A 72,089-nucleotide genomic window follows, 5' to 3' on the forward strand; every position below is an offset into this window, starting at 1 on the left:
ATTTAAGTGTTAGGAAGTCGTTTCTGGAAGTATTTGTATGGAGTGTAGCCATGTATGGAAGTGAAACGTGGACGATAAATAGTTTAGACAATAAGAGAATAGAAGCTTTCGAAATGTGGTGCTACAGAATAATGCTGAAGATTAGATGGGTAGATCACATAACTAATGAGGAAGTATTGGATAGAATTGGGGAGAAGAGGAGTTTGTGGCACAACTTGACTAGAAGAAGGGATCGGTTGGTAGGACATGTTCTGAGGCATCAAGGGATCACCAATATAGTACTGGAGGGCGGCATGGAGGGTAATAATCGTAGAGGGAGACCAAGAGATGTGTACAATAAGCAGATTCAGAAGGATGTAGGCTGCAGTAGGTACTGGGAGATTAAGAAGCTTGCATCAAACCAGTCTCAGGACTGAAGACCACACCAACTCACCAAGTTCTAGAGAACTCACTAACTTGTTCTCATTAACAGGGATTCTGCTACACTGTGAATAAACACCACACAGGAGATCGGTTGGGAAGTTATTCCGCACCCACCTTTTCACCCGATCGTGCTCCCCTAGATTTTCACCCTTTCCACTCTCTGTCGAACAGAGCCATTTGAACCATTTTAGAGCAGGGCAAGAAAGTGGTTTTCTCATTTTAAGTAGGATCGTTTTCACATTAGAGACTCTCCACTTTCATGAGTACCTTCGGGAGTTGAAGATCGTTTTAACCTATTAATCCACAGTGATCTACGTCATTGTACTCGAGAACTGAAAAATGTGACGAACTGTCGTCATTCCACCATTATGAGACATTTGCATGTAATGGGGAAGGTTCAAAAATTTTGATGTATGTATACCGCATGTTCTATGACAAAACCACAAAAATCAGCGAATGGCCATATGTACATCTTTGCTTGCTCGTCATCAAATGGCTTGTGAACTACACCTGTGTCGTTACTGGTGACGAGAAATGACGTCTTTATGTTAACATAAGGAAAAGAAAGAAACGACTGAGCCCAAACAATGTTGCAACTCCCAATACGAAGACCTGCTCGCCTCCATACACATATAATGTTATGCATCTGGTGAAACAGCGACAGTGTGGTGTGCTACTAATCGCTTCCCCGAAGATTTACCGTCATTATTGACATTTATTGTCAGGAACTGAGACGTCTTGCAGACACAGTCCAAGATCAACGACTAGGAAGATTGCGCTAAGTGATGCTACTCCATGATAACGCCAGTCCGCTTTCTGCTAGACTGACAAAAAACACCACACCGGAGATGGGTTGGGAAGTCATCCCGCACCCACCGTTTTCACCCGATCGCCCGCCCTTAGATTTTCACCTTTTCCACTCTCTATCAAACAGCTTTCAAGGAATTTCCTTTCTGGGTGAAAATCACTTCGGTAATGGATCTACGAGCTCTTCGCCTCAAAAGCACGTGGTTTCTGCAGTCACAGAAGCGAAAAGTTACCCCACCATTGGTATACTGTTGTAAATAGTGAAGGAGAATATATTATTGATGACTAAAATCTCTGTTAAGTGTTTCTGTTGTGTTTGTAAGTTCCAAAAAACGCTACGAACTTTTGCACCAAACCAATGTAAAAGAAAATTTGACAGCACAATTTCTACTAGAATAAAAATGTAAGAATGAACTAAAAGACTCTGGCGCCTAATCACTGTTCGGGCATTTGTTCAGTCATCCTTGAGAGACTCTTCAATAGAATAACAATAGTTTTTTTGGAATGAGTGCACATTTGTACTTCTTTTTTTAATGTACAGTAAAGCGAGTAAACGTTGCAAGAATTGTGGAATGCTTCTAGCTTGCAACGAATGTAGCCAGCACCTACGAGGTGTATCCAAGTTGTAACACCTCCGATTTTTTTATCACAATTAAACACGCGAAAACTGTGAAACTTATGTCACTTTTTGGATTAGTCTTCCTTCAGCCATGCACATTTTTCACAACGTCGACACCATGATTCCATGGCATTTGCGAGCACGACCTTAGCAGTTTGGTTTGACCAGTGAATAACCGCTGATGCAATAGCGGCGCGGCTACCCTTTCACCGTTGGAAACAGCTAGGTCAAGTGAATACAGAGCTTGAGAAATCACTTGTTCTCGGGAAGAAGCTGCAGCGTCGCGTTCACCCGATGCGCTGGTGCTTTGACTATGTGAATTTTTTGCGCAATCCTGAAAGGATCTTGTTCTTCGTAACATCTTGATAGGATGCATCTGACACCGTAGTGCTCTTTCGGATGCAATGAGTAGCATTACACCATAGCAATCCCAGTAACCAGCCACCATCTTTTTTTAGCACTGGCGCTTAGCCGAAATATTTTTCGTGGTGATGAGTGTACGTGCTTTTATTGAGCTCACTGTAGCTTCGTTTCAGGATTTAAAAACGGCATCCAGCTCTCATCCAGTGTCACAGTCCCATTCATGACTTCAGCACGCGTAAACATTTCCTGGTGACAAGCCACACGCGCAGCCTTGTGGTCGTCCGGTGGTATAATTAGCACTCACCTGGAGAACACTTCTCGTATTTTTAGGTCTTCATACAGGACTGTATGCACAGATGTCACGGAAATGCCAACTCTGAAGGCAATGTATTGTACACTCATTAGGAAATCCTCCAAAACAACTTCCTCCACTCGCTTGATTATGTCGTCACACCGTCTGGTGGGAGGCCGAGATTATCCTGGTGTGTTGTTACACGATGTTCTGCTATCTTTGAACTGTCGCACCTACGAACACATATTAGACACATCCATGACACCATCACCATACGTCTCTCTCAGCTGGCCATGAATTTCAATCGGTGGCACACCACGGAAATGAAGGTAACGAATGGTTGCATTCTGTTCTTGTATTGGCAACGACGCCATTTTAAATATAAAGCAGTGCTCACTCTTCCCGCTAGAGCTCCGTGTTCTGTACAGTGCTGCCGTATTTGTCACGCATTCACGACAAATACACACATGTTTTAAAATGAATCTTATATTTCTAAACGTTTCTAGACCTGAAAAAACAAAGTGGGGGTGTTGTCACTTGAATATACCTCGGATATTAATTTGCGGAACTGGTAGACGCGCTGAAGGTTAAAGAACTTGCCCAGCCACAAATTACTTAAGCTGCCTAGATAACTCATGTAATTTACGTTAGGGTACTAACATGTTTCTTCAAGTGCTGGTCACCACAACCACCAAATTGTCGATTACTTGGGAGATGAGAATGAAATAAAATCTCAATAACAACGACTACGTGAGAATCTTCTTATCATAATACTGAAGTCATTTGTAGAAAAACTGGTAAACCTGCCTAATATCGTGTACGGCGCCCGCGAGCACGCTGAAGTGCCGCAACACGACGTTTCATGGACTCGACTAAAGTCTGAAGCTGTGCTGGAGGGAATTGACATGAATACTGCAGCGCTGTTCATAAATCTGTAAGGGCACAAGCGAGTGGAGATCTCTTATGAACAGCACGTTGCAAGGCATCCCAGATATGCTCAATAACGTTCATGTCTGGAGAATTTTGTGGCCAGCAAAGGTGTTTAAACTCAGAAGAGTGTTCCTGGAGTCACTCTGTAGCAATTCTGGACGTGTGAGGTGTCGCATTGTCCTGCTATCGGAATGCACAATGGACATGAATGGATGCAGGTGATCAGACAGGATGCTTACGTACGTGTCACCTGTCACACTCATATCTAGACGTATCGGTGGTGCCATATCACTCCAACTGCACATCGCCCACACCATTACTGAGCCTCCACTATCTTGAACAGTCCCCTGCTGACAGGTAGTGTCCACGGATTCATGAGGTTGTCTCCATATCCGCACACCTCCATCCACTCGATACAATTTGAAACGAGACTCGCCCGACCAGATAACATATTTCCATTCATCAACAGTCCAACGTCGGTGTTGACGGGCCCAGGCGACGTGTAAAGCTTTGTGTCGTGCAGTCATCAAGGGTACACAAGCGGGCCTTCGGTTGCGAAATCCCATATCGATGATGTTACGTGGAATGATTCGCACGCAGACACTTGTTGATGGTCCAGCATTGAAATCTACTGCAATTTGTGGAAGGGTTGTAGTTCTGTCACTTTGAACGATTTATTCAGTCGTCATTCGTTCTGTTCTTGCACGATCTTTTTCCGGCCGCAGCGATGTCGGAGATTAGATGTTTTACCCGATTCCTGATATTCACAATACACTCGTGAAATAGTCGCACGGGAAATTCCCAACGTCATCGCTACTTCGGAGATGCTGTGTCCCATTGCTCGTGCGCCGACTATGAAGAGTCACTTAATCTTGATAATCTGTTATTGTAGCAGCAGTAACCGTTCTAACAACTGCACTAGGCACTTCTTGTCTCATATAGGCGTTGCCGACTGAGTCAGAATCCTAGATTACGATGCATTAAGCAATACTAACACTTAGTAAAAAATACATGGTGCTTTATCTGAAGTCATCATAATTTATTTAACATTCAGAAACTGTTAAAATGTTGTATTGATCTGTAAATAGCAACTAAATTCTTAGAGCACATGTGGTCATTGCTTGCAAATCTTTGGTATTTTCTGCGCACCTGGAAGTTAACTTTATACACATATGATACATAGCTGTCCATTGTACGTATTGTTAAAATTGAAAGACGGCAAAAATGACAGTTTCGTCGACTTTCACATTATCAATATCTGAGACGCAAATTATATAGCGTGATATGTAGATCAAATTAATTTAATTTGAAAATAGTGTATTCTATAATTTTTATTAACGATTATCCGATAGTGATTGGCAATACAAGAAGTACTTGTAAGCGCTTTATTTCTTGAGAATTACGTTTCGCTGGGCTGGCAATTTCATTGACAGGCAGGAGATCAAAGCGGGCCGACGGGCTCCAGATCGTAAAAATTGACGCCAACGGCACGTAGGACTGCGTTTTCAGAAAGCTGTTGTGTGTCCTGGACTGGAAGAGGGGACACCCATCACGAGTCGACACAATGCGACAGCAGGTAACGCTGCGCTTGTCCGAAAGCGGGAGAGGAGTCAGCAGAATTCTGCATGATATGACCGCCACCCCCATGTTCCTAAAGAGCGTTCCTGTGGTAAGGGCATTGTGAAGTACAGTAAAGGTCCTGGAAGGCTGGCGACAATGAGCCTTTGGCGGAGAATGCGGGAAAACGGCGCCAGTCTCCCGATAGGAGAACAGTATACCAGTGGACACTAAGCAGGCTGTGTGAAAGCTGCAGGTATTTATGGCTGTATGCTCCTGGCAGAACGTGGCAGGCGAGATGCGAGTAGCCTATAAGTGTGAGACAGCATCTTTCTCATCCCAAAAATACCTGTAAGTGGCCCTTCATGTATGTAAAGCAGATAGGAATATTAAGAGGGTCGTAGGAAACAACATACTGTAACCCAATAACGCGCTCCTTTGAGGCACCGACAGGACACAGTAAAAAATAAATTCCTTCCCTTAGTGGTAGGCCTACGGGTACGACAATGTGGGAATTTCATTGGCCAGTCTAATCTGATGTATTAATTTTGGAAAATTATCGACACCCCAGCAGAAATGACACCTGTCATTGAATGACTGTTTTTGAGAGGTTACGAATGGCTCTTGAAGAAGGAGCGAATGTTACCACGGAACAGAGAGGTACTTCGTCTGCTGCTAGTGAAAGAACCATTTCAAATTATGCTTGCGGAATTCGGTGTGAGAATTAGATATTTCACCTTGCAGCTCGAACTAGAGCATGATGTAAAGTTTGTTTTGGGTGGCTTTTAGGGATTCACAGGCAAAGTCCAACACAACGCCCACAGACAGCAGCACTGGCGGACAACACAGCGATGCTGTTAAAAAATAGTAAGATTGCAATAGTTTTCAGGATGTAAAGGTCACAATGTACTCAGTAAGCGTTGAAGTATTAATAAATATGAGGAAGACGCAGTTCTGGCATGCATATTTTTCGAGCTAAAAATTTTGCAATCACTGTCATCAGCTTGCGGAAACGGATCAGTGTGCTAAGAATGTAATAACCTACATATCGCTTCCTTGTCTTGAATTTGCACCACCCATAGTTACTTATAACTGTTTCTTGTACTTGTGAAAATTGTCATTGAATAGGATGTTATTACACATTTTTGTATTGTACTTCAGTGCAACTGCTGCACTCGTTTTCCGTTAGGATTTATAACAAACAGTAGATCTTAAAGTAACTTTGAATTTCACTAAATATGTATCTCACCTGGTAACAAAATTAAGTTACAGTATCAATATTGCACCAGCCTTTGAAGTCTGTAGGGCCATCATATAGCGTTAATAGTAACTTTGACTTTCACTACATACGTATCTCACCTGGTAACAAAATTAAATTACAGTTTCTCTATTTCACCACACTTCTGGTGTCTGTAGGGCCATAATTTAGCGTAAATACAAAACATTCTTGCGTAACAAATGGTAGTTTACAGTCTCCATGCGGCATCTACATACTGATACGGGTTAAGTATCTAAAGGCGTAGGCGTTGGGGTAATACTATATTAAACTGATGAATAAAGGTAATTTCAAATTTCATTAATGTTCTACTGTACAGTAATGTCCATTGTACAGAACATCTAGCCTTTCATGTCCATTGTAACATGTTCGGATTATAAACCACATAAATGTGGGATTGGTCACGACAAAACTTGCCAATTGCGCAATAAAAACTTTCAATTGGAAGATAAATCTTTCTTGTTCAATATTTGTTTGTTGAAATTGTTGAATGAGTATTTCTGACTGTTTGAAACTGCTTAATTACATTGACTGTACCCAGTTTCTTCCACATAAAAACCAGATATGGTTTAGTGAGTAAAGCTAAAGATGACCAACTCCGAAAGATTAGTTTAGCCTCCACATCACCATAGCTTAGAAAATACATTCCGAACTGCGTTCTGATGACCTTATAATGAGTGTATAGTGACATTTGGAAAATGCCTACCACACCAGGACTCGAACACGGATTTCCCGCTTGTATTTGGCAGCCGCCTTATCCATCAGCCTAGCTGACCGTGACTCCAGGCAGGACCTATACTTTCATTATCACTGATATCTCGACCTCTTACTCCAAACACTTCTACCACATGTCTTCCAACAGGCAATGTGGGAACGGCACCACCACTAAGAACGGCGTCGGTGGTGGACGGTGGCTTGCTGCGGCAAATGCAATGTGCATGATGTCTATAAAGTCCGACTATCATTTCAAAAAAATCATAAGTTGAAAAGTATTACCTGGAAAGATCTGTGGTTTGTTGTAAAATATTTAGCATCTTTAAAAGTTCTTTCTATTTGTTCTTTGTTGCAAATTTAGCTTGGATTGAATCAGAAGGACGACAGACTAGGAGAAGGCAAAAATTTGTCTTCAGGTATACCGAAACCGAATCTGTAACAACCGTCCAGCGGAATTATCGGCGCCAGCATGGGACGGCATCACCGACAGAAACAAGCATAGTGAGACGAAGAGTCAAATATCTTCCTTGAATTTGGCCTCCTCTGCGTCTCAATCACGTGTCAACACAGTGCAAGGTGCATTTCAACGTAACCCTCACAAGATATACTATCGCGTATCACGCGACCTGCAGGAAGCGAGATCAACTACGCATAAGCCGTTACGCCTTTTTGTGTACAAAGTGTAAACCGTTCCAACACTGCAGCTCGATCGTCATCTGAGGCGTGACAGTCTCGAGGTATCATTTATCAATAAGACAGTGCTTGGCCACACACATGGTATTTGTCTATGAACATTTTCCGTAATGTTGAGGTACTTCTGCCGCCAGCAAGATGATCAGATCTGTCATCGACAGAACATGGGTGTGTCCTGCTTTGGCGTCAACTAAAACCCAGTGCGAGGATTCAGGATATCAAGCACTAGCTACAACAACTGTAGATCATCTTGCCTTAGGATAGCATTCATATACCATTATGATACCCTTCGCAACCGAATAAGTGCATGCATCCAAGCCAAAGGAGGTGCAGTCACGCTGACAAGTTCTCTGTAAATGTGAGTCAATTTTTTTTTCTCTCTTCTAGGAGCTTCAGTTTATTTGTCAGACAGAACGATAGGGCACGAAAATGAAACTGACGGATCGATGGGGATGAAACCAGTGAAGGTGTAATGCCTTGAAGTGAAATGAGTGTGAATGATTCAGATACCCCGAACCTGCGAGACGCATTCAATAAGTAAAGCAACACTTCTTTCTGATAGCAAGTTGGTTTTATTCAGGATTCCAATACATCATATTATTCCCCACTCTTTTCGCTACTAAACGATACTTTTCAACATAATCTCTGTTCAGTGCGGTGGCCCTGCGCCATCTCAGTGGGAGAGCTTGTATGGCCGATGATGATGTTTGGTTTGGGGGCCGCTCAACAGCGCGATCATCAGCGCCCGAACAAATTCCCAACCTTTGCTCAGCCTAATCTCGCCACTTTCACGAATAAGGATTAAATGATGAGGACAACACAAATACCCAGTCATCTCGAGGCAGGTGAAAAATCATTGACTCCGCCGGAAATCGAATCCGGGACCCCGTCCTCGGGAAGCAAGAACGCGACCGCGAGACCACGAGCTGCGTACTATGCTAGTTGACGTTGGAGCCAACATCTTGCCAACAGCCTCTTGCATCAATAACCTCACCCATCATCCGCGTACTGCTTCCTGCAGAGTGCATAATTCATTGTGCCAAACAGATGGAAATGCGAGATCCGGGCTGTGGATAGTCCCACGAAGTTTTCTAAACTCCTCTCGGATGCACAGATGTTTGTAAGACCCTGCGTTGTCATGGCAAAAGCGATGTTCGCTTGCATTTTTGTGGCGACGAACACGCTGAATCCGTTTCTTTAGTTTTCTAAGGGTAGCACAGTACATTTCAAAGTCGATCGTTGCACCATGAGGGAGAACATCAAACAGAATAGCCCCCTCAGAGACGGTCACCATGACTCTATCGGCTGAGAGCGCAGCTTTGAACTCTCTCTTCAGATATGAGGTGGTGTGACGCATCTGCACATTGTGTTTACGGTTCGAAGTAAACAAGCCATCGCGTATGACGACGTTCGATGACAAAAATTGTGACGATCAGTCTCGTAACTTGCAAGCAACTCTGCACAGATGGTCCTTCGCTGGTTTTGTTGGTCTTCTGTTGGGCGAGAAGGAACCCAGCGGGTACACAGCCTTTAGTATCGCTACTGGTGGACGAGTGTGCCAGCACTACCAGCGGAGACGTCTAGCTGTGCAGCGAGGTGTTTGACTGTGATCCGTCTATTGTGGCTGTGCCCTCTTGTAATGTTTCGTGGTTCCACACTGAATGAGGAGGGGTTGGCTCCTCTACAACAACATAAAATGCACATATGGTTAAAATACACTTTATTACAGGAACCAATTGAGTACTTATCGTCAATGATGTCCAGTCTGAAGTTCTGTGTTTAACAGCAATCAAATATCATGTACTAATTAATAATCTTTTATGTGTCCATATTACAACTACATACAATGACTAACGTTCCCTCACAGCTAGCTAAGATGCGAGGCGACGACTATCACTGTGGAAGACTAGAGGACAGTGCGACGTGTTGAGGTGCATTGCGAACTGAGTCCCAATGCGACGTACTGAGGTACGGAGAATGAGCGATTAAGATAGCTCGGTCGGCAGCTGCGGCCTATATGCTCGCTGCCCAGGGTGTGTTATGGGCGCGTGGCCTGGGGGCGTGTCTTGGTCTTCTCTTGTCATAGGCACGCTTAGTTCAGGGCCTGCTATACAACGTGTCCTAATGCCAACCGGTGCGCTGGCGAAGGCGCGCGCCACCGCAACGTCGATCACCGCGAATGAGTCTGCACGTTCCAACACTACAGGGGTCACAGCAGTGTGTGGCCGACGGTACGTGAGAAATCGGACAGATTGGCGCTACCTTGTTGCAGTGAAGACAGACGCCTTGCCCATTGACCCACCATGCTTTTGTTCGCTGTCAGATCTCCTTAGGGCTCAGACATTCTGCAAGCGCCTATCAATGTTCAAAAATGGTTCAAATGGCTCTGAGAACTATGGGACTTAACTTCTGAGGTCATCAGTCACCTAGAACTTAGAACTACTTAAACCTAAGGACATCACAAACATCCATGCCCGAGGCAGGTTTCGAACCTGCGACCGTAGCGGTCGCGCGGTTCCAGACTGTAGCGACTAGAACCTCTCGACCGCCCCGGCCGGCTCCTCTTAATGTCTGCGATGCTCTGGAAAAGAGAGTGCCAGCTCTCTCTTGGAACGCTCTTCCGTTACAGACGCTATTTTGAGTGCTACCTGTAGTGCCGCCACCAATCGGAACTTCCTGAAAATGTAGGGGCTGACACGGGAATTTTCCACGATGGCCACAACAAATTCAGCATTTTTTTCAAGCGAAACTGTCCGTAAACAGAGGTTTGGATTATGGTTGAATGCCCTTTGTACAATGTAATGAATATATATATGAAGAATAGAGAAGTTTGAATTATTTCATATCATTGCACTATTCAATATCTTCATCCGCATCGATTCATTCGCTTCATTTCAGTGCATTTAAGTATTTCAATTATTTAAAAGTTAAATATCTGGTATCTGCAGCTATTTCCTTATTTATTTTGCTTCATGTCAAAGAGGCAGTGAGTGAACTTTGGGCGTTAACGTTATAGAGGTGAACGTTTGTTGAAACTGCCCTGTCATTGCAGGAAGCAGGGCAGCCACAGAGTGAGACGTCCAACTTGGGAGAGGAGCGGTGAGCAGGGGTGGCCCTGAGGAGGCTGCTTGGCTGCTATTGGACGCCCACCGAAGGCCGCCCTGGCGGTCAAGGAAGCCCTACAGCCCTTCCGCAGACCACACAACTCGGCAGCTCCTGCCCACTGCCCGTCTCACGTTCTCCTGCTAATAAACCACAGGCAGAGTCCAGGAGCAAGCAATGCTCCCAGGCAAGTAGGCGCCATCGCCTTGCTGCGACTGAAAGCTTTGGGAAAGAGACATGGCACCCGAGCGTTTCAGGTTGATTAGCTATACAGGCAAAGAGATTAGACCGTGCTTTCGATTTCATATCGAAGCACCTCACGTATGAATCAGACAGCTAAGTAAATTCACAATTTGGAAGAATGCTGCAGTCGATACATATCACTAACGTCGAATTCCAGTAAGGTTTTGGAACATATGCGGTATTCGAACATTGCGAATTACCTCGTACAAAACGAGTTATTGACATGTAATCAGCACGGATTCAGAAACTATCGTTCTTTATGCTCATGAAGTAATGTGTGCTATCGACAGGGGATGTCAAATTGATTCCATATTTTTAGATTTGCAGAAGGCTTTCGACGCCTTTCCTCACAATTGTCTTCTGACCATAACTATGGAAATATCGAATCAGTTGTGCGACTGGGTTCGTGATTTTCTGTCAGAAAGGTCACAGTTCGTAGTAATAGACGGAAAGTCATCGAATAAAACAGAAATAATATCCGGCGTTCCCCAAGGAAGTGTTGTAGCCGTTCTGTTGTTCCTGATATATGTTAACGACTTAGGTGACAATCTGAATAGCCGTCTTAGATTGTTTGCAGATGATGTTGTCATTTACCGTCTTGTAAAGTCATCAGATGACCAAAACAAATTGGAAAATGATTTAGATGAGATATCTGTATGGTGCGAAAAGTGCAGTTGACTCTGAATAAAGAATAATGTGAAGTTATTCACATGAATACTGAAGTAAATCCGTTAAATTTCGATTACGGGAGAAGTCATACAAATCTGAGGGCTGTAAATTCAACTAAATACTTAGGCTTTACAATAACAAATACCCTAAATTGGAACAATGGGTAGAGCCAACCAAAGACTGCGAATCATTGACAGAACACTTAGAAGGTGCAACAGGTCTACTAAAGAGACTGAGCACACCACGCCTATCCCTCTATTCTGCAGTATTGCTGTGCGGTGTGGGATTCGCATCAGATTGGACTGACGGATGACATCGAAAAATTACAAAGAAGGGCAGCTAGTTTTGTATTATCGCGAAGTAGGGGAGATAGTGCAACAGACATGATACGTGAATAGGAGTGGCAATCATTAAAACAAAGTCGTTTTTCGTTGCGACGGGATCTTCTCATGAAATTTTAATCACCCGTTTTCTCCTCCGATTGCAAAAACATTTTGTTGGCACCCACCTACATAAAGAGAAATGATCATCACGATAAAATAAGAGAAATCAGGGCTCGCACAGAAAAATTTAAGTGCTCCTTTTTCCCGCGTGCCATTCGAGAGTGGAACGGTAGAGAGACAGCTTCAAGGTGATTAATTGAACCCTCTCACAGGCACTTAATTGTGAATAGCGGAGTAATCACGTAGATGTAGATAAGTAGATGTTTGCTGAAGCACAGTGGGTTTGTAACCGACATTCAGGTTGACGAGAACATTAGTTTGGAAATTCGTCGAAGCACTATAAGTAAATGACGACAAAAAAATTTACTGTTCTGATACGCCATAAATTTTGAGCAGCTAAACTATTTATAGTTGATGGAAAGCCGGTGGTCGTACATGTCTCTGTGTAACAGATACATACAAGTTCAGATCTTGCGTTTTTGCAGTAGAATAACAATATAGTTTCTTCTGTAATTTGATTTATGCGTTCGATGAAAAGGTACACGTTAATATACGTCCATTAACACATTTAAACGAAAATATAAATGTTTTTTCTTTAATTTGTCTTCTAAATACTGAAATCAGTGCATTTTGTGTAAAATTTCTAACGAATACTATAAAAGTAACTACGGTGCAATAATAGCATGTTAGAGGAAAATTTCCGCTTTCAGTAAAATGCGGGTTGTATGTTAGTTTTGTTGACGGTTATTTTTGAAATTATTTTGTTCTCGTTAAAAATTATGGGAGCATAAATTAATATTTAATGTGCCATATTAAAACAGAGGTTATTTGATTTTTTGTGTGTCTCCGCTAATTTTCGCTTATATTGTCATGCTCTCCTGGAAATTCACAGTTCTTATCTTTTGTTTGCAGCTCGAAAGTTAGCAAACCCACAAACTTCCCACATAACTAGGTGCAGTTTAGGCCGTACTCACACTTTTAAATACTTTGTTGCCTTGGCATGCGTGTACTTTTATGCAGATTAAGATCTCTGTAAATAGACTCAACTGAGGACGTTTTACGTAAAAGACTTATTTATTTCACAGTAAAATGTTAACTTTTAAAACACACCTGCCTTCAGTAGTTCAATCTGTTCATATAAATGTTGTTAACTCGTTCATGTCAAGCGACATAGAATGGCTTCATTACCACACCGACCTGTTTTTTATTTAAAATTACTAATTCGTTTTCGTCATAAACATAAAGTTCTTGGTTAGATGTTGCTGACACCCTCCATGTTCTCCAGTCTCCAGAGACTGAGAAAAATTTAGAGAAACGAGCAGAAATGAGACACAGTTAAACTAAACGACTGCCAAGAATTTGTGTTACACTGACATGTTCTTGCTGTTCTGGTCTTCAGTCCCAAGACTAGTTTGATGCAGCTCTCCATGCTACTCGATCCTGTGCAAGCTTCTTCATCTCCCAGTACATACTGCAACCTACATCCTTCTGAATCTTCTTACTGTATTCATCTCTTGGTCTCCCTCTACGATTTTTACCCTCCACGCCACCCTCCAATACTAAATTGGTGATCCCTTGATGGCTCAGAACATGTCCTAGCAACCGATCCCTTCTTTCTAGTCAAGTTGTACCATAAACTCCTCTCCTCCCTAATCCTATTAGGCACCTCCTCATTAGTTATGTGATCTACCTATCTAATCATCAGCATTCGCCTGTAGCACCACATTTCGAAAGCTTCTATTCTCTTCTTGTCCAAACTATTTATCGTCCACGTTTCACTTCCATACATGGCTACACTCCATACAAATACTTTCAGAAACGAGTTCCTGGCACTTAATACTATACTCGATGTTAACAAATTCCTCTTCTTCAGAAACGCTTTCCATGCCATTGCCAGTCTACATTTTATATCCTCTCTACTTCGAACATCATCAGTTATTTTGCTCCCCGAATAGCAAAACTCCTTTACTACTTTAAGTGTCTCATTTCCTAATCTAATACCCTCAGCATCACCAGATTTAATTCGACTACATTCCATTATCCTCGTTTTGCTTTTGTTGATGTTCATCTTATATCCATCTTTCAATACACTGTCCATTACGTTCAACTGCTCTTTCAAGTCCTTTGCTGTGTCTGACAGAATTACAATGTCATCGGCGAACCTCAAGGTTTATTTCATCTCCATGGATTTTAATTCCTACTCCGAATTTTACTTTTGTTTCCTTTACTGCTTGCTCAATATACAGATTGAATAACGTCGGGGAGAGGCTACAGCCCTGTCTCACTCCCTTCCCAACCACAGCTTCCCTTTCATGCCGCTCGACTCTTATAACTGCCATCTGGTTTCTGTACAAATTGCAAATAGCCCTTCGCTACCTGTATCCTACCCCGGCCACCTTTAGAATTTTAAAGAGAGTATTCTAGTCATCATAATCAAAAGCTTTCTCTAAGTCTACAAATGCTAGGAACGTTTGCTTTCCCTTAATCTTTCCTCTAAGGTGAGTCGTAAGGTCAGTATTGCCTCGCGTGTTCCAATATTTCTACGGAATCCAAATTGATCTTCCCCGAGGTCGGCTTCTACCAGTTTTTCCATTCGTCTGTAAAGGATTCGCTTTAGTATTTTGCAGCTGTGACTTATTAAACTGACAGTTCGGTAATTTTCACATGTCAACATCTGCTTTCTTTGGGATTGGAATTATTATATTCTTCTTGAAGACTGAGGGAATTTCACCTTTATCATACATCTTGCTCACCAGATGGTAGAGTTTTGTCAGGTCTGGCTCTCCCAAAGCTGTCAGTAGTTCTAATGGAATGTTGTCTACACCCGGGGCCTTGTTTCGACTTAGGTCTCTCAATGCTCTGTCAAACTCCTCACGCATTATCATATCTCCCATTTCATCTTCATCTACATCCTCTTCCATTTCCATAATACTGCCCTCAAGTACATCACCTTTGTATAGACCCTCTATATACTCCTTCCACCTTTCTGCTTTCCCTTCTTTGCTTAGAACTGGGTTTCCATCTGAGCTCTTGATATTCATACAAATGGTTCTCTTTTCTCCAAAGGTCTCTTTAATTTGATGTAGGCAGTATCTATCTTACCCCTAGTGAGATAAGCCTCTACATCCTTACATTGGTCCTCTAGCCATCCCTGCTTAGCCATTTTGCACTTCCTGTCGATCTCATTTTTGAGACATTTGTATTCCTTTTTGCCTGCTTCATTTATTGCATTTTTATATTTTCTCCTTTCATCAATTAAATTCAATATTTCTTCTGTTACCCAGGGATTTCTACCAGTCCTCGTCTTTTTACTTACTTGATTCTCTGCTGCCTTCACTACTTCATCCATCAAAGCTTCCCATTCTTCTTCTACTGTATTTCTTTCCTCCATTCCTGTCAATTGCTCCATTATACTCTCTCTGAAACTCTGTACAACCTCTGGTTTAGTCAGTTTATCCAGGTCCCACCTCCTTAAATTCCCACCTTTTTGCAGTTTCTTCAGTTTTAATCTACAGTTCATAACCTATAGATTGTGGTCAGAGTCCACATCTGCCCCTGGAAATGTGTTACAATTTAAAACCTGGTTCCTAAATCTCTATCTTACCATTATATAATCTATTTGAAACCTGTCAGTATTTCCAGGCTTCATCCATGTATGCAACCTTCTTTTGTGATTCTTGAACCAAGTGTTAGCTATGATTAAGTTATGCTCTGTGCAAAATTCTACCAGACGGCTTCCTCTTTCATTTCTTCCCCCCCAATCCATAATCACCTACTACGTTTCCTTCTCTTCCTTTTCCTACTACCGAATTCCAGTCACCCATGACTATTAAATTTTCGTCTCCCTTCACTATTTGAATAATTTCTTTTATCTCCTCATACATTTCTTCAATTTCTTCGTCATCTGCAGAGCTAGTTGGCATTTTAACTTGTACTACTGTAGTAGGCGTGGGCTTCGTGTCTCTCTTGGCCACAATAATGCGTTCACTATGCTGTTTGTAGTAGCTTACCCGCACTCCTATTTTTTTGTTCATTATTAAACCTACTCCTTCATTACCCCTATTTCATTTTGTATTTATAGCCCTGTATTCACCTGACCAAAAGTCTTGTTCTTCCTGCCACCGAACTTTACTAATTCCCACTATATCTAACTTTAACCTATCCATTTCCCTTTTTAAATTTTCTAACATACCTGCCCGATTAAGGAATCTGACAATCCACGCTCCGATCCGTAGAACGCCGGTTTTCTTTCTCCTGATAACGACGTTCTCCTGAGTAGTCCCCGCCCGGAGATCCGAATGAGGGACTATTTTACCTCCGGAATATTTTACCCAAGAGGACGCCATCATCATTTAATCATACAGTAAAGCTGCATGCCCTCGGGAAAAATTACGGCTGCAGTTTCCCCTTGCTTTCAGCCGTTCGCAGTAGCAGAACAGCAAGGCCATTTTGGTTAGTGTTGCAAGGCCAGATCAGTCAATCACCCATACTGTTGCCCCTGCAACTACTGAAAAGACTGCTGCCCCTCTTCAGGAACCACACGTTTGTCTGGCCTCCCAACAGATACTTCTGTGGTTGCAGCTACGGTACGGCCATCTGTATCGCTTAGGCCGCAAGCCTCCCCACCAACGGTAAGGTCCATGATTCATGGGGGGAGGACACTGACATAAAACTACAAAATACGTGCACTTTGTTGTCATACAGCAATATACGACATAGGTTAACTAAATGGTGCCTCTAGAGAGGAAAACCTGTTAAATAGTGATCTGTCGTTCCTCGCTTGTCGTTATCATATTTTCAGCTATTTTTTTATCTGTTTCTACTTACTAATGTTGCGAACCTTGACACAGACGTGACGCCCTTAAAAAGATTCAGATACACCTGGATGCAACTCGTCAACAATCTTGTGTGGTGGCAATGAAATGCCTGAAGATATCTGTTCCAAGATCGGATTTCTGTTAACACAACCTTTCCACGCAAAAGCAATAGCTCGATCGTTACCGAGAACTCTCGGTAGCGTAATTCCAAAGAATTCCATTTCACATAGCAGAAACTACACGTCATGCTAGATGGATGACAAAGACAGTTTTTTTGTTCAAAATATACCTCTTTCAAGATCAATGTCAGTTATCTCCTTCTTTAAGAGGAATATCTATTTCTCTTGCTGGAGTGTACGTAGGAGCATCACTTTTGTCCTCAGAAGCAATTAAACCACCAAATCAAGATGTTTCATTCATGGAAGTTGTAGGAATATGACGGTGAAGAAAAGAAAAATGAGTAAAATCAATCGAAGAGGTACACTAAATTCTCGTCTTTGGCCATTATCGACAGAAAAAGCATTGTGCAACAGAATTTTTATCTGCGCAAACTTCCCGTCAAATACGCATCAACGTGGAAAGGTGATCGTCGTTACAGAAGTAAAATTGGAGAAATAAGAAGGCGTTTATTATGTTTTTACAAAATGTTCCTGGAAAGTGTAGAAATCCAACAACTGTTAGCATAGCCCCTTACAACAAAAGTAATTTTCTATGTCCAGTCTTTCACATCGTGTTTGGGTTCAACAGAAGTTTCAAATAACATGTTTCTCTTATAAAAGTAGTGCGAGTTATTTAGGAAAGCATAAGTTGTCGCATTTTCCAAGAAATTTTAGAAAATGTTTTTATGGAATATTTGGATCATAACGTTCTACAAGTACTATGATGGCCTTGATATGTCTCAATAGATTTCTCTTAGAACAAAAAAGAAAATGATGGTGTAGGGAAATAGTATACGAGTTTTGAATGAAATTAATTGTTGCATATATTGCGTTCCAATTACAAGATTTTTGGGGTCGCCGGGCAGTTGCTCGATGAGCAGAAACTTTACACAGAAAGTTTTTGTTGCTGGTTGGAATAGGGTTAAGGGATAAGAGCAGCAAAATTTTTCCTTCTGGACAGTTGCCTGTAGTTATCGATGTAATTCCGGGTCGCTTTCTTGCACAAAATTCCGACAACCGACCCAGTCGTCTATGCTCCAACCAGATTGTGAACTATTTTTGGTGTCCCGCCACTGTTCGTACCTGAGTTCGATTCCTGACATCTGTTACGCCCTTTAACGCTCATCTTGTTTGCAGAAATCCCATTATTATTACGTGACACATACATTCCCTCAGCGTTCTGCAGGTCTCCTGATTGGGAAGGGTAGTAAGATGTTTATGAAGTTATTCTCCAATCCTAAGCCTTGCTTAAATAGGAGCATGCGTCCTGGTTTACCAGGTTTTCTAAAATTGTTATACCGCTAAACTCCTTAATTGCGGTTCTGACTGAATACGGCGTTTGCAGCAAAAAACTGGTCTCCTCGTACTTCATTTCACGACTGTAGTCATGGCACTGTCCGCGACAGCTGATTTAGTTGGTCGTTTTTAATCAGGTGTGCCGCTGATATTCCTTGCATCTCTCCTTGACCATTGTAATAGTCTGCCCACATAAGACATGACACATTCGTGTCGAAGGTGTTAACAGCCGGTTTTCGTATATCTATAGCGGTTTGGGATTACGAAGGGTACCGAGCGAGGTGGCGCAGTGATTAGCACACTGGACTCGCATTCGGCAGAACCACTGTTCAACCCCACGTCCGGCCACCCTGAGTTAGGTTTTGCGTGATTTCCCTAAATCGCTTTAGGCAAATGCTGGGATGTTTCCTGTTGTGTACATAGTTCCGCGTAGTCAGCGCGTACACAACTTCCCACTAGAGCGCGCCCCGCTAAGCATAACAGCGCGGGTGCAGCGCTCGTCTGTCTCCACACTACGAGATGGCGCTGCCATAGAGACAGACCAAATTCTGCTTCCGCCGATCCGCTTAGTAATATGTAACGCAGCCAATGAGATTGCTGCTGACGTAGGCTCTTTTCTCCTCGCGGATCACACTCGTGCAGTGATATATGAACGCGTGAGGTATTATCACGAGTGTACAGACCTCCGATTAGTTAGTCTGCATTTGTCTGCACCAGTCTGTACCAGTCTGTACAAGTTCTACATTTGTCTGTATCAGTCTATAGTCAAGTTTCAGTCTGTACCTAATAAGATTACCACATTCCTGTTCATAGCCATGAAGATAAATGTATAGACACTTTTGTCAAGTATCACAGATATATGTGAGAATAAGATTAACGTGCCAATACCAAAGGAACTTCAGATTGTCAATTGTAAATAGCATCCAGAGCCAAGTTAAGTAATTTTTATGCTTGTTATTATTTTAATAAATGTGTGCGAAAATTAATCAAGTTCTGTTTAAAGTTGGTCACCGTCAATCTGCTACTCTAAGCGTGCAACTGGCATTTCTATCGTCTAACCTAACGGCAGAAGATAAACACGCCACGATAAGACCATGAGACATATTGCTGACACTCGCCCGCTTCGTTAGAGCGACAAGTCAAATAATCAGATGGTGTGTGTACTGACGGTCTTACAGTACGCACACCACAGTTCCTTTGAAAGGGCACGGTTGACTACCTTTCCCATCCTTCCGCAATCCAGTGAGACTAATGACCTCGCAGTTTGGTCTCCTCCCCAAATCAATCCATTGCAAAGCGTATTACGTAACTTTGTCGACAGGAGCGAAATAATTTGGTTGTCATGTTTCCGTGGGAGTATACCGATGTTTCCGGAGATTACACCACCATAAGGCGGACAAGCGGCTTCTTACTTTTAGTTTTCTTTCTCACAGAGTCTCAATTGTTCCCTCGGACACTACGCCACGCCGTTCAGCTTGTCGGTCTTACTACTTATTCCCTATCTTAAACGTGAGGACGACATTAACGTACAGTCATCCGAAATTTTCGCGCAGATAAAAACTGTCTGCCGGAGTGGTACTGGAACACAGAACCGTTGCAAAGGTTCAAAGTTTTAGTCGCGGTCCGCGGCATAGTTTTAATCTGCCCGGAAGCTTCAAAACAGCCCACACTCCTCTGCGGAGTGAAAATTAGTACCGGAGATAGTTGGCTGATGTGGGAACTAGGATGTCGCTATGTTTTCGCTCAAGGCAGCCGGGCGCACTAGCAATACCGTGCAGTACAGTAGACGCTACGGATACGAGGGCGGATGTTCCGGCGGGGCTTCCCCGGGCGCGCTGCCTGTGTTTGTGTGTGTGTGTTTGTGCGCGCCTGGGCAGCGACGCGTGGCGCCGCCTTCATTATTCATACGTGCTCCATTAGCGGCCGTCCGGCCCCTGTGAGCCGGCGCGGCGGACCCCATACTTTGCATTTGTTGTCCGTCGCGCTGCCACTCTCGTTGGCCGAGTTGTGTTGCTCCGCAACAACAGCATCAAACGGATACGCCGACCTCGTCTCATGCATTCCAGAACGCACTCCTAATCTGACAGTAAACAAGTCAGACACTAAGCTTGCGCGAAGAACTGTTCACGAGCCTGACTCTAAATCGAATACGTGCTTATAGTCGGTAATGCTCTTCCAGTTGGGACATCCAACGGTGACTTTCGGAAAGACGGAAACGCTTATGACATTTCTATGACATTTCTACATCTACGTCTACGTCTACATGGATACTCTGCAAACCACGTTTAAGTGCCTGGTAGAGGGTTCATCGAACCACCTTCACAATTCTCTATTATTCCAATATCGTAGCTTGTTGTTGTGATCTTCAGTCCAGAGATTGGTTTGATGCAGCTCTCCATGCTACTCTATCCTGTGCAAGCCTCTTCATTTCCCAGTACCTAGTGCAACCTACATCCTTCTGAATCTGTTTACTGTATTCATCTCTTGGTCTCCCTCTACGATTTTTACCCTCCACGCTGCCCTCGAATACTAAATTGGTGATCCTTGATGCCTGAAAATATGCCCTACCAACCGATCCCTTCTTCTAGTCAAGTTGTTCCGCAAACTCCTCCTCTCCCCAATTCTATTCAATACCTCCTCATTATTTATGTGTTCTACCCATCTAATCCTCAGCATTCCTCTGTAGCACCACATTTTGAAAGCTTCTATTCTCTTCTTGTCCAAACTATTTATCGTCCACGTTTCACTTCCATACATGGCCACACTCCATACAAATACTTTCAGAAACGACTTCCTGACTCTTACATCTATACTCGATGTTAACAAATTTCTCTTCTTCAAAAAACGCTTTCCTTGCCATTGCCAGTCCCCATTTTATATCCTCTCTACTTCGACCATCATCAGTTATTTTGCTCCCCAAATAGCAATACTCCTTTACTACTTTATGTGTCTCATTTCCTAATCTAATTCCCTCAGCATCACCCGACTTAATTCGACTACATTCCATTATCCTCGTTTTGCTCTTGTTGATGTTCATCTCTTACCCTCCTTCTGTCCATTCCGTTCAACTGCTCTTCCAGGTCCTTTGCTGTCTCTGACAGAATTACAATTTCATCAGCGAACCTCAAAGTTTTTATTTCTTCTCTTTGGATTTTAACACCTACTCCGAGTTTTTCTTTTGTTTCTTTTACTGCTTGCTCAGTACAATATAGTGCGCCGAAAGAACGAACACCTATATCCATCCGTACAAGCTCTGATTTCCCTTATTTCATCGTGGTGATCGTTTCTCCCTATTTAGGTCGCTGTCAACAAAATATTTTCGCACTCTGAGCAGAAAGTTGGTGACTGGAATTTCGTGAGAAGATTCCGTCGCAACGAAAAACACCTTTCTTTTAATGATATACAGCCCACATCCCGTATAATTTCTGTGACACTCTCTCCCATATTTCGCGGTAATACAGAACGTGCTACCATTTGTGGCGCGCTGGCCGATGTGGCCGAACGGTCCTAGGTGCTTCAGTCCGGAACCGCGCTGCTGCTACGGTCGCAGGTTCGAATCCTGCCTCGGGCATAAATATGTGTGATGTCGTTAGGTTAGTTAGGTTTAAGTAGTTCTAAGTTCTAGGGGACTGACGACCTCTGATGTTAAGTCCCATAGCGCACAGAGCCATTTGAACCTTTGTGGCTCTGTTCTCTCTCTGCTCGATGGTGGTGGGTGTCACAGTCGAGATGACGTGGAACGGCGTCCGTCGATCATGACAATACCAATCTGTAACTATTAAGAGAAAACAAACTCCTCGCATGGTTTGGTTACTTTCAGATACTGTATCTCGAAAATGATATCACTGTCTCGATGGAGCAGCACGCCAGAGTGTGTGCGCCGCCATTGCTTGTAATGAAAGCAATTGTGTTTGTTGCCTGTCGATCTTCTTCACTTATGAACGTAGCGACTGCACCACTCCATAACGTGATCATTCTATTGACCTGAAATAACCAAAAGTCCCTTGCGCGTTCGCGACAGACCCTTCAGTCTACACGAACTTGCTGACTATAGTTCTTATGCCGGGTTTGAGAATGGTTATTCAAACGTTAACAAATTGCGTCTTGAATCATCATTCCGTCACCCAAGCCGAGGCTACATTATGAATTTTGCGAGGATATTAAGTTGTTAATTATTATTACGTCGTCAAGGCGTATTCAACAACTGCACGACGTAACTCCAGAGATAACAGACCCTTGAGCAATGTTCAGAATGTGTCGTAATTTTGGTGTAAAGTTATTGCTGTACATATTTAAATTAACACTAATTCACTTGGAACTATTATGTTATCAGAATAATAAATTAATTTCACGAATACACCTTTAATGTCCATGAAATGATGTAGGCGACACGGGGAATTAAGTTTAATTAAGGTTTATTGTTCTTCGTAATTATTGTCTGTCCCTACGCTGAGAACACACACCGATATGTCATTTAGTGAACTATGCCTGACTTTGACAATAACTTCTGACAATACGGCGATATTGAAATCTCTTCGTGATTGCGTTTAGTTGCGGCCTACTCAAGTCTAATAATCGAGTTTATGTCGGCGATCTGTCTCTTTCTGTGTCCTTTGATGTTCGTGAAGTACCACGAAGGCTAAGTCCCATCACAAATCAGTAATCACGCGATTCACTTTCCTGTCACATACATTAAAATCCGGTTGTTTGTCTAACGGTAAATACGATCCTACTTTAGTCCGACTTCTGACTAATATTTTCAGGCTGTATCGTGAACCTTTAAACTTCAAGTCAGTTTTAAAACAATCTAGCAGCGCTTAACATGCGTTCTACTGTTGCAGAATACCAAAGAGAAGAGAACATCTCCATTGCCGAGTTACATAGTAGTCAAAGCGAACTTACAGCTCGATGCGGCTACAACTCTCTTCTAGGATAAATGTTATCGTTGGTCGATTTGTGGTGCGGGCTTTAACCTTCGTATATAATAATATTTGAATTCTTTCTGTAAAGTTTCTGTTTTGTATCACATGGTATTCTTTCATTCAGTACTTTCTTTATGATAATCATTAGTATTTCTATACAATCCCTGTTAAATAAGCTAACAAGACTGTAAATTTTGTTGTCAGTAGCAGCCGTCACTTTCAGGATGACTAATTGTGTTATTTCTTTTGCAACAAAAGGGTGGTCATTATGGGTTCTATATTTGAGGCGTTACACCTTCTTTCAACGTTTTCGATGTACTCGGTCACTCCTATCTGGTGAGGATCCCACACCATGCAATAATAATTTAAAAGATGACGGACAAGCGTAGTGTAGGCAGTCTCCTCAGCAAATCTGTTACATTTTCTAAGTGTCCTACCAATAAAACGCAGTCTTTGGTTAGTCTTCCTCACGACATTTTTTTGTGTTCCTTCCAATTTCTTTCAAAACTCGCAGTTTCTTTACCTGCTGCAAAATTTAATTTATTCTGAATCGGTATAATTCGCCTGCAGCGTAATGGAAAGATTTAAAGACACGCAGAGGGAAATGCTGTAGGTAACTGTGCGATGTTAATTAGGCTACCAGTTGGAGCAGGTGCAGTTGGTGTACTACAGTGTCAGATGGCTAGTTCAGACGTTGCAATAAACACTCGCTAACAATGGCGATACGGTCCGGGTCGCCATAGACAATAAAGTAAAAGGCTGACAGAAATTAGTCAACAACTCAGTCAAAGACTCTGCATTAATTATAAGCGCCACTATGATTAAGTGACTTGGAGCTGCGCGGAGTGGCCGTGCGGTTTGAGGCGCCATGTCACGGATTGCGCTTCCCCTCCCGCCGGAGGTTCGAGTCCTCCCTCGGGCATGGGTGTGTGTGTGTGTGTTGTTCTTGGCGTAAGTTTGTTTAAGTTCGTTTAAGTAGTGTGTAAGTCTAGGGACCGATGACCTCAGCAGTTTGGTCCCTTACGAATTCACACATATTTGAACGTTTGAACATGTGACAACGAAATGCAAAAGTTAGTAGAATTAGCGGATAGTAAACTGTCAACTGACAATTCACGAACATATACGAAGTTTACAAATATAAGACTAAGCGCAAATTTAGACTCATATAGCACATGTGAAGCGGCACGACATTGAAAGCGCAATGTGCACATTCCGCACATGACGACAGGTCTTGCGCATATGTGTAGACTTGTTTGCCCACGCCAGTTGGCGCTGCGCTGCGCTGCCAGAATCGAAGTGCACACTCTGTAATTTTTCTCAAACGAATTTACAAAAACTATTGATATTTACGGTACTTGCATCTTTATACGTGAACTTCCTGGTGAAGTGACCATCATCTCGCTAAAGGTCATACTCATTGTGATTTACACATTTATGTAAGACACTGTACAAAATTCGGAAGTTTCCTACTACAGATAGGGGTCGCTATGATTTTCCGTTTGGTTTGGTTTCCACAAGTTGCTGCATATTAAATTTAATATTTTTCTTTAGATTTGCGAGGAGGTCTTGATTTGTCTCCGATCTCAAAAAAATGGGTTCTATGTACCGCGTTCACTCTCGAACACACGCGCACGAGAATGAAATATTCATAACACTGTTCCAATACCCGCCGAGACATTGTACCGAGATTTTGGTAAATGAGAGCACGCAAGGAAGGACAATACTTCGCCAAAATATTAACACAATGAACTTACTTATTGAAACGCCCGCTAAACCCGCTGGGCAGAACAGGTGATTAGGATTGTGAAAAGGCCCAAATAATTTTGGGGTCAGTTTCACCTTAAAATTGTAATTTATTGTAATTTAATAACACATTTACAACCAAAGCGACACATAGCCGAACTTTTACAACTACGAGTTTCAAACTCCAAACCTTTCACAGCTGAAGGCCTCCAAACAAGAGATCTTAAAAATCAACAAGGTAAATTTCAAGTTACAATTAAAATAAAATAATTAAAATGTATACATCACAGCTAGGCTGAAAGATGCAAGGGAAGGGTGGATGGACAAATATAAAAAAGATCCAATACAAACGGCTGAAGTCCCAGAATAAAATTTTCAAGATTTTAAAATAAAATACTGTAACCTTTCAAAGAGAGAAGGCCGCAATGTTTAAGCTTGAAAGATAATTTTAAGACTAAGGTTCCGGACTAAAAGAAAAGACAACACAACGCAATAACCTTTTAGCAAATATCCAATTCAAACTTACTTACATAAATCAAAGTAAAACTAATAATTTTTCTTTTATCATTGGCTATTATATCTTATAAACAGACTGGTGTCCGCCCCCGGTAGCTGAGTGGTGCCGGCACGGTAGCTCAGTGTGTTCGGTCAGAGGGTTAGCTGCTCTCTGTAATAAAAAAACTGAGTTATTGGATCAACGAGGAACTGAAACGGTTGTCTTGCGACGTCCGCCCCGAGCAGATGAAACGAACGAAGACGAACAAAATTAGATTTAAAAAATAAATAAATAAAAAAAAGTGGTCAGCGCGACAGACTGTCAATCCTAAGGGCCCGGGTTCGATTCCCGGCTGGATCGGAGATTTTCTCCGCTCAGGGACTGGGTGTTGTGTTGTCCTAATCATCGTCATTTCATCCCCATCGACGCGCAAGTCGAGTAAGTGGCGTCACATCGAAAGGCTTGCACCAGGCGAGCGGTCTACCCGACGGGAGGCCCTCGTCACACGACATTATTGTAATAGACTGGTGAGAAAGACAGTAAAAACAACAGCATCCAGAAGCCTCCAGGGGGTCGGCCCCTCGTTTACTTAGGTGAGACAGGTGGTGAGCCCAACTACACTTGATCCGTCGGAACCCAACCAGGGGACAGCCACGGGAAAACCGACAAACGCCTTGCTTGCCACCAATCGGTATATGAGAATTCAAACACAAAATATTACGGGCGTGATTATCCACAATTAAATATGTATATGTATTAATCTGTTAAAACTACACATCATGTTGGACAGTAACAACAGGTTAGGAAATGACACTGCCTGAAATTACGTTAGTGGCAAGGGGCAGGTAACTGGAGCACTAACGGTCTCAAGGCAGAAAATACCGCTGTTGCACTTGAATTGTAGTCACCCAGCATAGTTAATTCCACCGTATGGCTGCTAAATTTCAGCAACACAAACTTTCGGTGTTGCTTACAGATAAAGCTCCCTAACAGCGAATCACCGAAACGAACGACACAACATGAACGGACATGGCTTGGGTACTTAACACTCCGCTCAAATTTGACGTCCTGGGTCGGTGAGCCACGAAGCTCGTAGCAATTGGACAGCTCCAGACACGCTTTAGCACTGCGCAGGGACCGCTAGCGGACCCAGCTGACTGCAACGCACGAAGATATCCTCCCTGGTCCGCACCAACCGACCGACTAGCCGTAGAATGCCGACAACATCTAAAATATGGCGACAGTTAGTCTTAGCCCTGACGACGACCATGGAGGTAGTGATCGAAAGCTTGGAGTTTTATCCTGAATTGACGCGGCATGTACACCGAGGGATTTTTATTCAAGAAATACGTCGCGAAAGACTTCGTAGCCAACATCTAAAATAGTCATCAGTAGAAATAACGCCAACTACACACACAACCTGACAAACACTAGCACGAAGACCTTAACGATACCCAACAGTAAATAAGCATGCACGAAGACAAATCGGGAGTTGATGCGCGCACACACACACACACACACACACACACACACACACACAGCCGACTCATGAACGATCGGCGAGCCAAAACGCGTCGTCCGGTAGGACGACCGACCGACGATTCACCAAGACCGTAACCCGGCTCAAGTGATGCGTGGCGGCAATGGTCGGGTGAGCCATGTCGACGCAGACCTCACTGCTGCTCCAACCTGACTGCACTAGTGCCGCATTGCAACTCACCGACTGGCAGGTCCGGACTGCGCTCCAGACGCGTTCCAATTGACTGGCTGACCCGAACTCGCGACCTTGAACTCGCGACCCGAACTGCTTACGACAGACAACGACCGGGAAGTAATAGCAGTCGAGCAAAGATAATACGAGTGGGGATATACTGATACCATGGAGTTAAGAATAGAGGGAGACGCCGTGACGTCACAGCTGTGAAGCTATGTGAAGCCGAGGGTAGCCATCTCAATCCGAACAAAACATTGCTGCTGTAAGCTTGTGTGCATAGGCTTGTCGCTCGCTTTTGGAAGGATTTTGCGCTATTATGGTGACTTGTGTGGTGTTCGGATGTAAGAATCGTTCTGATTGTGATGCGAAATCGAAGGGAATAACATTTCATGAGTAAGTTGTCTCGTTAATTGTGATTTTACAACTTCATTGTGAATGAACGTGTGCTACATCGGTATTTGTACTATAGCGTGTTTTTCTCCTGTACGATTTTAGATTTCCTAAAAATGAAAGTCGGAAAGCTCTGTGGGAGAATGCCGTGAGGAGGAAGAATTGGTGTGCGTCTAAATGGAGCACTATATGTTCTCAGCATTTCCGAGAAGAGGACATAGACCGAACTTCCCTTTCAACAGTAAGACTCCGAGAAAATGCTGTACCATCAGTTTTCCCTACACACCCAAAACATTTGCAAAAGGTATGTTAATTCAAAGAATTAAATTCTTAGTTTTCAAGTTCACGTTTCAGTATAATACGTACGTATCGTCGATAATCGAAGTGTTTAGTAACTCACTTTGTCTTCATCATGTACCAAATTAAAAGCTAACACTACATTAACTGGCGTAAAGTATAGGCCTAAACAGGACACTGTGTAGATTTGCCATTCTATGTACAGTATTTCAGTAAATATTGGTGGTAATGAACGGTGTTTCCCAGTAGTGTAACGTAACTGAAATGTCCCAGTACGTATTACAAACAAGATGTATTTATGGGGCTTTGGAGGGAGGGTATAGCCAACTTAGTTTTCAGTTTCTATTATTTAGTTTGTGATACACGTTTATTACTGAATTAACAAAATTGTATCGTTTACATTGAAGGCTAGCTATTCGTAACATTACATTAAAAACTATTTTTAAACAGAAGACACGCGGAATTTCGCCTTTACGAGATTTTATTTTAAACAAAAACTTTGAAACAACCAATCTGATGACGTTACATGCGTATATGGTGCAATTAGCGACTGTAATACACGCAGCGCTATAGCACACTGGCAATGTTTTGGTCAGAGCGTCATGGCAGCGAGCCACGCCCCCATGGCTTCAAAACGTAGTACGGCGGGGATACGTAGCGCCATCTCCCTTTATTCTTACCTCCATGACTGATACGCGCTGCTAGCGCCGGTCACGGTCAGGCAAAGCAGCAACTCAGTGACACCAGTAATTTCAATTAACGTAGTAAGGTGGAACTACGTTACAAACAGGGTGTAAAATACATGATGGCGGGAACATGATCCACGCAAGGCTCACTTATCTATGGCGATATAGGAAAAGTTACAATTTTATTCTTTTTATCAATCCAGTACTGTAATTTTTAAGAGTCACCAACAGCTAGTGAAAAGAAAATTCCTACTATGAAAATATATATGAAACTTCTTCTCTTATATTGCTGCAAACCAGACACAATGAATTTTTCCGTAAGCTATTGACCTCTCTGGTCACCAGTTGCTTCTTTAGTGAAAAACTGTTTCAAAATTCTGTCACAATAGCAGCTGCAAGGTGAGTTTGTGCAAATTATAATATTTTTTGGAAAAACAAACGCAATGAAACCTGTCAACAAGAGCAATGTAGCTGTTACTTACAAATGATGATGCTTCTGCGAATAAGAAAAGGTGAGCAAGTTCACTTAAAAATAAGTCGCCAGTTCTATTGCAATTTTGGCAGACTCCATGGTTTTATGCCTGAAGTGAAAATCTTTTGTGTTGGTAAGGTATGTTATATATCTGCAAGTGCTCGGCAGTGCGTTGCTTCTGCTGGAGTGTTCTTCAGGATATTCTGGTTCCCACTATGTATCGAGCAATGTCAGAGAATAGCTTCACCTGAATCTTAGAAAGGTGAGTTATCGGCATACTTGTGCTGGAGAAGTGGGTGTATGGGGTAAAACTCTTAGGGTGCCATTGGTGGGCGATCGTCTTTGGTTAGAAAGGGATTTTTCCTGCACAGATGGTCGCAGGTTCGAATCCTGCCTCGGGCATGGATGTATGTGATGTCCTTAGGTTAGTTAGGTTTAAGTAGTTCTAAGCTCTAGGGGACTGATAACCTCAGAAGTTAAGTCCCACAGTGCTCAGAGCCATTTGAACCATTTCCTGCACATATACTGGAGAAGAGCGATTGGCTAAAATTCCTCCTGTTGCTATTGCGTGTTGAACCGGTGACCTCGAAAAGACAGAGATGCTTCGCCAGCACACTGGACCTCGACACTAATCAGCCGGGCGGATTCGCATCGGGGACCGGAATGCCTTCTCGCTAAGGAAACAGAGCGTTAGATCGCGCGGCTATTTGGGAGGGACTTGTTGCTATTGATGGGGCCACATCATTAGCTACAAGCGAAAGAAGACGACGAAGGTCAATGGCTATGACACTTTGTCCACAGGGCTTTCAAGCGAAATATTAATTAATCTAGACGAGAGGTCGGGGAATCGCCTTCTCACTGCTTTAAGTTACCGTTTGTTTCAGAAGTCACGGCCCATACAAGCAAAATTCTATGAAAAAAAAAAATAGTGTTCGGACCACTGTCTTCAGTCCGACGGAAAGTGGATGCACCTGATAGACTTCACACTGTGGGCGTCTATGAAATGACGTATGACTGCGGCAAGGTGTATATAGGCGAAACGGGAAAGACTATTAAAGAAAGTATTAAAGAACACGAACGCCACATACGGCTGAAACGAAGTGTGAAATTGATGGTAGCGGAACATCTAAGAAAACACATGTTACTTCAGATCTTGGCTCCCCGCCTTCAAGGTAGTGAATACGCGGCCGTGGGAGGGGGGGGGGGGGGGGGAGCAATGCAAACAACGCGCTGGAAGCCACCTCTACGGACAATAATATTTTGTATTAACATTGCCACTCTGACGGTTTCGCTTCTAGGCAATGATATGGCCCCACCAACAGCAGAAGAAATTTTAACCAATAAATGTTCTCCAGCATATGTGCGGGAAAAGTCCCCTTCTAACCAATGACGTTCTCCCACCCTCCCCCAAAGGTACCCACAGGAGTGCTGAATCTATAGTGTGTATCAGAAGATCCTCAAGAATATCCCGGCAGAAGGGTTGAAACGTCGATTGTTTGAAGAAATATGATGCGGCCCAGCAAAGCAGAAGATTTTAACTTCAGTGACAAAGGCCACGAAAGCCCTCAAACTTACATGATTTTCTTCCTGTTCTTCACTAGAGCACTATGAAAATAATGACGATCATGACGTTCAGGCGGAGCGATGCGCACTTGCCAGACGTAGATTACTTGCCTGTGTCACGGCAAACTGATAATGTGTAACTCACGAATAAAAGAGTTATTATCGAGGTAAGAAAACAACAGATCCGTCGCATAACATGATTGTTAGTGTAACGTGAGCAGCTGAGAATAACACATGTGACAAGAATGCGGAAGCTAGTCAGGTGTGTCTTATGAAGGGACGAGTGTACATCGTTCGAAAAACATCGTCATCATGTAGGCCTGCCTTTGTCAGCAATACATTTCAGAAAATTAAATATGTCAAACCACCAGACTTTATCAGGTCACTCATACTTCCACATAATACCGACCACAATCTTCATTTGTGTAACCTGTTGTGTAGTTAGTTTATTGATACAGATACCGTATATGCAACCCTTGAAACCCCTTTTCTCGTTACTACGTTCCTATTAAAACATTGTCATACGAGTTTCTCGACTATTTCTAACTTACATTGAAAACATGATGTCCACATGTATGTAGTATAATGTCTCTTATTGCACCTATCTACAAATAACCACAATGAATCTTATGTACTTCAGACCTTGGACGCTTTTTGGGAGCAATACAAACGAGATATATCTGTGGAAATTCCAACTTTTTGAAATTTGTAACCAACTCTACAGACAAGCCAACATAATAGGCAGCACGAGGACAACATTGTTTCACTATACAATATTTAAAACTTCCTGCTTTGCTAGTTAATAACATGATTTTATAATTGTACTTCCTACTTCCCTCTGCCACGAACCATGGACCTTGCCGTTGATGGAGAGGCTTGTGTGCCTCGGCGATACAGATAGTCGCACCGTAGGTGCGGAGAGGTATCTGTTGAGAGGTCAGACAAACGTGTGGTTCCTGAAGAGGGAGCACCAGCCTTTTCGGTAGTTTCAAGGAAAACAGTCTGGATGATTGACTGATCTGGCCTTGTAACATCAACTAAAGCGGCCTTGCTGTCCTGGCACTGCAAATGGCTGAAAGAGAGGGGAAACTAGAGCCATAATTTTTCCCGAGGGCATGCAGCTATACTGTATGGTTAAATGATGATCGCATCCTCTTGGGTAAAATATCCCTAATGTAAATTAGTCCCCCATTCTGCTCTCCAGGCGGGGACCACACAGTAGGACGTCTTTATCAGGAGAAACAAAACTAGCGTCCTAAGGGTCAGAGCGTGGAGAGTCAGATTCTTCAACTAGCAGATAGGTTAGAAAATTTAAAGATGGAAATGGGTAGGTTAAAGTTAGCTGTAGTGAGAGTTAGTGAAGTTCGGTGGCAGGAGGAACAAGACTTCTGATCAGGTGACTACAGGGTTATAAATACAAAATCAAATAGAGTAATGCACGAGTATGTTAATAATGAATAAAAAAAAGGAACGTGGATAAGCTACTATGAACAGCATAGTGAACGCAATATTGTACCAAGATATACACGAAGCCCACACCACAGTTGTACAAGTTTATATGCCAACTAGTCCCGCAGATGAGGAGAAGATTGAGGCTCCGACCACAATTTACTGCTTATAACGGACAGATTAAAAAAAAGAAGAAACTACAAATAGGCAGGATTTTACGGAGATGGAACCTGGATAAACTGAGAGAACCAGAGGTTGTAGAGAGTTTCAGAGCGAGCATTAGGGAACGGTTGACAAGAACAGGGAAATGGAACATAGTAGGAGAAGAAAGGGTAGCTTTGAGAGATGAAATAGTGAAGACAGCAGGGTATCAAGTAGATAAAAAGACGAGGGCCAGTAGAAATCCTCGGGTATCACGATCGATACTGAATTTAATCGATGAAACGAGAAAATATAAAAATGCAGTAAATGAAGCACGAGAAAGGGAGTACAAACATCTATAAAATGAGATCAACAGGAAGTGCGAGATGGCTAAGCAGGAATGGCTAGAGGACAAATGAAAATATGTAGAAACATACATTACTGGAGCTAAGATAGATGCTGCCTACAAGAAAACTAAAGAGACCTTAGGAGAAAAGAGAACCACCTGTTCGAATATCAACAGCTCAGATGGAAGGCCTGTCCTAAGCAAAGCAAGGAAAGCAGATAGGTGGAAGGAGTATACAGAGGGTCTAAACAAGGGAGATGTACATGAGTGCAATAATACGGAAATGGAAGAGGACAAATATTAAGATGAGAAGGGAGATATGATACTGCGTGAAAAATTTGACAAAGCAATGAAAGACTTAAATCGAAACAAGGCCCATGGAGTAGACAAAATTCCATCATGGCTACTGATAGCCTTGTGCTAGCCACCCACAACAAAACTCTTCCATCTGGTGAGTAATATGTATGGAACAGGCGAAATATCCATAGTCATTAAGAAGAATATCATAATTCCAATTCTAAAGAAAGCATGTAGAAGCTGACCTCGGGGAAGATCAGTTTGGATTCAGGAGAAACGTAGGAACACGCGAGGCAGTACTGAACCTACGCCTTCTCAAAGAAGATAGGTCAAGGAAAGGCAAACCTACGTTCATAGCATTGTTAGTCTTTCAGAAAACTTCTGACGATATTCACTTCCCGCTCTCTTTCAAATTCTGAAGGTAGCAGGGGTAAAATAAAGGGAATGAAAGGCGAGTTACAATCTGTATAGAAACCAGATGGCAGTTATAAGAATTGAGGGGCACAAAAGGGAACAGGGTTTGTGAAGGGAGTGAGACCAGGTTGTAGCCTATCCCCGATGTTATTCAATCTGTGTGTTGAGCAAGCAGTAAAGGAAACAAAAGAGTTGGAATTAAAGCCTGGGGAGAAGAAATACACACTTTGAGATTTGCTGATGACATTTTAATTCTGTCAGAGACAGCAAATGACTTGGAAGAGCAGTTGAACGAATTAGACAGCGTCTTGAAAGGAGGAAATAAAATGAACATCAACAAAAGCAAAACGAGGATAGTGAAATGTAGTCGAATTAAATCAGGTGATGCAAAGGAAATTAAATTAGGAAACGAGACACTTGAAGTAGTAGACGAGTTTTGCTGTATGAGAAGCAAAATAACTAATGATGGCAAAGTTTATAGGTCATAAAATGCAGACTGGCAATGACGAGAAATGCGTTTCTGAAAAAGAGAAATTTCTTAATATCGAGTATAGATTCAAGCGTCAGGCCGTCCTTTCTGAAAGTATTTCTGTGGAGTGTAGCCATGAAAAATTGAAACATGGACGATGAACAGTTTAGACAATAAGAGAATAGAAGCTTTTGAAATAAGGTTTTACAGAAGAATGCTCAAGATTAGGTGGCTAGATCACGTAATTAATGAGGAGGTAGTGAATCTAATCGGGGGGAAGAGAAATTTGTGGCACAACGTGACTAGAAGAAGGGATCGGTTCAGAGACATCAAGGGATGACCAGTTTAGTACTGGAAGGAAGCGTAGGGGTAAAAACCTTATATGTAGCCAAGAGATGAATACAATATGCAGATTCAAGTGGATATAGGTTGCATTAGTTACCCAGGATAGAATAGCGTGGAGAGCTGCATCAAACCAGTTTTTGGCAGCTGTTGGACTAAAACCTCAACAACAACAACTTCCTACTTTACTACCCTTGCGAACCGAAGACACTGTGGAGGCAAGACATAATCCCAGTGGCTAATGGCACAGCAATCATTGAATTGTGCGTTTTTTCTTGACAAAAGGAAGACAATAACTAAACAATATAGCAAAACTATAGAGATGAAAATGACAGAAAAATGTAATTTACTAATGAGAAAAGATCGAAAGCTGAGAGGGCGAAAAACGAAACACGGCTCAGTGACGATAAGGTTCAGTAACTAGGCAATATTCTTAGGACGGTCAACAGTACCACTGTCCACATGCGCAGCGTCGAAAGGAGCCTAAATGGGAGAACTGCTTTCCCGTTCCCTGCCTCACCTCTCCCGAAGTGCGAGCGTGGGTCGCGGCGCGAAAAATAATGCCACAACCACAGCTCCACGCGTCATGGTGCAGGCCCGTATCGATTTACCATCGTGTCGCATACCAATCTCCGCAGTCATACTTTTTGAACCTGTTATGTTACAAAAATGCGCCACATGCGTTATGCGCGTCTCAGTTTGCTCTTAGCGTATTAGACATCAAACTAAGTATACTTAAATTGACGAAACAACTAACAGAAATTAAAAAATATCTCAGTGAAAGACTCATTATTAATTGAAAGTGCCATTACGATTCAGTGACATCGAAATAGAGGAGCTAACAGAAACGAGTGAAGACTCACTGTCAACTGGTAATTCACGAATGTATACGAAATTTACGAATGTAATCTGAAGTACTATGGACTGTACTTGCTTTTGAGAGGACGGTAGTCAGCAGTCATCGCTCAGACGCCATATCATTCACACACCCTCGCTCGTCGCCCGCAGTTGCCAAAATGAACAACACCATGTATTTAGACCCATATCATTATTACATTTAGCATCAGGTCAAAGAGTGTTCTGAGACGATATCGGAATTACTTTTTATCTTATTTACTGGAGTGGAAGTAAGTGTACTCCGAATTTTGCACACACATAATCACAGTATGCAGTGCCGAATAAAGGCGGCATTCTACACGCAGTATACGTCATTTATGTAATCCTTAATTCACCTTCCCATTACCGCTATTTATCCTTATACCAGCGTAAGTAGTCAGGCTGCGGAGCAATGAAGCAGTGATAAGTGAAAGGAAAGTGGTAGGTGTAGCGACTTCATACGACCGCAGCTGACGATTCGCTCTTAACACCGGCAGGCGCGCCTAATGTTGTCACATGAGCAGGCGCGCGTTGTAAAATTTAGAACATGGAAACTTTTAAGTAAACGCAAGCCTGCACTGAGCAAACTATTAACTATCTTGAAGACAACTGTTCACATCCACTACCATCACCTATTGTAACAAAACTATTATCTCTTCCAGTGCTTCTTACAACATATTAGTCAGTCATCTTGACGCACATGCACTTTCCTAATACCTTTCACAGACAACTTCTCCTTTATTGTGCCGCAAACAAAGAAAGTTACTGCACATGTCACATTACGTTTCAGAGGATGAATTTTTTACATCCACATAGAATATACTATCCGAGTTTCTTCCCTGGAAGTTCAGAGTTCTGACGGTCACGAATCGATGATCCAGCACGAAAATGTCTAAGAAATGTGGTGATATCGACTGGCAACGATTTGAGTTGTGCCGAAGATATGAGTTGTTCTTTCATAAGACCTTCTGCTAGCTTCTTGAGATAAACGTCTTCGTGAAGTTATCACTGGATTTGTAAAGGATAACAGTATTAGTGAATTCAGTTCAACAATGTTTAAAAAGTAAAAAAAAAAAAAAAAAATTCGGTGGCCAACCTCCTTGTAATTCTTGAAACGGACTAACAGGCACACATTGTATCTACAACGTCAACTCCATCTTTTGTAGCATTGAAGTTAATTATTGTTTCAAGTTTGTCTGTTTTTTTCATAAAATACTACCGTGTCATGAATCGTAGATATAGTAGACAGGACGGTTTTTGTGAGGAAAGCTAAGTCCTAGCCTTCTGAAATCCAAACTTTGCTTTCCTAAATTCTATTGCTTTGTTCGGAAGAAATTCTGGGTCAATTTGATGTCTGTTTTTCCTCATTGTACCAATAGAGATGATTTTCTTCTGCAGCAAATATTCAGATTGGAGATAACTTGTGGACCAATCGTCAGTTGTTCAATTCCTTTTAAAATTTTCTATAGGCACCGCAAGTGACTTCAATATGTCCTCAGGATCATTACATTGTCAACATTGCCCTTCTGGTTACATCCCACAATAAACTACAACGTCACTCAATAAAATGTTTTTTCATCACATAGTACAAACATTTGTATCGCATATTTAGCTGTTGTGCTGGGCATATACTGAAACCACCCAGAGCAGTCTCTGAAAGGTTGATACATTTCATCTGTTATGGTGAATTCACTCACACTGTTAAAAACTTTCGCAGTCAGCAACAAAAGCTTCGTATACACCGCAAATTGGAGCAAACTCATGAAGTCTTTGTTTCCTTGTCAACCAACTGAATACGATGTAGAAGAATTAGAAACCTTTTGTTAGTTATTGCAGCCGTAAGCAGACGCATTCCTCTTCCGTCTGCTGCCCACAATTCCACTACATTAGTACTAAGGCTTTTTCTTGTTCCAAACAAAAAAACAATCTCGAATCCAGCCATTGTTTCATGTCTTGATGTCACTTTATTGTGTCTTTTCCGAAAGAATATGTCACACGACGTAGGTAGGCAAAAGTGTACGAATTTTATTAAGGGGGTAGGACGTGAAACGGGCCGACTTGGAGCAGGAGAGGCACCACAGGACATTTTAATTTGCACTGTCTATACTTTTACAAATAAATTCATAAAACTTTGTCAGCATGACCAAGAAGGATTCAGGATTCACACTCATAGCAGAGGAAGTTCAAAAACATAACAAAACAAATTTTGTTAGTTGTGAAATTTCATCATTTTTTCACTTGGTATTGGCTGCATTTGTTGCTGTAGGTACACTTTTCTTCATAAGTAAGAGAGATTCTTCGATGAATTTTGCACAGCATACAAACCATACTTACAGGTGTATGAAACTGTAGAATTCCCCAAATCTGTTAAAAACTGTGGTAAAAATTGAGATATTTAACTATAAAATTCGAATTTTCTGTAAACACGACGTTTAAAACCTAACAGCCCATTAATTTTTCCATAGATTAAATAAATTCTAGAGTTTCATACACCTGTAAGTATGGTTTGTAAGCTGTGCAAAATTCATCGAAGAATCTCTCTTACTTATGAAGAAAAGTGTACCTATAGCAACAAACGCAGCCAACAGTAAGTAAAAAAATCATGAAAATTAACATTTAAAAAAATATAGTTTTTTCATGTTTTTGAACTTCCACTGCTATGAGTGTGAGTCCTAAATCCTTCCTGGTCATGCTGACAAAGTTTTATGAATATATTTGTAAAATTATAGACAGTGAAAATTAAAATGTCCTGTGGTGCCTCTGCTTCTCTAAGTCGGCCCGTTTGACGTCCTATCCCCCTTAATAGAGAAAGCGAAGCGTATAAACAAACTGACATTTCGTGAATATAAATCACTAACACTCACACTAATAGTTGCACGCAAGTAATTTACCCTATCCAAGATGCAGTTCTGAGAGAAAGAAGAATTTTACGACGGCGCGCCGCCGCACTCGGGTGCAACCCTCGCCACTGGATGCCTAGCGGACACAATGAGATGCCACAGCCACTGCCTAGGCTGCTGGCAAAAGCTGCCCTTGTCCCTGCTTTTAACGACGATCCTTCGGGAAGCCTGTCTACAGGAACATGGCCGGAGGTCACAGATAAACCCTCAGTGAAACCGAACTAAAAACATTGGTGGCTCACTGTACCCACTTACGTTAAAACTCGCATGAACGGAAAAGCTTTTTATCTCAGTATTACGTAACAAAAGTTAAACTCTGCCCTATGAAAGAAACAACGTCTGTGATAAGCCACAAAAGCTATTGTGGGTGGAGTTATAACACACCTTACATTGAATTCCTGACTGTTCTGAAAGAAAATGCGTGGCCACCAGATCTGACATAGGCAAGTTGCAGACAGAGTAATTGGCTTCTCCTCTTGCAAAAAATCATCGAGTGTTTGAGAAAGGCGACTCATGCTGCGCTGGGACGATTGCGAGAGTCATTATGTGAACGCTTGTTCACAGTCTCGTCTTAACTCATAAGCAGTTAAACTGCAGAATCTCCTAGCACAGAGAATCGCACCGAGCACTCACAGTTAATGCTTGCAAGCACTTTAAGGGCAACGACGTATACACTATTCTAGCCAAATAGCCTGTACCATGCCAATTAGCTAGGACATAACTAGGAGTCTCGGCTTCACTGAACACATATGAAATGTATCCGACTGGTGTTTAACAGTCGAGAGAGATTTAGAATAGATTCTAATATTCACAGCTTGCGCCAACAGCCGCCACTTCCGCCGCAGATGCAAGGTAATCAGACGCGCTTGTATAAAATCCGCAAGTGATATTCAATTGACACTCAGTACTGAGGTTGTCTCCATCTCTCCTAATTTTTGTACATGCAACCATGACCTGTAGTTAAACATATTCACGCTTAACTGAATCAGAAACGCGAGACGTCCGATCTAATGAAACGGACTGATCAGCCACTGTAGAGTTATGAATTGTTTTAGCTGTGTAGTTCTTTTTGATTGTTCTTTACTGACCCTCATTCAATTTAGGGTATTTTTATTGTGCATTTTAGCTTAATTGATATTTCTGACCCCAACGATATTTAACTTGTTTGTATTTTTATCTACCTCCAGACATGGTCATCAACCATCTTACCATTGAAGAACCTTATAATAGTTAAGAATTTCGCTTCACAGTTGTGAACACCCAGTATCAATATTTTACCATCCTGTACGCAATTTTGCTTACATTGCTATGTCATGAAGTCCTACTTAGAGTAAAAATAAAGCTTAATAACGAAAATCTAAGATTTTAATTTTTGCTAATATGTAGTTACGCCTGATCTCGTACTCTAATTTCTGTTATCGATGACGTTTCCTTTACAGGGAGTGTAGTGGAACCGACATTGAGATCATTGTCTGAGTACGTTACTGTCCGTCCTGCTGCACTCTTCTGAACTCTGCATGTGTGAGATGGTATCTTCCTACCTTGTAGCAATAGGTTCAACACCAAATTCCTAAAACACTCACAGAGCATCCTTGTGCAACTGTGGTAGGAAGATAGATCAGAACCAGTCTCACATGTGTTAGAACATACTAGCTGACAAACCCGGCACTGTCCAGGTATTCATTTTGCCAGTTTTCTATTAGAACAGAAAACAAAAAATGAACAGTGTTTGTAGTGCAGTATCCTGGACAGTTTCTGTACGCTTGACGCAGCTGCTTGGAATGTCTACAACCCTATTTTGTAAACATCTCTATGCCAACGTCTCTTCGTGGCTCTATAGATTATTATTTTCACCCACCGCCGTCTATGCTTCGCAGTTGAAAGCTGCCAAAAGCGCTGCCTGTTTCAGGCCAATCCGTTTCTTTTTTTTGTTTTTGTTTTTTTGCATCCCAGTGTTTATGACAGCATATCTCTTGAACTATGTGTAGAACAGTGACATATTTGTGCAGAAATATTCAGCGGCATGTGTGGATATTGTCTGCAAATCGTATTGTGAATACAGTAAGTAGTAAAAAAGTAATAAATTAAATGTTATACACAATGCGGCAGTTTTTCAATCACCTCAGTGTTTATGGCATCATATCTCCTGCTTATACAATCAGCGCTTCCTCGAGTTCTCTTTGCAGTTCGCCGTTTTACCTCGGAGGATGTCTCCCGCAGTCGGAGACGAAACGTCAGAGGAGAGCAAGGGGAGAGTTTTATACACAGATCACGGCCTATCAGCCTCGAAGCTTTAAGTGAAGAGAATACCGGATGTGAAAGGCTACACTGCATGATCAGTGATAGGTAAATGTTTATAACCACAATTCTGATTGTTGGCAGACATTAAGATATATATGTACCAAGTTTGGCTGAAATCGGTGCAGTAGTTTAGGAGGAGATGTGGAAAATACTGAATATGTGAAGTATGACAGTGAATATGAACTGGAATGTGAGAAGGGTCATGATTTCGAAGAGATAACAGATGTGAGGGATTACTTGTTGCAAGAGACAAAGCTACGCGTTGGTATAAAAGTAAGCATGCTAACACATCAAGGAGAAAAAAAAAAAAAAACATTGAGGAAATTCTGCCACCAAAGACTACACAAACCCATACACAGTTTAAAACAGACCGAAACCGGTAACCTCATAAAAAATGGAGTTTCTTGCGGTTGTAAATGTTCATGTTGATTTTAAGTAATAAAAAAACCATTGTTCTCTAAGAGAAATGTTCTTAAAAATTACTGATAGCATTAATGGTTCTGCGTTACAAAGTGCAAGGCAGTGACTGGCAAGTTGAGAAAATTCTTTGTTACAGTTTAAGGATTTCTTTAACGTGTGGTTTCTATTACCCATGACTCCTATTACCCTCCATTGCATACCAACTGGAAGTAATGCTCCAATTTATAAGAAGCCATCTCATATACTAGAACTTTTACAACCAATCACGGAAGAATTTATCAAATGTTCAAATGGGTGTGAATTCCTAAGGGACCAAACTGCTGATGTCATCGGTCCTAAACTTACACACTACCTAAAGTAACTTATGCTATGAACAACACACACACCCATGCCCGAGGGATGACTCGAACCTCCGTCGGGAGGGGCCTCGCAATCCGTGACATGGTGCCTCAACCTTGCGGCCACTCCGTGCGGCAAAGAATTTATAGACCAACTACTAGTACACAAGGTATTACAGAAACCAGCGACAGTCCGTGGGGGTCACCCCTAGCCCTAGTCCCAGAAAAATAGGTGGATGCCTCCAAGAAATATTGCATTTGTTCGACTACAGATATTTGAATCGGTGAACTACCATCGCCGTCCATCCAACGCCGAACGTCACACAGACACTTGTCAGCTTTGTCAGGTGCAAGTATTTGTCCACAATGGATTTGCCAGATGGTACAACCAGATGGAGGTAGTACTGCAAGATAGTCCTAAAACAGCTTTTTCGGTTCCAAGGGGGCATTGTCAGTATCAATGTATGCCATTTGGCCTGAAAACTGCACCAGCCACAGTTCAAAGATTGCTTGAAGGAATTTTACATTGCCTAAAACCTAAAAAGTGCATCATGTACTCAATGACATTATAGTTTTTCGGAAGCTGTGAGGCTAGTATGAAATGGTTAGGGAAAGTATTCGATATACTAAGAGGAGTACAACTTACGCTAAATATCGACAAATGTGACATTGCACAGGCTCAGATCAAGCACTTGGGCCACGTCACTTGTGAGGAGGATTTATGAACTGATCCCCATTTAGTATCAACAGTTTCTGAATATGGAATTCCGTAAACAAGCGATCAGCTACAATCTCTTCTGCGCATTTTTAATTATTATCGAAAATGCGTTGAAGACTTAGCGCAAATTCCTCAGCCGTTAAATCATTTGATAAAGAAAGGGATTAAATTTTAATCTCAGCAGAGTGCGAGTGACCCTTTCAGGCATTAAGTAAAGTAGTAATCAAAGACCCGGTTCTGGTGTTTCAGATTTTGACAAGGAATTTATCCTTTCTTGAGATGCGTGTAATATGGCTCTTGATAGTGTTGAGTCAGGATATTGATGGAAAAGTGCATTCTGTGGCACAGATTTCTCAACAATTAAACAGAGTGGAACGCAATTACTCTGCCACAGAGAAGGAAATGTTAGTGGTGATCTATGGAATCACGTAGTTTAAATGTTACCTATACAAGCAGAAATTCGAAGCAGTAATGGATCACACCTCCTTAAAATGCTTTTGGGCCAGATGGAGCCCTCTAGCAGATTAACCAAGTGTGCCCTGGAGTTGAGTCAGTTAGATCATACAGTTGTTCACAAACCTGGGAGATGACATACAAACGTACATGTTTTGAACCGCAAGGTTGCAGTATTGGAAATTATTGGGAAACATGTGAGTGACTGGCAGAGAGAGAAGGCAGCCGATGTGGACTCCCAGAGATTTAGGTTGCAGCCACAGTTCACAACAGATGAAGACTTACACTGCAGATCTACGAAATGTCGACCATACGTAGTGGTTTTGACGTCGCGAAGATGAAAGGGTACAGTACCGCCCAACATTGAAAATAGGTACAACATTCTTCGTTATTCCTGTCAGAACAACATATTTTTTCTAATAATAACTCAATTTCAATTAATACAGCGAAGCCGGATACCAGTGTAGGAAAGAATGACAATTTATTTACTTAATTGATGACATGTGCACTCCCACAAAATAAATCCCTACATCCAATTTGGTGAGATCTGCCAAATGAATGAATGTATGGTCGTCTGCTAACCACAGATAGTGAATGTGCAATAAATGATCATCTTTGAGACGGTCCTGTGGTCACCTTTGGTGGAACCAAAGAGATGAAATTTACCTGAGCTTTGAGCGCCTGAAATGTGGCTGACCAATGGGTAGCATGGTCTTTCCCCCCCCCCCCCCCCCTCGATGGAGATGCGAGATGACCTGAAGAACGGCCATGTTTCAGCACTCTGCCGCTGGATCTAGTGTTGGTAAGACCTGTCTTAGGTGTGCTCCGTAAAGACAAAAGAGTGGAGACATAGTATGCATGTACATACTTAAGAGTAGTTTGGAATAATAATTTCTCTATTTCAGGAACTTTGTGGGGAGAATTAAATGTCAGGCAGGTAATATTAAGGGGATCGTAGTAATCTTCGGGAGTGACCAACGGTCACAATGAAACCACGAGTAGCAATAAGTTAAAACACTTCCGAGTGCTTACGCTAAGCTGAATTACTAGCGTGTGTACTATAAGTTGGAAATATTTAAGAAATGGCGTGTGCAGGTCTTGAAATTAGAGACGAGTACTTCCACGTGGTGAGTACTGTGTGAGTCTCAATCTGTGTATGAGACAAAGGATAAAGAGAAGTACTAGTCCATGGTATCAGTTGAGGACTCGCGTGTGTGATGAATATGTTCTTAATATTACTTTGCGTGTTATGTTTCCGTGTGACGCTTGATTCAAACTATAATACTCTGAGAGTGAAGCAAGGTGAGTCAGCCGTCTATCCAGCAACGCCACTTGGCTTGCATTGCACAGGAAGACGTTCATATATCCTCGAGAGTTCGTAGTAGGAAAGAAACGTTACGAAGTGGGGCAGTGTCGTGTGAAACTGGGATGAATTGTAATTGAAGTGGGGAAGCTGAAAGTGATGTGATTACAACGTTGTGACTATTCCTAGTTATGTATTGTATGTTGCCATTGTGATGTATTTCATGAAATTTAAGTATGTGTGGTTGGCATGGGAGAGTAACAAGATAGTTTCAGAGGCAGTGGCTTATGCATGTTCCTTTTTGTACGACTCGGTCTGGAGGAAAGTTTCGTGATGATGGGTGTGAGAGTCGAAGTGTGAGATATAGCAAAAGATTCACCATCCTATCCAGAAAGTGCACTGTAGCGTTAAATAATTACGAGACTATGTAAAGCCATGCCCACTGGGCGGAATTTCTCATGTGTTATTGCTGTAGGTTATAGAATTTGTGTGTTTAGGTTATAGAATTTATCAGAATAAATATGATAGTGAAAAGAAAAAGATTGGTGACCTTTTCCTTCGAACAGTATATTGTCATGATACCCAGAATTTATAATGTGCGCGCCATTCATATTCAGTGCGATGGCCACGTGTTGATCAAAGCCGTTGAATAAGGAAGAAAATGTGGTATTGCCAGTGCGTAGTGAACAATCAGAGTTGTGTAAATTTTTAATAGTCAGATGTGCGTTTTCCGTTTCCGTTGGTTAATATTCAAACAGGAAATTAATTTGTAACTTAATTGTGAGTACTAGAGCTCATGTTACTTGATAAATAAAAAATGAATCCACTCGCTTGGCAGACCACTCATCTTGCAGGCCTGGCTGCTTGATGCCACAGTATGAGCAAGGCATGTGGGTGCCTCTCAAAGGAATAAAGTTCTACAACAGGTAATGACCATGTTTTTTCAGGCTATGGGAACCGAAAAGCAGTGGAAGAGTGAGTGACTGAAAAAATTTGGTGGCATACAAGGAAACACGATATGGATGAATATGTGCGACATTGCTTACCATGCGCACAGAGGATGGGTCGTAAAAAGGTAACTCTTCAAAGGTTGTCAGATGCACTCGAACATTTAAGTATTATGGCTCGCTATTTGAGGTCCATTCAACAGAACTTCAGCTGGTAATAAATGTATATATTAACAATCATTGACCATTTTTTGATGATTATATTCATGACAACAATTCCCGGTCAGCAAGTTACTGTGTTTGCTACAGAATTAGCAAATAATTGGATTCTTAAATTTGGTGTGCCAGGAACCTTACTAACTGATCAGGTTACTAATTTCTTATCTGCTTTGACGAAGCATCTGTGCTGTGTACTTAGTGTCTGCAAGTAATGGAAGAGCTTACACCATCCGCAAAAGAACAGATGTATGGAACACGTTCACTAGGCAGCATCGAAGATGGTGTGTTACTGCATTAATAGCCACCATGCGGACTAGGGCACATACCCTAGTTATCTCGTCAGCGCATGCATTTATAAAGCCCACACTAGTACTAGTCACAGTGAGATTGTCTACAGAAGATAAAATGCCATCGTTTGTACTAAAAGCAAAGCTAACATCCGACATCAAGTCAGCGAAGAAATTTCCGGAAAGTATACGTGAGTTACAGCAAAGAGTCCGGCAAGCCAATACAAAGTCACTGTGAAGGCAAGGACAAGTGTAACAGCGAGCAAGTCAGCTTCCACATTTCAGTTCCCCAATGGGTGTTTGTTACCAATCCATACACGTCAAAAGGGAAAACCAAGAAATTTTTAACGCAATATTATGATCCATGTCAGGTTATAGAGATGAACCGCATGGTCAATGTGCAGATCCAAAACTTCCATCGTACATGTTAGTAAAGTCATTCGATGATGCCGTAGCTGCTTTACCACATATTCCGATAACAGTCCACGGCAAAGCAAAACTCCGAGGAAGGTTAAGAAAAATGTGGTACCACATACTCGTGCAATGCACAGGGTACCGTATGAGCTGAAACCATGGAACTATTTTACAGTGCAGTTTTCCGTGTCCTTTTTCTTCTTTGTTTTATAGTGGTATACTTCTGTAGTGTGTCAAGGGTTAATAAGATACTACTGCCAGTTATTCGTTATTGTTTACATGTGGACACAGTTTCGAAGAGGAGAAGCGAACTGGCGGACATTACTTTCCACACGGGGCGTAAAAGCAGGCATATCTCAAGGAATAACTGTATTCGTGATGGTACTGCACGTCATCGGAAGTCCAATCCTGAATCAACTGCTCAACTCCTGTGTGTTGTTTTCCGAATAACCAAATTTATTACCGTACTGACTTGTCATCATTCGACACTGGGACTAACTTTAGAAGTACAGAGAGTTAGGAACGAGATTCGCAGGCTACAAAAGACGTTCAGGGACTTACACAAGGGGGCGCAGAAAGACGCCGTTGTCTCGAAGATTAGCAGTGAATACAAGGTGCTGCAACTTTTGTGTGACAGGTGAAGAGCACAGATGATTCAAGTAACGGATGAGGTGCCGCGGTCAGTTACACGTGGAATGAGGGGATGGATCAACGCAGGTGGGACTTATTAAAAATCTTATTTGAGACCGCAAATGAAGATGATGTGCAAAAACTTAGTACGACGATAAATCCGGTGCAAGTTCCAGTAGATAGTTCTCAAACCACGGTGGATCTTAATGTACTGAACAATACTAGAGTGATACTGGAGACAGCTAAGGAACTCACGGAATGTGAACGCAGTTCTGTAGCAACAGCCAATGATAATCTGACAATCATTCAGAAATTACTGAATACATTAGATGAGAAGCTGACTATCTCTAGAATATTACAGATACTGGCAGACAGTATCAATAACGTAACACTTCAAATTTCTGGAATGCAAGAAGCTGTACATCATGCAGTGCGTGAGAAGTTGAGTTCGGCGCTGATGGCGCTGCAACAATGGCTGGAAAGACTACGTAAAGCACAGAGAGATTTTCCGTCAGACCTTCAAGATGTAGTCAAGTCGACACAAAGGAATTTAGCGCTATTTTACAGCATAGCTACCGTCCAGGTCACAACAGATAAGGCGAGATTACTCATATCGATCCGATTTCCTGTAGTAAATTGAAATACACGTTATCAATGTTGCACCATTCATCTGTATGCGATGGGGTGAAACCATGAGTAAATGGATGCAGCTATGCACCGAAGAAGTATTAATAATAACGCAACGAGGCGATGCGTATACTGTCAGGACAATAAACGGATTTGCGGAAGTGTGAAACAGGGAGTGTTACCATTTGTCCAATTAGGAAGGTACATGTCCATGCGAGGCGCAACTGTTAGAGGTGGACTTGAGGTCACACAGCGTCGCAGAGAAGAATTGAAACCAGAACCACATTTTCAGGAGACAGGAACCCACTGGATTCACTCAGTCTGTTCACCAGAAACTGTAATAATCAACTATTACGAGAACAGAAAACCTAAGAGCATGAATAGGAAGAAACTACAGAAGTGCTGCATCTTGGCCAATAGCACAACTTGTGCTGTAGCAGGGGATAACAATCGTTTACCTGCAATCCCAACCGGTAAGACCATGATTAAGTTTTCCACACCAGGGTTGTACTGGCCAGACACACTATTGATTATCTTATCCACTCAGAATCTAACCTTTCTTAACGACACCTTCACTCCAGAACTACACTCGATCGATGAGCTAATAACAAAGGTAAAAGGATGTACTACTATGGACCAGATGTTCAAGCATTTTCAGTATTTTCGAGAACAACAACGGAATCATAATAGGCAGTAAAACCGACTCTCGTACGTTCTTAAACAATAACTGATAAATATAACATCTATATAAAGCTGTTTTAGGGTGACACCAACCCAAAGTTCGGGGCGAATTTCATGAAGATTGGAGGACTGTTGCAAAAGTCTGTTTGCAGGAGCAATGTTGAATTTTCGAAGTTATTGCTTGACACAGACGGTGAGCGAACCAATTACGACTGAACCGAGTATCACATTGATTATCTAGAGCGCTTGAAGAGTGCCAGGGCACTATACAGCGTGAAGAGCTGTAGCAAGGAGCATAAACAGGGTAGTACGATGCCACCCAGACGGTCCTTTTGCAAACTCTACAATACGGAGTAATAACAAGGAACATCCATGCTCCGCCGTTCCCTGACGTTCTGTTACTGATGAAAAATGCAGCTGCAGGGAAAAACCGCCCATGCTTGAGATATCATGCTGTGGACAGAACCTATGACACCTCTCGTTAACGAGAGCAAATGATCACCTAACCTGCTTCAAACACTCCTGTTTCGCATATTTGTCTTTAGTGACTGGTCATCACCGATTCTGAAGGAGTGAAAATTTCGCTATTTACAGGTTATCTCTGCTGGCAAATCGTGATGTGCTATTTGCCGCCAATTTGAGTACTTTAACTACGAGACTGAAACCTGCCGACTGTTGGTAGACTTCATCGCACCATACCGCCACTACTGACGGGTCACAGCCGTGACCAAGATGTTGTTTCTTCCTCTGGTGAAGGGCCAAACCGACTGATAGCAAGGTGCCATCTTCCACTTGCTCGATGCTTGCCTGAGTGTCGTCTCCCAGACTGTACGTGTCAAGCCTTCCCGGCTGCCCGCTGAGGGAGCACTGGGCTTCCGTCTGTAGGACAACCACTATCACGAAGATGCTATGGATACTGGTATAAGTGCTCATCCATCTGTGAGAGCACTGAGACCCATTTTACCCGTAGAGTTGCGTTCGCGAGCCACCTCGCTGGCCGCTGCTACCGGTCGCTGTCAGCCAGTGTGCCTGACCTACCGCAAGCTGATTTGCCGGAGTGCTGTATCTAGTCCTCCCCGTCGATGCCTGAGCATGCAGCTCGGCCTGTTGTTTGAGCGCCGGAGAATACAATATTTATTGTTAATAAAATGTTGTTATAAATAACACAGTTTCATGGCTGCCTTCGGGTGTAAGACCGGAACACTCACCAGACGTCGGTAGCTGGGCCTCCAACATTCGTAACGTCACCGCCTCACCTGTCCAACGTCGATACCCACTGACTGTCTGACCCAAGAGGTGACTGATACAATATAAAGTGCCCTTGGCCCCTCAGTATCAGTACACAACACCCTCTACCACGCAAGATCGCGTCTCCTGCCATCTAACATTGGACTTAGAGAGTAAATACATGCTGAGAGTGGCAAGGGAACTCTACATTCACAAGAGATGTGTGTAAGGGCATCTGACTGCAGTGCCAGGCCGTCAGAGTTACCACGGTTCCAAGTAGTTTCTTATCCATTGACAGTTATATAACGATGGCGTCATTTTCACAACGTTGCGAGGTTTCCAATTCACCATGATTCAGCCAATTTGCACGAAATATTTCCTCACGAATCAATTTATCTATTAGTAAAAAACCATACCATAATCCCTACTGTAGTTCCTGAAATTAGCCCAAACTTGCAGACGTGAGTGCAGTTGTGGATTTAATTTTATGTGTGTATGTACAGACGTTAACAAATTCCTTTTCTCAGGGACGCGTTTCTTGCTATAGCCAGTATGCATTTTAAAACCTCTCGACTTTGGCCGTCATCACTTACTTTGCAGTTCCCATAGCAGAACTCGTGTACTACTTTCATTGTGTTGTTTCCTAAACTAATTCCCTCAGCAGTGCCTCACTTAATGCTGCAACATTCCATTAACCTTATATTTCATTCATCTTTTAATCCCTTTTTAACGTACGATATATTTCATTCAGCTGCTCTTCTAAGGCCTTTACCGTCTCTGGCAGAATTACAACGTCTTGGTAAATATCAGAGTTTTTGTTTCTTCTCCTTGAACTTTAACTGGCTCTCCATTTCGCCTTGGTTTCTGTTACTACTTGCTCAGTGTAGAGACTGAATAATATAAGCTTACCCGTGTGTGGCCCAAGCCTATTAAGTGGGTGGATTTCCTTAATTGGACACTTTAATTAAATAAATTACTCTGACCCTTTAATACTTGACGCAAGTAAATTTTCATTCATCACATCAATGACCGAGGAAATCATCCGACCACTAAGCCAAACAGTGGTCTCAATGAATTCAGTTCCTTACTCACAAGTAATCAAATTTCACAAGAAACGAATTAATGTGTAACTGAGACCAATAAACTAATGTCTTGGTCAAAGTCGGGTGAACGATCTATAACGGTAATCCAAAGTTAAAATATATGTGAAAGAAGCATTTATATTCACAGAGGTCGTACCATGATTGCCGTAGGTTAGTACATAGACATAGACAATACTACAGAACAATATGCGTGTGAATGTGTTGGCAGATTCGAAAGCATGTTGAACTAACCGCAAGCAAGTCTTGAAAATGAGTATTGGAATCACTAAAATTCGTTTGCAAAACTTCGCTCTTGCTTACAGTTTGCTTCGCTGTTGCGGTTGGATCTCACCACACTTAGAATTTGCAAGCTGCTGCTGAAATGGCTGCCGAATCAATCTTTGGCTCAGTACAAACAATTCGTCTCTGACTGTGCCTACGTTCAGCTTAACCATATGAGAGCCTTCCGTCCCAGATAAGCAGAACTTTCGAGACAAGGCCTGGAAGTGTAGCCTAGAAGTAAAGAAGTCGAAATCTGGAAAAGGAGAAACAATTTGCAGAGCGTTCCTGACAAGGAAAACGTTGAACTTTTTTTTCGGTGATGCGTAATTTTGAATTGTGGAATATAAATTCTTTTAAGTGCCGACCGGTAAGATAGTGTCTTAAAGACGTTGTCCTCTCTTCCTAATTCGAGTTTCAGGCGGTTAACCATTTTAAAAAACCTGTTAGTCTTGAGGCTTCAAAATGTTAACGACTTACACCCTCTCTCTGCCTACCGTCGTGCGTTGGCCAATGCGGTTGGATCTCTGCTAGCACAGTTGCACTCTTTTCCCAGTCTTAGATTATCTATGTGAAGCAAGAACCAGTGTGAGATGTCTGTATGTTTCTCTCAAAATTGATTGTGTTACCTAGGTAGATATCACATCTCTGGCACAACAAAGAAGTCCTGCTTCTTTTACACTTCCTAAGATGTTATTTTAATCTGAAACTGAAGAAACTGCAAAAAGGTGGGAATTTAAGGAGATGGGACCTGGATAAACTAAAAGAACCAGAGGTTGTACAGAGATTCAGGGAGAGCATAAGGGAGCAATTGACAGGAATGGGGGAAATAAATACAGTAGAAGAAGAATGGGTAGCTTTGAGGGATGAAGTAGTGAAGGCAGCAGAGGATCAAGTAGGTATAAAGACGAGGGCTAGTAGAAATCCTTGGGTAACAGAAGAAATATTGAATTTAATTGATGAAAGGAGAAAATATAAAAATGCAGTAAGTGAAACACGCGAAAAAGAATACAAACGTCTCAAAAATGAGATCGACAGGAAGTGCAAAATGGCTAAGCAGGGATGGCTAGAGGACAAATGTAAGGATGTAGAGGCCTATCTCACTAGGGGTAAGATAGATACCGCCTACAGGAAAATTAAAGAGACCTTTGCAGATAAGAGAACGACTTGTATGTATATCAAGAGTTCAGATGGAAACCCAGTTCTAAGCAAAGAAGGGAAAGCAGAGAGGTGGAAGGAGTATATAGAGGGTCTATACAAGGGCGATGTACTTGAGGACAATATTATGGAAATGGAAGAGGATGTAGATGAAGATGAAATGGGAGATACGATACTGCGTGAAGAGTTTGACAGAGCACTGAAAGATCTGAGTCGAAACAAGGCCCTCGGAGTAGACAATATTCCATTGGAACTACTGACAGCCGTGGGAGAGCCAGTTCTGACAAAACTCTACCATCTGGTGAGCAAGATGTATGAAACAGGCGAAATACCCTCAGACTTCAAGAAGAATATAATAATTCCAATCCCAAAGAAAGCAGGTGTTGACAGATGTGAAAATTACCGAACTATCAGCTTAATAAGTCACAGCTGCAAAATACTAACACGAATTCTTTACAGACGAATGGAAAAACTAGTAGAAGCCAACCTCGGGGAAGATCAGTTTGGATTCCGTAGAAACACTGGAACACGTGAGGCAATACTGACCTTACGACTTACCTTAGAAGAAAGATTAAGGAAAGGCAAACCTACGTTTCTAGCATTTGTAGACTTAGAGAAAGCTTTTGACAATGTTGACTGGAATACTCTCTTTCAAATTCTAAAGGTTGCAGGGGTAAAATACAGGGAGCGAAAGGCTATTTACAATTTGTTCAGAAACCAGATGGCAGTTATAAGAGTCGAGGGACATGAAAGGGAAGCAGTGGTTGGGAAGGGAGTAAGACAGGGTTGTAGCCTCTCCCCGATGTTGTTCAATCTGTATATTGAGCAAGCAGTAAAGGAAACAAAAGAAAAATTCGGAGTAGGTATTAAAATTCATGGAGAAGAAATAAAAACTTTGAGGTTCGCCGATGACATTGTAATTCTGTCAGAGACAGCAAAGGACTTGGAAGAGCAATTGAATGGAATGGACAGTGTCTTGAAAGGAGGATATAAGATGAACATCAACAAAAGCAAAACAAGGATATTGGAATGTAGTCTAATTAAGTCGGGTGATACTGAGGGAATTAGATTAGGAAATGAGGCACTTACAGTAGTAAAGGAGTTTTGCTATTTGGGGAGCAAAATAACTGATGATGGTCGAAGTAGAGAGGATATAAAATGTAGGCTGGCAATGGCAAGGAAAGCGTTTCTGAAGAAGAGAAATTTGTTAACATCCAGTATTGATTTAAGTGTCAGGAAGTCATTTCTGAAAGTATTCGTATGGAGTGTAGCCATGTATGGAAGTGAAACATGGACGATAAATAGTTTGGACATGAAGAGAATAGAAGCTTTCGAAATGTGGTGCTACAGAAGAATGCTGAAGATTAGATGGGTAGATCACGTAACTAATGAGGAAGTATTGAATAGGATTGGGGAGAAGAGAAGTTTGTGGTACAACTCGACCAGAAGAAGGGATCGGTTGGTAGGACATGTTCTGAGGCATCAAGGGATCACCAATTTAGTAATGGAGGGCAGCGTGGAGGGTAAAAATCGTAGAGGGAGACCAAGAGATGAATACACTAAGCAGATTCAGAACGATGTAGGTTGCAGTAGGTACTAGGAGATGAAAAAGCTTGCACAGGATAGGGTAGCATGGCGAGCTGCATCAAACCAGTCTCAGGACTGAAGACCACAACAACAACAAGATGTTATTAACACCTCGGGTTTTTCGGCGAAAGTTGACTTCTCTCTGTTTCGCTGCACAATAGCAGTTATTATGGAACTCTTCATAGTCCCGGCCGAATTTTACTCACCTCACGTTTCCCGCCACGCAGGAAAGTGAGCGGAGATTCTGCGAACAGCGTGGGTGGCAGACTACCTGCTGTTTCGTGGCCTACAGTGTGTCCCTTGTTATGAGCGGCGTTCACTCTCCACATTGTACTCTCATTTAACTACTCGTGAAACTTAACATAGGACATCAAAATCTAAGTAGTTATGTGTTGGCAATTATTAGTTCTAATTCATATTTCATTGTCTCCTGAAGATTAATTTATTCTGATTTAATTTGAATCTCTCTTACCGTTTCTGTTCAAGTTATGGAATAGTTTGGTTAAAACGGTTGCGTAACGATACTATCAGGAAAACGTACAATCCTTCCTCACTCGCTTCTCCAATACTGCTTACCTTTCATACTCTTCGACTTTCGTAACAGCCGTTGGATTACTATACAAACTGAAAACAATCTTTTAACTCTTACATTTTATCCCTGCTACCTTCAGAAATTCGAAGAAAATTTGACTTTCTCTAACCTATGTTCCAAGGTAAGTCGTCGGAGCAAAATTTCCTTACGTCTTCCCACATTTCTCGCGAACTCAAGCTGATGTGTCCCAAGATGGGCATCTGCCAGTTTTTCCATTCTTCGTGTTAATAATTTGCAACCAATGTTTATTAAACTGATTTGGTAATTTTCACTGCTGTTAGTACCTGCCTTCTTCAGAGTTGCAATTATTATCTTTGTCTTGAAGTACGAGGACATTTCGCCTGTCTTATATGTTTTTCACAGCAGGTGGAATAGGTTTCTCTGAGTGACTCTCCCAAGGATCATAACACTTCTGAAGGGATGTCTCCTAATCCAGTGGCCTTGTTTCAACTTAGGACTTTCAACGCTCTGTCAAATTCTTGTCGTAGTATTGTATCTCTGATTTCATTTTCATATATTTCCTCTTCCTTTTCTATAATATTGCCTTCAAGTTCATTTCACTTGTTTAGAACCCATATATGCTCCTTCCACCTTTCAGCTTTCACTTCATTGCTTAGCACTAGATTGACATCTGAGATCTTGATATTCACACAGCAGCTTCTCTTTCCTCCAAAAGTTTCTTCAATTTTGCTGTAGCCAGGAACTATCTTTTCTTTCCCTAGTGATACATGCCTTTACAGCCTTGTCTTTGGCCTCTATACATTCCTGCTTAACCATTTTACACTTTTGTCACTCTCGTTTCTTACACTTCTACATTCCCTTTCACCTACTTGAATTACTGTGTTTTTATACTTTATTCTTTCTTCAGTTAAATTCAGTTTCTTCTGATGTATCCAGGAATTTGTATTACGCCTCGGTTTGCTTATGTGATCCTTTGCTGCCTTCACCAGTTTACACTGAACAGCCCTGTGTGTTGTTTTCCCCTGTTTCAATCTATCGTTGCCTAATGGACTTTCTAAAACTATCAGCAACCTTTGATTCCATCAATTTATCCAGACCGCATCTCTTTGTGTAACTTCTTCAGTTTTAATCTACAGTTCATAACCAATAAATTATGGCCCAAGTTAACGTCGCCCCTGGAAACGTCTTACAGTTCAAACTGTTGTGTAAAAATTTCTTTGTAACCGTTTGATAATTTATCTGAAGCCTTACAATACCTCCAGGTCTCCGCCATGTATACAGTCTTCTTAAATGATTGATAAACCATGTGTTAGCGATGATTTTATTACATCCTGTAGAAAATTCTATCAGACGGTCTTTCTTCTGTCCATATTCTTCTGCAGTTTTTTCTTCGCTTCCTTTTCCAGTTGTTGAATTCCGATCCCATATCACAAATTTTCTTCTCCTTCAAGTCATAATACATCCTTTCAACATCTTGGAAGCTAATTGGCATTATAGCTAGTACTGGTGGTGAATGCTGGCTTCGTGTCTACCTTTCAACGATAACGCGTCCACTTTGGTGTTCATAGCAGAGTATCTGCATTCCTATTATCGTATTCATTATTACTCATACAATAGATACCTCGAAGAAAAAACTGACCAGTAGTTGACAGAAAGCGAATGTCACATCTGTCTACAAGAAGTGTAGCAGAACTTATTCACAAAGCTACAGTCCAATTTAACTGATTTCTGTCTGCTGACATTGACATATGTTTGTTGCATAATCGTACAGAACATTATGGGCTCAAACGTACATCGCGTAGGACGATCGTTCGAAACTCAATTAACGCTTTCATTTCGTTTCGCCCGGAAAATTTTTAATTTAGTAGAACTGCAACTCATATTAATGGAAGTATGATCAAATGAGATATTAAAAACAGTTGATGAATGTGTTAAGATATCTTAGTAGGATGGACGCAGCATGATCTCTTGAATGCAGAGAATGTAGAAATATCAAGCCCCATTGAAGTGTGTTAGGAGCGTTGATGTTCATGCTGTATATTAACGATCTAGCAGCCAATATTAACAGTAATTTTAAATTTGCTGTAGTTGATACAGTTATTTTTAATTGAGTCCTATCTGAAAATCTATACAATTATACTGTCAAATTTTGATGAGATTTGATGTGATAAACGGTTTTAAATCACTGTAAATGTAAAGAAATACAAACATACCGTATGATATTCACAAAACTAAAAAGCATAGTACCGTATGGTTATATTTCAAAGAATCACAAATGTAATCAGTCAATTCGCACAAAATATGGGTAAACATTTGTGGGAATATGAAATGAAACATTCAATGAAACTCAGTCGTAGGTAAAGCAGGTGACAGACTTCAGTTCAGTCGTTGATCAGTGGCGAAAACAGTGTACAAAGGAGATGGTTTAAAAAACACTCACGCGAACCGCCCTGAACTGTTGCTTCAGCGTATGGGGGCCATACCAAACAGAAGCAACAGGGGATATTGAATGTATAGAAAGAAGCGCAGTGTAAATAGTTGTATGTTCATTTTATCCACGGGAGAGCGTCACGATAATGTTGAAAAATCTGCACTTTAGAATAGACATCAACTATCCCGAGAAATTGTACATGAAAAGTTTCAAGTACTACCCTTAAGTAAGGGATTTAGGAATGTACTGCAGCTTCGTATCCATCGCTCTCGTAACAGCGAAAATTAGACTGGTTACAGTGCATAAGGTGAGTCTAATTACAGCACGTACAATGACATTCTTCTAGTGCTCAGCACTCGACTGGAACGGGGACAACTCATGAAACAACACCGTCATAAACGCATGCAGCAAACCTGGAATGATTTGTATTTCAGCGTAATCGTAAAAAGTACACACGAGAAATGCTACAGTATTTTGTACGTAAGGAAAGATTACAAGAATAGTTTCACATTCAGAAATTGCATTAGAATACGCTTTTCGTGAGAAGATACAAGATCGATGGATTCAGAAGGGCGTACTCAACTACTTTCACGATTCCAAACGCCCCACGTAGTTAGCGCCCGACAGGACAGACATATTGTTCACATGATCGAGAATGCTCGTACAGCGACGAACCGTACCTTTATTGGCGAAATGTGTTTGTATGCAGCAAGACACAGACAGTGCGATGTCGTCTGAAGCACGATGGACAGTCAACAAGCACGATGACCATTGTTGCGGTTTTCGTAGACGCTGATGAGAGGAAACCGCGTCAATACTGGACACACCGACAATGCCATAGGATCGTTTCAGTTTCATTTACAGTGGTAGCACCACGTCCGCTTTCCAATCAAGTTCAGGTTCTGTGCACAGCATCACGATGGACGCATCCGTATGTGACTGAGTATATGAAACGATGCCAGTTGGAGTGGTACCAACGTAAAAATAAGACGATCACCTCTACTTAACATTTCCGATCATTTTGACAGCAGTCGTTACACTCTTGACGTATTAATGCTGGTGGCTCTGTCCCAGCTGCGGAATCTCCGTGAAGTTATCTTTCAAGCAGATAACACAAGAGCGCATGGCGCCCTCGCTGAACTTAAGTACCTCAATGTAGAAGGCTTCAGACCGTTGCTCTAGGTGGCGCGTTCTCCGATCTCTTCTCAGCGAAAGCATTTGATCGTGAGTTGAGAGACGGTGGCACGACACCAATCGCCATCCACTATCATAAATTCTGCCACAGAATTCAAGCAGCATGGAATTCTGGACCCACATCTGTCATCCGAGATAAGTTCGAACCGATGCTCAGCCGGATTCGAGCCATTATTGTTGCCAATGGTGGCAGGTTCGTGAACTCAATTCCGCGCTCTGTATACCCCTAAATCACCTATAAATTTCATCTACATCTACATAGATACTCTGCAGACACTAAAACATGGCTCTGAGCCATGATGGTCAAAGTAGTATTTTAGTATCAATCCTCTAGAACTTAGAACTACGTAAACCTAACTAACCTAAAGACATCACACACATCCATACCCGAGGCAGGATTCGAACCTGCGACCGTAGCAGTCCCGCGGTTCCGGACTGCAGCGCCTAGAACCGCACGGCCACTGCGGCCGGCTGCAAACACTCATATGATCTATTGCAGTAGTTATCTTCCAGTGCTGGTAGTTAATTCGCTATATGATTCACTTCCAAATGGTGAGAGGGAAAACAAACGGTTAATATGCTTCGGTCCGAATCCTTACTTCTGTTATCTTGTCTTGGCAGTCGCTACATGAGATGCATGATGGTCACAGTAGTATCTTTCTGTATTATGTGCGAATACTGGCTGTGTAAACTTTTTCACTCTTTTTCACTTAGCGTTTCAGTAATACTCGAGTGTTGAGCCAACCTATCATTAACAAATTCAGCAGCACGTCTCTGAATTGCTTCCACGTCTTGCTTTAATCCTAATGGGAATGCCAAACGAGCAACACTTAAGAGTTGGTCCCACAAACGTTCTCTACGCAGTCTGCTTATAGAGAAGCTATACTGTCATAGAACCCTCCAAATATATCGAAATCGCAAATCATTTCTCTACTGCCGACGCTATATTCGCTTTCTAGTTGATATCACTTTGCAACGTTACGTCTAGGTATTGAAACAGCGTGACTGTGTCAAGCACCATGCTGGTAAGGGTATTCCAACATTATGATTGTTTTTCCTACTCATCTGTAATAATTGACACTTTTCCACTTTTAGAGCAAGCTGCCATTCATGAAACCAAACATAAATCGTACGAGAGGACTTCAAATAGTAAGTTACAAGTGGAAGAATGCTCCTAACGGAGATCAACAAAGACGAATGTACTCCTGTTTAAAAGACGGATTGAAAAGTGGGTTAGCAGCTAGCTCATTCTAAGTTCCTTAGCACCTTTAAAAATTATCCTCAAATTTTTGGCACGTGAACGTACTCTCACTCTTTCTAACCTGCAACACGCCTCCACCTGCAAATAGCTGTACTAACTGTAACTCGACCACAACCGCTAGTCCACTGCTGTAAGACGGTCATACACATTCACTCCAACTTCCTCATTCTCACTCGCCCACGCAGTTGAGCGCCCCACCAATCAAAGATCATGATCGTCATATTCATTCTAACTCTCGCTTTCTCCTGTCTCAGAGCCATATTCTCCTTCATTGCGTACTACTACGACTGTTTCTTCGCCGCGCGGGATTAGCCGAGCGGTCTAAGACGCTGCAGTCATGGACTGTGCGGCTGGTCCCGGCGGAGGTTCGAGTCCTCTCTCGGACATGGGTGTGTGTGTTTGTCCTTAGGATAATTTAGGTTATGTAGTGTGTAAACTTAGAGACTGGTGACCTTAGCAGTTAAGTACCATAAGATTTCACACACATTTGAACGTTTGAACTGTTTCTTTTTACCGCAATTGTATCCCACTGCTACTATCTCATTCATTCCTTGCCACTGCTGCTGTCTCTTCTCACTGACGCTAGCCTCTTTTCCTCGTTGTGGTTGTTATACACCTTCTGTATCATTATCACTGGCTCTCACCCGCTTCCACTTTCTCCTTCTCTTTATTTCTGTCCCCCCCCGCACTGTCCACTGTTCTGTCACTGTCAGCTGTTTTATACTGCCACTGTGTCCATCTCGTTCTCACACACTGCCAGTATCTCCTTTGCCCCTTCTGTACCACAAGTACTGTCCACTATCATCCAGTATTTATTACTTTTCCGTTTCTTATCCATTGCCCTTCTCTCTTAGCATAAAATCATCGCGAATATGTTCCAATGCCCATGCCAAAAGCTTATTTTGTTGTGCAAGTCTGCGACTGAGCATCTCCGCTATGTGATAAGTAGCAACTACCCTTCTCATAACACTGATAAGTTTTAAGGGATATACAAAGAGACAAGTGTATCATTACATACCCGCCAGGTTAGCCGAGAGCGCTAATGCGCCGCTTCCTGGACTCGGGTAGGTGCACCGGCCCCGGATCGAATCCGCTCGGCGGATTATCGTCATCGGTCGGTGTGCCGGCTAGCCTGGTTGTGGTTTTCATGCGGTTTTCCACTTCCCACTAGGTGAATACTGGGCTGGTCCCCACGTTCCGCCTCAGTTACACAACTCGCAGACATCTGAACACGCTCGCCCTATTCCATTAATTACACTCGACGCAGACAGCAGGGGTGCACTAATTCCATCCCAGGGGGTATGGGGTGGCGGCAGGATGGGCATCCGGCCACCCCTTTCCACTAACCTTGCCAAATCCGTTCCTAACAACGCCGACCCTGCGTCAGCGCGGGACATGGCACCAGTGAAAGAAAGAAACAAAGTGAAAGAAAGTGTACCATTACTGGTGGACGTCAACCTAGACAAATAATGTTGTAGCAATAGTTCAATATTTTTGCTATAATTTTATTTTTGGACCTGTCAATGCATGATACTGCATAAAGAAGTGAGCCCTAACCACTTGTCGACAGGCAGCAGCACTGTTTAGAGCAAAACACGTGCAATGGCTGCTCTGCCCTCTGTGACCACTATACAGTGTACGGTACTTCGCATGGACTAGGCGAGCGTTTCTCTGTGGGAGATCACCGGCACGCAGTGTATTGGTGTGGACGCTTGTGTCGTGCAGACCTGTGAGCGTGGCTCGGTCATTCTCCGAGGCAACGGGAGGAGGGCCGGCTCTGGCTGAGACCGAGGCTGGAGCGGCGAGCGGCCGCCATCGATCCCGCAGTTTTCTTTCCGCGACCGCCACAGCCGCCACACCAGAGCAGAGCAGAGCAGGGTAGAGCGCGCCGGTTTCACGGCTGGCTGCCGCCCCGCCTGCCCCGGCCTGCCACCGCTGCCAGCCCTGCTTCACTGCCGCCTCTCGCAGATGAAAGCGGCGCCGCTCCCCTCTGCGCTCCCACCGGCGACATTGTTCACTCTGGCCGCTGACAACTCACTCCCAACACTCTCTTATCGATTTATGTATTGTCGTACGGCGACGAGTGGCTTTGACGCTGCAGTGAGGACCGGAAAATACACGGCAGAAATTTGTAGCTGAATTTTCTAGTACATTACACACTCATTCCTCTAGCTACTGTACAGAAGCGGGGGATACCTCATGCCTATTCCCTTCGTGGAACCGAACGAGCCGGCGTGGTAGTGAGGCACTGGGCTCATATTCGGGGTGACGGCGGCTCGAAGGCGTCATGTCGCCAATTGAGGGCAGTCTTTGGTTGGCCTTCCCCACAACATTCTTTTGTGTTCCTTCCAATTTCTTTCAGAAGTCGCAGTTTCTTTACCTCCTGCTAAATTCAATTTGTTCTGAATTGGTATAAATCGCTTGCGGCGTAATCGAAAGATTCAAAGGCATAAAAGGTAAGCGCTGTAAGCAACTGTGCGACGTTGACTAGGCTACCAGGCGGAGCACGCGCAGTTGGTGTACTACAGAGTCAGATGGCTGGTTCAGACGTTGCAATACACACTCGCTAACAATGGCGATACGGTCGCCATAGACAGTAAACTAAAGATCTGACGGAAATTAATCAACATCTCAGTGAAAGGCTCTGAATTAATTATAAGTGCCAGTATGATTCAGTGACTTCGACCCGCGCGGAGTGGCCGTACGGTTTGAGGCGTCATGTCGCAGATTGCCCGCCCTTCTGGCCGGAGGTTCGAGTCCTTCCTCGGGCTGGTGTGTGTGTGTGTGTGTTGTTCTTAGCGTAGATTAGTTTAAGTTGGTTTAAGTAGTGTGTAAGTCTAGAGACCGATAAGCTAAGCAGTTTGGTGGCTTAGGAATTCACACACATTTGACACTACTTCTCGATTTTCGAAAAGCATTTGGCTCAATACCTCAACTCTGCTTATTATTAAAAGTAAGATCATATGTGGTATCAGACGAAATATGTGACTGGATTGAGAATTTCTTGGTAGGGAGGATGCAGCTAGTTATCTTAGAGGGAGAGTCATCGTGAGACGGGTCCGCAGCTCGTGGTCGTGCGGTAGCGTTGTCGCTTCCCACGCCCGGGTTCCCGGGTTCGATTCCCGGCGGGGTCAGGGATTTTCTCTGCCTCGTGATGACTGGGTGTTGTGTGATGTCCTTAGGTTAGTTAGGTTTAAGTAGTTCTAAGTTCTAGGGGACTGATGACCATAGATGTTAAGTCCCACAGTGCTCACAACCAACCATCGTGAGACGTAGAAGTAACTAGATGTGTAATCGAGGCTTCCTTGCTGTTCATGTTGCATATTAACGATCTTGAGCAAGTAACCTGAGACTTTTATCGGACTGTCGAGTTATCTACAGTAAAGTATAGTCTGAACGAAGCTGTACAAATATTTTCAGACTTTGACAAGATTTCAAAGTAGGTCAGTATGTGACAACTTGCATTAAATGTTCAAAAATGTAAAATTGTGCACCTCACAAAAAATACATAGTATCCCATGAACATAACAGCAGTGAGTCACAGCTGGAATCTATAAACTCATACAAATACCTGGGTCGACGCTTAGTAGAAACCATCACATAGGCTCAGTCTTAGGTAATGCAGGTAGCACACATCAGTTTACTGGTAGAGCACTAGGGAAATGCAACCTACACCGCAGACTGCTTACAGAACACTCGTCTGACCCATCCTGGAATGCTGCTAAAGAGTGTGGGACCTGTACGAAATAGGAAAGCTGGCGCTGTTAAACGTTTACAGAGAAGGCCAGCAAGAATGGTCACATATTTGTATGACCGGTGGCAGGTTGTCACTAAGATGTTGAAAGAATTGAACTGACGAACTCTTGAACAAGGACGAAAACTGTCCCGAGGAAGTCTGCCGACAAAGGTTCAAGAACCAGCCTTAAATGGTGACTAGGAACGTGCTACAGCCCTCTGCATATGGGTCTCGTACGCATCGTAAGGATAACATTAAACTAACTGCAGCATCTACAGAAGCATTTACACAATCAAACATTAAATTAACTGCAGCATTTATTTTTCCAGCGCTCCATACGTGAACAGAACGGTAAAAATCCCTTACAACTGCTACAGTGGGATGTTCCTCTTGCCATACACTTTATAGTGGTTCGCAGGGTATCAATGTAGATGTAGAACCCGAAACTGCGCTCTATTTTTAGTGACATTAATCTCTTCCTTCCATTTGTGTATTGAATGATGGTAAATGACTTTACTGCAACAGACTGAAAACGTTTTCTCATTTCTGTCAATATTTATGAATTTAACAAACGCGATTTACAATGCAAGAATCGCTAATAAGCGTCCACTGTAATCGGTGGACGCTCATGCATTTATTTATATATTTACTTGAATGAATTTCGTTTGAAAGTGCTCTTCCATACACTAGTCAAGACAAACAGCTTCTCTGGGTACTGCGAAGAATCCTCTGCTTTGGCGGAAGACAATTATCTGTTAAGGTCTCTGATTCTCCTCCCGTTCACCTTCTCTTTACGCCCGCATGCACACACACACACACACACACACACACACACACACACACACACACATACACACAAATTGTTTTTTGAGGGTTTTCTGGTTTTATTTAGAAGATTTTCAGTTACGTTACCATCCGATTGTCAAAGACGAATTTTGTTCTGGGTTTTTACATCACTCTCGATGTCTAACATCTTCCTCCACACAGGTTTACAGACTTTCTTGTCACTGAACGTATAATATTGTGGGTTGTTAGGCCCCATCCTATACTTCTCACATGCCGAAAGCCTGAATAATCATCTTTTGCAGCGCGGACGTCAGTAAGGTTCTTGAATGTACCGACAAGTACGTGGAGTCATGCAGACCACGGTTCCGTGGTCATCTGCGTTAGATTTCTCGACTGAGGACGCATGCTGCGAACAGCCCGATCGAGGAGGCCCCACGGCTTTTCGAATCGGTTGAAACCCGGGGAGTTTGGTAGTCAAGGGAGTATGGTACAACTCACCCAGGTGCTCTTCGAACCACGCAAAAACACTGCTAGGTGCGTAATATGTTGCGTTGTCCTGCTGGAAGATGCCATCGTGCCGAGGAAAAACGAGCTGTGTGTAGGATAGATGAGTATTTGTGTTGATCCATTCTCCCTTCCAGAAGGGCGAGATCACCATGGGACTGTCACGAAAACATTCCCCAGAGCATAACACTCCGACAATTGTTCCAGAGTGTTTGTTTTCAGACGTTTCACGCCGTGCGCGTCGACGGCCATATGTATGATGGAGCGTAAAACGTAATTCACCTGAAAATGCCACCTGTCGCCACCCAGTGGACGTCGAGCTGAGGTATTAGTGTGCAAATTCCAACCTTGGTCACCAATTAATACCAGTCAGCGTGGGTGCACGAAGCAGGCGCCCGTTGCAGAAGCCCATAAACAGCAGCTCTTGCTGATGATCTCTTAGGAGACCCTGTTGATAACCGGTTGGTTTATCTGCCCGATCACTTGCTCACCAGTTGCTCATCTACTCGCCCGTACATGTCTCCGCAGCCGTCGGTGAGACAAGTCGTATGTGGCTCGTGGTACTTCATAGTTTCCTCGGTGCCGGTTTGGATAGCGCCACTTTTCATGTACGGTATAGTTGAACCATGGCGCCATGCAAACAGCTTATAAAATTAGCCGTTTTGGAATTGCTCCCATCGTTGGTCCGAAAGCCAATGGTTGTGTCCCTTCGGATGTCATATAAATCTCTTCATTTCCGCAGTAAGATAACGACTGCACTGTTTTCCAGACACCCGAAGGGACGCTTTATATGGCTTCCCCTGCTAGTGATGCCACATGCCTCTGTGAGCTGTGATGGCACGTTGACAGTGAACATAGGCGGTGGTCACGTTAATATGACTAGACCGTGTGTACTGAAATATTTATATATGCTGAAATCTACTGCAAAAAGTCATTTTTTTAGGCTACAGCGTTTACCGATCATCAGATATTAATGCGTCTTAAATCTACGGATTCTTGTTATCTGTTGTGATGCCACTCTGCGACTGTCTATTGAATCGTAATGTTACGTTACCAGACGACAAATATACGACGTTTTTAGCACATGGTTCGGGACAGTGTTATTTCATTAGTAAATGCTATAAAAGAGAGAAACGAATCAATAAATCGCTATAGTAGACGTACTGATAACCATATAAAACTATTTATGTCGTCATGTACTAAACACTACCGTTTAGGTCGTATACCACTGCGCAGTCCCAAAATTGAAAAACCCTGCAAACATGCATTGTCACGCACGATGTTGACGATTTACACTCCCAAGGCACAGTTGTGAATGAAAGGCATTCGCTTCTACCTACTAGAGATAGTACTTTCTTCCTACGCATATGTAACAGTCCACAATGACGCTCCTATCTATCACAAAATCTATGAACATTGTTTGGCAAATCCTAGTAAATTCTAAAAACCAATATTACACCTTTGTTGCAACATCATTTCATTTATTTCTTCCTCGGATCCTTGATACACTATAAATAAATCGGCAACGTATCTTCAGTACATACGTATTTTATCGCAATGCTTAACATTTTCCTTTACAAAAGCTGTTTCGTATAAGAACAAAAAAATATCTGCCACCTACCCTGTTAACGTACAGCCCGATGCTAAACCATTCCCCTGCACATGAAACATACCATTAAACAAAAAATAGTTTAGTGGTAAGGCAGACTTTAATAATCCAATAAACTTGTCCTTCCCAACTTAGATATTTTACCATGCTCAGTATCTACATCTACATCTACATCCATACTCCACATGCCACCTGAAGGTGTTGTGGAGGATACCTTGAGTACCTCTATTGGTTCTCCCTTCTATTCCAGACTCGTATTGTTCGTGGAAAGAAAGATTGTCGGTATGCCTCTGTGTGGGCTCTAATCTCTCCGGTTTTATCCTCATGGTCTCTTCGCGAGATATACGTAGGAGGGAGCAATATACTGCTTGACTCCTCGGTGAAGATATGTTCTCGAAACTTCAACAAAAGCCCGTACCGAGCTACTGAGCGTCTCTCTTGCAGAGTCTTCCACTGGAGTTTATCTATCATCTCCGTAACGCTTTCGCAATTAATAAATGATCCTGTAACGAAGCGCGCTGCTATCTGTTGGATCTTCTCTATCTCTTCTATCAACCCTATCTGGTACGGATCCCACACCAGTGAGCAGTATTCAAGCAGTGGGCGAACAAGTGTACTGTAACCTACTTCCTTTGTTTTCGGGCTGCATTTCCTTAGAATTCTTAAAATGAATCTCAGTCTGGCATCTGCTTTACCGACGGTTAATTTTATACGGTCATTCCATTTTAAATCACCCCTAATGTTTACTCCCAGATATTTTATGGAATTAACTGCTTCCAGTTGCTGACCTGCTATATTGTTGCTAAATGATAAAGGATATTTCTTTCTGCGTATTCGCAGCACATTACACTTGTCTACATTGAGATTCAATTGCCATTCCCTGCACCATGCGTCAATTCGTTGCAGATCTTCCTGCATATCAGTGCAATTTTCCATTGTTACAACCTCTCGATATACTACAACATCATCCGCAAAAAGTCTCAGTGAACTTCCGATGTTATCCACAAGGTCGTTTATATATATTGTGAATAGCAACGGTCCTACGACACTCCCCTGCTGCACACCTGAAATGACTCTTAGTTCGGAAGACTTCTCTCCATTGAGAATGGAGAGAATGTTACGCTACCAGCCGACAAATGTATGACATTTTTAGCACATTTTTAGGACCTCGTTATTTCATTATTAAATGAACGAATCAATAAATTGCAATAGTAGACGTACTGATAACCATATAAATGTGTACCATATAACCATGTTTTTTTGTTTTATTGCCAGCAAAATCGATTTTCGGTCACTTAGTGACCATCCTCAGTGCTGTAATATACAATTAAAATTGGTAGGCACTGGTATCAAGCTGTAACCATAAGCTTTTGCTGACAACAAAACAAAAAATACGGCCAATGCTAATTTTCCTTCCAATTCTATCCACTATTTGGTCGTGGTGCACGCAACACGCCATGGAGTCGCCAATTAATGTAAGCATGTAATGTGTACTGTTGTCTCAACTGGCACAGACACATAGAAATTCGTTACATCTAATGAAGCCAACATTGAAACCTCATTTAATTTGCACTCTTATATCAGTCATGGCACCTTTGTCATTGAGCGTAAAACCTCCTAAGATGTTCCGCCGCGTCGTATTTCTTCTATACGATCGACGTTTCGACCCCTTTGCTGTGATCTTCATCAGGATCTAGTAGTGAGCACGGTTTCTTAATGTTGTTCACCAGTAATGTAATCACTTTGACGACCATAGTCAGTTAAAATCTAATTATAGTCTTGTAAGCCGCCAACCGGTGGACGAAAAAAATTGTTACTATAGAGCATCCACAATATTAAGCTTTACATTTATAATACACGAATATATTTTATTTGTAATTATTAACTGAAATCCTGTGGAACTTCGAGAATGAGGTTGATTCTTTCTTTTTCTTTCTTTTGCTACAGCCTTTATCACGCAGTGTGCGCAGGGTCGGCAGGGTTAAGTACGGATTTTGCATGGTTAATTTTAAGGGGTGACCGGATGCCATTTTACTGCCACCCCATACCCCCCGGGACAGAATTAGTGTACCCCAGCTGTCTGCGTCTAGTGTAAATCGTGAAATAGTGTGAATGTGTTCCAAGTGTCTGCGATTCGTGTAACTGAGGAGGGACGTGGGGACCAGCCCGATATTCACCTAGTAGAATGTGGGAAACCGCCTGAAAACCACATCCTGGCTGGCTGGCACACCGGCCGTCGTCGTTAATCCACCAGGCGGATTCGATCCGGGGTCGGCGCGCCTACCCGAGTCCAGGAAGCAGCGCGTTAGCGCTCTCGGCTATCATTGCGGGTTTTCTTTCCTTTTGTTTTATCTACAACATTTACAAAGAATAATACTTTTCAAAATAACAGTAATTTAAGATTGAAATACAAATAAAATTTTGTTTTTTTAAGAAGAATATAAAAAGAAGATAGGATAGATGAGAGATTTGTTAGTACCATCACTGACTGACGGTGAATACCTCGGAATGGTTTCTTCGAGCAGTTGACCGCCAGTCACACACACACACACACACACACACACACACACACACACAGATTGTTATTAGTAGAGAAATAATGTTGCTTATCCTATTTATTACTAAGCTTATGTATGAACTACTTTAGGTGCCCATTCGTGTACAGCATTTGGTGTTTTCTTGGCTAGATTGCCAGCACTTTTGCTTATTTACTGTCACATCTCAGCTTCCTCCTCCTGTTCCTCCTCATTGTCACTATTTCCGCTGTCACTGTGGGTATCGCTGTCCATCCTCTGGAGATTGCTGTTACGCTGCACATAGGCATGTCTGTGATGTCGTGTCCGCATATACTCTTCGTGTGTTGTTTTTGAAATACTGTTTGTCAGTGCGTTTAATTGTGCCCATTGTTCTTCGTCTCTTATTGCTGTGTATATATCTATGTCTGTATCTGTGTAATCTAAGTGTAGTGTATGTCTATTGTTCGCGTATTGCCCGCAGAAAAAGAAAGTGTGTTCTGGGGAACCTTCTTCCCCGCATGTGCATGTAGGTGTCTACCTCAGACTCACGCGGTTTAAGTGCGTGGCATAAGGTCCGTGCCCGGTTAAGAAATGTACCATACCGCGGCTGGGATCGATATGTCTCATTCTCAACCGCTCCCTAATGTCAGGGAGGAAGTCGTGCAGTCTACGTCCCTTATCACTTACATCCCACTCACCTTGCCATGTATCCAAACGCCAACTTTTAAGGTGACGTATCGTCTCTATGGGCACACCGGTTATTGTGTGTACCTTATCTAGTCTCCCCACCTTTAACCAGCACCTTGCAGCTCTGTATTTGATCGTGATATCTATAGGATATATTCCGAGCAACACACACAGTAAGATGTACGACCTGTTTTAAACATCAGGTAACAGGTCTATAATTTAGCAATAAATAAAAAACAAATAAAAATATCCTGGCGGGTCTTCGAGTATGAGGTTGATGGCAACCTGTATTTGTGTGTTGGCGTGGGAGGGAGAGTGGGGGGGGGGGAGGAGAGCGAGGCAAGAGCAACAAAGTAGGGAAGAGGACGAGGAGAAGGAGGAAGATGAGGAAGAAGGTGTGAGACACAAATGAACGACCTTCCAGTTATTCAGAAGCGGAATTTGGATAGCATCCGAGATACATGTGCAGGTGAATCAAGAGCGTGAGTGTTTACGGAAGAGACAAAGTCACGCCCTTCCGGGATAGGCCTTCCTTTGTGTATGAGACGACGTAGCTGGTAACAGCATATTCGCAGATAAAGTGTGAGCTGGTCGGGAGACGATACGGGTGGCGGGCTCGCTGATGGGGAGCGAATATCGATGAGCGGAGCGGCTGCGGCGCTGGCCTGCCGGCCGGCTGTTTGCGTAATGCGGCGGCCGTGACCGAGAGGTTGCAGCGGCCAGGCGCCAGGCGGCGTTATTGATCTGACAGAGAGCGCCGACCGGGCCGGCGCGAGCACCGCCGTGGGACACGCCGGCCCGGCAGACAGCGCGGCGGCTGCAGCGCGCGGCGGCGGCCGTGGGCCGGGGGCCGGGGGCTGGGGGCGGCCGCCCGCTGGCAGCCGGGGAGAGGCGGCAACGTGGCCGCGGAGGGCCCGTGTGTGCGGCTGTGCGGGGCGCCAGATGTGTGTCAAGCACCGCGGGGGTGCGCGCCTGCCGGCTCTCGTACTGCGGGCATCCTTCTCTCCGCGTGGTGGTCGTGGCTCTACCGACAATAGTGAGAGCTCTCTGCCGCCTCGCTACGAAACGGTTCCATCTCTATTAATTTACACTGATCAGCCAGAACATTGTAACGACCTGCCTAAGAACCGGTATGTTCACCTTTGACACGGATAACAGCTGCGACGCATCGTGGCACGGAAGCAAAGAGGCCTTGGAATGTCGCTGTATGGAATTGGCACAACATTTGCACACAGAAGTCAACGAATTCCCTTAAACTCCGGGGGAGGGGGGCGATGGTATTGCCACTACGTTCAATGACGTTCCAGACGTGTTCGATCGGGTTCAGATCTGGTGAGTTGGGGGACCAGAACATCAAATGGAACTTGCCACTATGTTCCTCGAACCACCCCATCACACTTCCGACCTTGTGTCTTCGCACATTACATGTTGAAAAATGCCAGATGGTCTGCAGTCAGTGTAAGATGCTCCTAAGCTGCCATGGTCCCCTGCACGAGCTCTACTGGACGCATGGACGCCCGCGCGAATGTTCCTCAGAGCATCATGGAGGCACCGGCAGTTCGTCTCCGTCCCGCACGACAGGTCTCAAGGAGCTTCTTCTCTGGAAGGCGATAGATTCGCGCCCTCCCATCGGTATGACGAAAAAGGTATAGGGATTTGTCAGACCATGCAACGCTCTGCCACTGCGGCAACGTCCAGTGGTGATGGTCACTTGCCCATTTCAATCGTAGTTCCTGTTTTACCAGTTGGCCCAGCCTGCTATGTCTGACATCTGTCATGAGGTGTGGTTGCACAATCTCATGAAGTCTTTATTTGGTTTCGCCTTGGTTTCGCCACGTGTTGAATACATTCACCACAGCACTCCTCGAATACCCGACAAGTCGTGCAGTTGCCGAAATGCTCGTGTTGAGCCACTGGCCACAAGAATCTGACCACGGTCAAACTCAGATAGATCGCGCGCCTTCTTCATTCTACACACGGACAGGACGCTCACTCGTAGTACACACACCGTGCACGTCATTCCTCGCAAAGTGACGCCGCTATCGCCTGAACGGGCTTATATCGATAGCGGGTCGATGGTTATAATGATCTGCCGGTTCAGTGTTCAAATGGTTCAAATGGCTCTGAGCACTAAGGGACTTAACATCTGAGGTCATCACTACCTTAGACTTAGAACTACGTAAACCTAACTAACCTAAAGACAGCGCACACTACGATGCCCGAGGCAGGACTCTAACCTACGACCGTAGCAGCAACGCGGTTCCGGACTGAAGCGGCTAGAACCGCTCGGCCACATCGGCGGGCGCTGATCTGTGTACAGTGCATGAAAAGATTGTGGGAGATAACTATTAAGCAAACTTTTCCCAGTATGGCACTTCCGTGACGAGCGAGAGGAACGTCTATAGACAGCAGACGTGAGCCAAAAAATGAGAAAATGAAAATCATTATTACTGAAAACAGATGCGAATGTCGCCATATAATAAGATCGTGAGATCGTGAGGCGGAAGACCATTAGACCACTAAAACGATCGCCAACGTCATTGTTGTTCTCACGTAAAGATACACATAGGAAATGAAAAGAAATTCTTTCTTTACTGGCTGCGAACGGAGAGACACAATTATTCATTCACAGTAACAGTTCTTATCACAGGAATCAATGAGATATGCTTTTCTAAATAAACTCAACTTGCACTTGTCACTTAAACGTCAAATATTCAACTGAATACAGAGCTACATAGAATCAGATACTTACACTTTGTGGTATCCAACAGAGAATATCGCCAGTGACTTGGAAGAGTAAATGAAGTGCATCATGATCGCTTGGTTCTTACCGACACTATACAGTGTTCATTTTCGCTTTCCACTCTTAGCAAATATCGCTGGCCAAACGATATCATTACGACTTTAAGTAAAAAACATATTTCTGTAAACAAAAAAACAGAAAACATTGTTTTACTATAAATTACAGCATTGTTACATTTCTATAAATTCGGTCTTGAAATCACTTTGGGGGCAAGGCTTTTATAAAATAATAACGATCATATATAACGCTTTGACAGGAAAAAAAATCGGAACACCTAGAAGGTATGGTGCGGCTTAAAGGTAAGTTGGTTGGCCTGTTTCTACATACGAAAGATGATAACTATTCAAATTTCGTACCAGTCTCATAAGCATGACGCTAGTAGCGCCGCTCTGATAATGCCTATCAGGTTTGCTTTAAATATACGCTGTAGCGGTCGTGAGCGTTCTCCTCCCTCCCCTCTCCTCCCCTCTTTCTTCTCTCCTCCCCTCCTTCTTCTCTCCTTCCTTGTCTGTATGTCCCTGGCAGATCCTGTGTTTTGCTCATCATCATCTGTGTGCTAGGTCAATGTTGTGTTTGGTTATGTTCTCCTGTGCGTCAAGAGCTCTGATTTTAGTTGTGTGCTGGACTTGTACATAGTGTTATTGTCAGTGATTGTTATGTGCTACGCCGTCCGTCGATACTTTTATGATCCAGTGTGTGATTTTTTTTGTGTGCGCTCATTTTTTACGGTTTTTATCTCCTTTATACAGTCGCCCCCGTTTTTTTTTGTCTGTTCTCTTCCATAATTTCCCCCTTTTTTTATATCTATGTACACCGTATCGTCTCCTTAATGTTATTTTAAATGTCTTCCATTGTATGATTAATGTCTTTCGGATGAAGAGCAACGTTAGTTGCCTCTGCGACTGGATGTGGTGAGTTGATTTTAGTCAAGAATACCTTCAAGGCGACAAAGAAGCCATTATCAACACCTCACTTTTGAATGAGGTTGTGTAATAGGGCTACGAGGAACTGGATGTTCCTTCTGCGATAGTGCTGAAAGACTTGACAGAAATGAAGTCACTGTACATGACTGCTGGCAGCGGTGGTGACGAGAAAACAGGTCATTCCAAATGATTTAAATATGCTAAATCTCATGTTCGTAAATTGTCGAAGTGTCTGTAGCAAGATCCCCGAGTTACTCTCCAAAATAAACAGTAGTAATGCAAATATTGTATTAGGTACCGAAAGCTTGTTGAAACCAGACATAAATAGCACTGAAACTTTGAACTCGGATTGGACAATGTTTAGGAAGGATAGGACTAATGCTTTGGGAGGTGGTGTGTTCATTGCAGTCAGTTAAAAGCTATTTAAACGCAGTTTAGATCGATACTGGGTCGGACTGTGAAATAGTCTAGATAAAACTGTCAATCAGACAAG

The sequence above is a fragment of the Schistocerca piceifrons genome, chromosome 2 (genome assembly GCF_021461385.2).
Source record: "Schistocerca piceifrons isolate TAMUIC-IGC-003096 chromosome 2, iqSchPice1.1, whole genome shotgun sequence".
NCBI lineage: Eukaryota > Metazoa > Arthropoda > Insecta > Orthoptera > Acrididae > Schistocerca > Schistocerca piceifrons.